General features: G+C 45.6%; 2 protein-coding genes across 5 annotated transcripts in view; both read left to right on the top strand.

Moving 5' to 3' along the window:
* The first annotated feature begins 2,461 nt into the window (after positions 1-2,461).
* Positions 2,462-38,854, top strand: sobpa (sine oculis binding protein homolog (Drosophila) a). The gene is made up of 8 exons (XM_056426510.1): positions 2,462-2,557; positions 12,480-12,600; positions 13,532-13,726; positions 16,281-16,432; positions 18,042-18,065; positions 25,802-25,897; positions 30,908-32,945; positions 34,309-38,854. The coding sequence occupies exons 1-7, from the start codon at positions 2,462-2,464 to the stop codon at positions 32,942-32,944; spliced, it is 2,721 nt and encodes a 906-aa protein (XP_056282485.1). The 3' UTR covers position 32,945; positions 34,309-38,854.
* Positions 38,855-45,786: 6,932 nt separating this feature from the next.
* rock2a (rho-associated, coiled-coil containing protein kinase 2a) overlaps positions 45,787-60,948 on the top strand; it is a 37,552-nt gene continuing 22,390 nt past the window's right edge. For 3 of the 4 annotated variants that reach the window (XM_056427041.1, XM_056427039.1, XM_056427043.1), the window contains exon 1: positions 45,787-46,173. In XM_056427041.1, coding sequence (XP_056283016.1) covers positions 46,075-46,173 — 99 coding nt within the window. In that variant the 5' untranslated portion in view covers positions 45,787-46,074. Of the gene's footprint in view, positions 46,174-48,226; positions 48,514-60,948 lie in introns of those variants that run through there. The other variant, XM_056427042.1, reaches the window with a different exon arrangement.

Here is a 60,948-nt window from a genome sequence, read left to right as displayed (position 1 = left end):
CTGTTTTTCTTTTTGTTTACAGTAACTGAGTGGCATGGAAACCCACTGTAACACATCCTGCTGAGATCTGTCACAGCATTGTCAAAGCATGTCGAAAAGCACGTTAAGAGCCGTACAACAAGATACATCCAAAGATGTATTCCAAACATGCACATCAGGACATACACCGTTGATGTGCATTGGACGTTTCTTTTTTACTGGCCATGGCATGATGAAGGGCAGCATTTTGTGAACAGCGCTCCTCTTCCATTACATGTGCAAGGATGCCACGATGCCATTGAAACAGTTCACCTCAATGGAAGTCATGTCATTTTGTGATGTTGCCGCTTGTTTTCCATGTGAGACATGTGCAGGCTGTGATAAATAAAGACCATGATACACTATTATGGACTGGAATAAGTGCGGGGGCGGGGGGACAGATGGACTGCCACGTTACAACTCCATATCACCTGAGGCGGTAGACCCACGGTTAGAATTGATCAGTCTTCCTCATCTCCAATAGCTGAACTCAGGTATTACTGCAAAATATATTTAACGAGGACACGTTTTGTATACGAAAGCAGATCATCAAAATGATAACAGAGGCTTATTTGCAACGTGCACTTTTTTATAGGAACAACCTGGCGGTGAAGAAGCAACACTGAAGGCCAACTCCATTTAAACATCACACTTTTCCTTTGGCCTTGAGAGTGTTGGACCTGGATGAAGGGTTTGTTTTAGGTTGCACTTCTATTCAGATTGCTTTTTCTCAGTTTGAGAAGACTGCCAACATCACGCACCTGCTCCGGACGCTCTGGAATTTTTGTTGTTATGTCTCTCGTTGACATGGTCCCCGAAACGTCGATATTCCTTTAGGAAATGCAAGCGGGAAATATATTTTTTCACTTTTACAAAGGGGCAATGTATAAAGCATCATGAAGGGAAACATTACAAATTGGCATATTCAATTAAATTAAATTCAGTTCATTCTGTACAGCCCATTCTGACAAATTACAAATTTGCCTCAGAAGGCTTTACAATCTGCACATATAGACATCCCTGACCCAGAACCTCCCACCGGATTAGGAAAAACTCCCAAACAACCCTATCACAGGGAAAAAAGGGAAGACACCTTCAGGAGAGCAACAGAGGAGGATCGCTCTCCAGGATGGACAGGTGCAATAGATGTCATGTGACCAGAAGGAATCATTACAGAGTTACAACACATTCAATGAGTATGACAGAGTGTATGAATAGTTGGCAGTATAGGCATGGACCACGATCCAGACCTCCATGATCCATCAGGCAGATGGAGGTAGAGAGGAGGAGTGGGTGGGGCATCAACAGGGCCATGGCATAGTTGGTAATATGCATATTCCACGATCCAGACCTCCGTGATCCATCAAGCATGATGGAGCTAGTTAGAGCATTTGGGATGTACACGGCCCAGGACAGGACCAACATCATCGGTACCCATCGGTGACAAGAGGTGCCTGCAAAGAACCCGAAAGACGCCAACAGACGTGCCACCAGACCACAGAGCAGCTTCTTTCTCCAGGCTGGCAGATTCCTCATCCTCCAATATTTAATAAATAATACTTTTATTGTTCTTTTGTGGATCAAAATGTGACTGTGTGTACAACTGCATATATTCCTGCAACTCTGTTTTGCACAATGACAGTAAATGAACCAAACCAAGTCTTGGTTTTTAAAATCCCTGCAACATCCTTCCGACTGATGGAGGTGTCTCTGAGCAAGGCAGTATCTGCACAGCTGTTCTGGCTAAGGAGGCCTCTTAGGATCATTGACCTATACGCACTGGAACTTCCGGGCTCGACTGCAGTGTGTGGTGTTCAGTGGCCAGAGCAGTGGAGTCTGTAACTCAATAAAAAGACCATAATTGCATACTGACCAAAACACCGTGTAGGTTGTAAGACTCCCCTTCAGGAACAACGTGGGACCGGGCGAGCGCGTGCACGTGTATGGGCACCTGTTTGCTGCTTGCAGCCTGTCACCGCGTGCGCAAGCGCAGCGTTAAGTAGACGTGACCGCGCTGATTGCGCTCCACGGGGAAAGGGAGAAGAAATAGCCCACCTCTGATCATCACCGCGTCATATAATGTTTCAGCGCACGCCCCTCCCCCTGTCTCGTTTTGCCCCCCCCACCCACCATCACCCCCCTCCCCCTCTCCTCACACACTCACTCAACCTCTCCTTTGACTCACGGAGGCGGCTCGCCACTGGTGCACGGACCGCGGAGGATACGGGCAGAAGATGGCTTACTTAGCCGGGCACCGCAAGCCCTCGGCGGCATCACGAGCGACACACGGGCCGCTGAAAAGCTGCAAGACATCCGCCGTCTGGCGACTGTAAACAGCCGCCGCCGTTTCACGCGCTCTCTCTCGCTCTCTCTCTCTCTCTCTCGCTCTCTCGCTCTCACCCCTCCTCACCGCAAATATTGACAGAAGTATCTCAGAGAAAACATGGCAGAGATGGAAAAAGAGGGCAGACCTCCGGAAAATAAAAGAAGCCGAAAACCAGCTCACCCGGTGAAAAGGGAAACAAATGAAGAGATGAAGGTAAAAAAAGAAAGAAAGATAAAAACCAAACAAGGGGTCTGTTGCCCACTTGCATGTGGTTACGCGTGGAGGCAGAGTGCATGTCCGTGGAGGCACCACACCGGGCGCCTTCAGTGGAAATAGCCAATACACTCAAGTGTATTCGGCTGCATGATAGCTGCAAACTTTGATTTATGTTTTTATTTATTTTATTTGAATTATTTGAATCCAAGCACGAGTGTCCACGCTGAGCGGCAGCCCGGGCAGCGCACCGTGCCAGCGTGCCGCCGCCTCGCACAATGGATGCGGCACCCGTTCACTCTCTGCTGGAGTAAGTTTGGACTCGGCGACAGCGCGCGCGCTCCCTGTCGCCTCGTGTCATCACGTCGCCTTGTTTGTCTTTTCATGGCATGCCCGGAGTAAACGGAAAATCCAGTGCGCCAGTGAAGGCGTCAGCAGTGCGTCTCTCTACTCTCACTGTTAACACGGCGGAACTGTACGGCGCAACGGAGGGCAGCCGATGTGCATAATTCGTGCGAATCGATGGAGGTGTGTGTGTGTGTCCACGATGCTTTTTTGTGTGGGTCCGACTGCGTGGGTTTGCCTTGAGTCGAGCTGCGTGTGTGTGTGTGTGTGTGTGTGTATATGCTGCCCGGCTGCCCAGAGGCGTGCGATCCAGATGTGCCTCTGTGAGCGTTATGCACTCGACAAGGAGCACATTGTCTCCCGTGGTCGGCCTGCAGCGCCCCCCCCCCCCCCGTGTTCACCCCACACGTTGCTTCTATTCCTTTCTTCTTCTTGTTGCATGTTGCTCGATGCGCGTTATGCTATTTGAGCCCCGTGTAGTCCGCGCGGCTCCTTGAGGAGAAAGAAAGTGTCCCTGACATCTGTGAGTGTGTGTGTGTGTGTGTGTGTGTGTGTGAGAGAGAGAGAGAGAGAGAGAGAGCGAGAGGCAGGCTGTGTGTCCGCTTTGTCTCCATCTCTTCATTGTTTGTATACACATTTGGCTGGAGACACATATGAGCACCGGGGCTGTGCTGCTATGCGCGGGTATGCAGGTGATCTCATCGGGGACGATTGTAGAAATGATTATTATTAGTAGTATTTTAAGCTGTCAGAGGAGTAACCAGGGTGATGGCAACACAATTAAATAAAGAGTGGTTTTGGTGCGTTCACGTGTCACCGCTTCTTCTGTGTTGCTGTAAAAAAAGGAAATAATCATACAATGATGTTCTGTGAATGGCAGTCTAGATGCTTTGTTTGTGATTATCAGAGGGCAAGAAGGAGATATGTGAGAGTCTATTGGAATACTGTCTGTGATGTGTTGTCCTTCCTTGTACTATTAAGAGTTGTCCTTGCTCATTTATAAAAAATGCATCACGGTTTTTTATTCCATTGGCAGAATTAAACAGTTTGGCTGCAGTATAATTTTTCTTTCTTGATAAAATTAATTAAAAATAGGAGTAATGGTCCTAATAATGAATGCAGCTAACCCTTCCTCCTGTTGTGAGAAAGGTAAATGGATGTGTGTGTGTGTGGGGGGGGGGGGGGGAGGGTGTGTGTGTATGTGTGTGTGGGGGGGGGGGGGGCTGTCAGTCAGGCAGGCGCTCTCCATTGAGACATTTCCTTATTTCCTATCATGGGAGCACTTGAGGTAGTCTCAGTGGAGCATTTAGAATGGATGAAATCTTTACGAGCGCCATTTAGGCACACTGAAGTGTGGCCCGTCCAGGTTTTATTTGGTCATTTGTGTCATTACAGGGGCAAAATAATTTAATGTCCCCTCGTGTAATTCATCAAATTGGCCGAGTAATTACAGGATGTCAGTCATCGGTCAGACACGACGTTCTATTCTGAAGGTATGGTGGGTTTCAGCTATTATTTAGAAGGTGATGGATGGATGCAATGGGGAAGGGGGGGGGGGGTCATCATATATTCAGTGAATCGACACATCTTACAGAACAATATGTCTTTTGCGTGGGAGAAAACGTGTGACTTTAACCTCTCGTTCGATCGAAGCAGATTCGTTTTGTCGTTTTATTTGCAGGTGTTCTGTCAACATCGTTGATCTTGAGTTTTCAATATGAAGACGTACCAGATTGAGCAAATATGTTTTTTACAGCAGGAATACGACTCATGTGTTGCTGGTGCGCACAGGGAGAAAACACCACTCTCCCATGGCAACTCCAGTATCTCCCATCGATACCAGGGGAAGCTTTGCTGAGCGGAGCAGTGGATGTGGTTAAGGTGTCAAAACACTTTCAAAGGATAAACAAGTTCGATTGTAGCTCATTACGCAACCTTGAATTTTGTCTCCTATTGCACGCACGCAACACACACACACATTCTCACACACACACTGTCTCCAGATTTAATTTAGGAAGACACTGATCCACACGGATAGAAGGTGAGGGAACTGTACCTGCAGTGTCTTTCTTCACTGTTATCATTAAGTTGAATGATAGATAGATAGATAGATATATACTTTATTAATCCCCAAGGGGAAATTTGTCGAGTCAGTAGCAGCAACACACAAGAATAAAAAAACCAAAACACAAATGTTAGACATACATATCTGATATGGTGCAACATGGCTGGTTGGTTGTGTTCTAACAGTAGACCTGGATACGGCCATAGCCCTGGAACAGGAAAGCATTGATTTTCTGTAGAAAACTTCTCCGATTCAGATTCAGAACAAAATGGCCCAGTTTGTTCTCCTCTCTCATCTTCAATATTACAGGCCTCCCTAAAAAAACAACAACACACAATGTGTCCTTGTGAGGAGATCATACCCTGCAAAAAACCAAACAGTCTGACAGTGTTTTCTTCATCTGGCTGCTTAATGTGTGCCACGGTAAAATAAGCCCCGGTGAGTAATCAAGGGCAAGGAGGAGTGGGCATAGGAGGGGATATGAGAGGCTGGAGAGAGTGGGGTAAGGAACAGTGGAGAAAGGAATGTATACAGCGCTGGGCTGCCTAAGCTGTAAAAACTGTAACCTGAGTGTTTCTCCGCTGGATCGGATATCAAGGAAAGTAGAGGGAAATGAAAGCAGAGGAGAGGGAGAGGCAGAGGAGGAGAGAGGGAGCAGGGGAGTGGAAAAGTGGAGAAGTGGAGGAGGAGAAGAAGGAGGAGGCAAAAGGAAACTTGGCGCGTGGATTCGGGAATTTTATCACGGTGTACAGTGACCTGCTCTGGTTTATACCCACAGGCTATCCAATTCCCGCCATCATCATTATCACAAGCCCGACTGGCCACGACTGGGTCTTACTGGAGGGAAAAAAGGGGGATGACTGTGGAGGGTTTAAATGTACTTTTATCGTTTTCCGCCGCACAGTACATGGCATTTCAAAGCTCAAATAGCCTAAATTGTACACAATGATCATAAAACATCATGTACTGTGTGCATGCTGAGATGCCAGCGTCTAAGGTGCACCAAGCTATTGCAATCCAATAATGACATATGGGGTGGTTGAAATATTTAAAAAACACCTTTCCACACGTTGAACCAGCTTTGAATCTGATATTGTGTCAACGAGTTAAGAAATGGTCTCATTTAATAATGCCATATAGGCCATTTATTGACTGTTTGCAATGTCTTCTGCATTGATTATCAAGCATTCTGTCTTTCCTGCCATTATTGTTGTCTCAGATTATGTATTTAGTCGCGAGTGCGTGTGCATCTTTGTGTCTGTTTTCCATGTCAAATCTTGCATCCTGTTGGACCCGTCAGCCTCTTACTTTCATGGTTGTGGTGATTCACACTTTTTTTTATTTACCGGCAAAAAAAACAGCGTAGGCTACTTCTCATTTTGGCAGGGCTGGCAATTAGAGAAAAGGCTAACCACGACAATTTTAGCGGGCTTTGTTTGATTTTTTTCGAATTTCCACGAAGCCCTGAGCAAATGAATGCATGAGGGCTGGCTATAATGGTCGGCTATAACAGAGCCCGTCTTCTCATGTTGGCAGGAGGAGAGCTAGTTAGCTGTTTGTACAGCTAAAAGAGCTAATAGCTAACGGCTGATACAGCTAACAGATCTAATAGTTAACAATTGATACAGCTAACGGAGCTAACAGCTGATACAGCTAATGGAGCTAATAGCTAACAACTGATAAAGCTGAAAGAGCTAATAGCTAACGGCTAATAAAGCTAACAGATCTAAAAGCTAACAGTTGATACCAGAGCTACCAACTCTCACGGTTTCGCCGTGTGACACGCGCTTTTGCATGTTTTCACACACTCTCACGCCACACAACCAATTTCTCACGGCAAAAGAAATTCTGATTTTGGGCCGAGGCGCGTTGGATTCTTTTCAAACTCCGCGACGATAGATGGCGCTAAGGAGCGCATCTATAAACCTATTCGCTGCATAGACATCCTATTTACCCCAAAGAGTCCCGAAGTTAGCAACAGAAGAAGATGTTCAAACAGACACAACGAGCAGAGACTACGGTGTGTTAGTGCAGGGCTCTCAAGTGTCACGCATTGAGCGTGACAGTCACGCATTTCGGTCTTACGTCACGCACTCCCGCCACACATCGTATTTCTCACGCTGAAAAACTCTCGGCTATTTAATGTTTTAATGTGCGCAGCGCAAACATGAGCCGCTGCCCTCACCGTGGAGGAATCAAGCGCTCCCCTGGAGTTCTGCTGTGAGGAGCCACTTATCAGCCAATCAAAAAAAAGAAATGGGCTACACAATAGCCAATCAGAAAAAAACGTATCTGTTGTATCTGGGTAAGATTTAATCCAGCAACCAATGAAAATAAAGCATCCTGGATAGATATGTCACTCTTGCCTGTCTTCAAAACGTAAGAGCCCTGTTAATGACATGTGGTTCAATTAAGTTCTCACTCTCTTAAACTTTAAATCTTGAAATAATTCTGTGTGTTTGTGCGTGTGATTTTGTGTGGTGATGTAAACTCAGCTGTCATAACAAGCAGCAGGAGAGCACCTTGTTAACCTCTTGGTATCCTGCATGCTCAACACATCAGAGCATTGCTTGTTAAGTCTGCCCACATAGCATTTATCACTTTATTTGCAGGCCTAGGAAAAGGACCATCTCAAAAAATGTTCCAAACAGCACTTTGAATAAGTAAGATGTATTATAAAGAATTTAACATAAAGACAGGACATTTGTGCAATAGAATTAGGCATGTTTTTGTAAATGAGAGTAGAGTTATTAAAAAACATTTTAATTATTTAAGGTAGCAAAGATGCCTCGTAAAAGACCTTTGCCAGGCCAGAATGCAGGGTACAACATGGGTACAACATGGGTACAACATGGGGACAACATGGGTACAACATGGGGACAACATGGGTACAACGCCACATTAATTCAAATTTCCTGATATTTGCGCCACCAACGTGTGTGGCTGCGTGCGCGGCAAAATTGTGGTCATCCCCGACAAAATCTCACTCCAAGGTTTTTTGAAAAGTTGGCAGCTCTGTATACAGCTAACAGAGCTAATAGCTAACAGCTGATACAGCTAACGGAGCTAATAGCTAACGGCTGTTACAGCTACAAAACAGAACAAAACACATAAATCGTTTCAGTCTGGAGAAAGCATTACACAGTCAACATTGTCCTCTTGGCAGCATGAATGAGCCAAGTAATAGTGATAATCTGTCTACTAGATTTGTGTATTTATTGTGTACAAGCGAACATATTGATCTGACGCTGGTTCCAAAGTAAAACCTTTATTGATGATTGAGAAATATATAAATTCTTCATTGACCATCATTTTTTTTGTAGCCCCTGCATTGTGGTTTTTAAAATACCGTAACCCTGGCATGGACCACAACTTTGATCAAGGGGAAATTTTAACTTGATGTTGGCAGTTAACAAAAGGTCAAAGATATAATTAGGCCAGATGGACAGACCAAATGAAGTCCCCATCTCAGGGCCATGGGTTTCAGAAAATTAAACTTTACAAACTTGAAACATAAAAATCTTTTCGAATGCCTGGCAGGCTGAAAACAGAAACCAAACTTGCAGTCTTGTTCTGTTCCGAGGCTCCTAGAAGACTTTGGGAAGAACGAAAGCTGATAAAAGGGCTATACATCTGGTGTAACATATAGACATCTGTAGCTGACCCATGTGCTTCCAATGCCTCTTCCTCCCCAGCTCACCCAGAGCCAGAGCCGGTGCCGCCTGCTTTGATGAGCCGCCAGCTGGGATTAGATTCCACTCTTAATATCACTCCCACTTTCTCAAAGTAGTAAGGTGACACAGAGGACAGTTTGGTAGGAAGGAAAGGGAGACACAGAGAGATGCTGTGTTTTGTTTTGTTTTTTGTCTCCCGTGAGGTGGTTCTTTTACAGTTCCATCCCATTTGCTCCGCGGTCCACTTGGTCTTTGTTGTGCTCCAACTCATTTATTAAAAAATAAAAATAAAAATTCCTCTGGAGTTTTTTTCCTCTCGCAGTTGTGCTTGCCATGTGTTTGCACTGTGCATTATGTCAAAGCACTGTGACATTTTGGGTCAGTTTCTTGAGGAGAGTGAGCGTATTAGAAAGCTTATGAAGGATTGGATATCATACAGTTTCAGTGAGCATCGCTGTCACTCAGCATTGTTCAAGGCAGCGCTGTCACATGAGCAAACGTGAGCGGTCCCCATTAGCAGACGTCTTTCAAGCCGCGCTAACAAGCATCTTTTTAAAATCTCTTTGACACAAAAAACACCCAAGAAAATTGGAAGTGTTTTTTGATTAGACTTAAAATAATCGCTGCAAAGGCTCACAGTTGTTAGATGCGTAGTTCCAGATGTTCACGCACCAACAGCAGCTCGTGCTTCACCTGCGATCGACTCGTGCCTTTCAACTTTTTCACCACCTCTGCCCACTGACCACCACAACACGGGGGTATTTCATAACAGGCAGATCAATAACTCCTGTCATCCTTCATCAATAATCGCTCCCCGGCATTTAACCCAAGTCCTGCGACCAAGTGGGGAAAATGTAATCCTGCGCAGAACAGCAGGCATTCCCACTGTAAGCAACATTTAAAATGCGCTTTGTGTTTGCCGCTCCGTTAATTGAATTCGGATCAAGTAATTGAGTCAGTGGACCGACTGAGGACTCAGAGGCTTTTCTTTCTGTTTTAGTTAAGTTGCATAAGGTATTTTATGGTTAAAAAACAACAACACCAAAGCCATCTCCACTGAGACCTCGTTGTTTCACTTTATTTACCCAAATTAAATTATGTTTGCAGACACGGTCACTTTTCCCACCCACATCAAATCACCAATCAATACTTCAGCCCGGCCTCGAGCAACGAGTGCACACTCTAGAGAAATCTTTTTTTCTCTCTCTCTCTTGGCATGAATATCAACTTATCCTGTCGCTTTTTTTTGCAAACTTGCTCTGCCAACACGCTCAGTCGTCCAGTGCCCACCTTTAAAGTTCACACTGTGAACTTTAAAGGTGAGCAGCAGCGTGAGTCTTGGCTTCCGACTTCCTTCCTGTCTAGTCAGACGTCCCTCTGAGATAGCGATTATCTTTTGCGTTTATTTGGGTACCGGCCAGTTAGGCCCCCGATCTGAATCAGCTTTGTTTGCCCTGTTTTCCTCTACAGACGCAGATGTTCTCCTCTCACCTGCGGATGTCAACTTAAATTGAGCAGATGTGCCGCGTGTGGCTCGGACGCATCGACTCGAGTTGTTTGCGGTTGACATTTAGCTGTTAGTGTAGACCAGTGGTTCTCAGCCTATTTTCAGTGATGTAGCCTCTGCTGAAATAGTTTTTCAGCCAAGTGTCCCCGAACCAGCACAAAGCATTTTTGGTTGAAAGAAAAGTGTAATACACAGCACTGTGCTGTCAGTGTCTTATTATATACAATTCAGTTTATGAACATACACTCATATTTGATTAAATATTTATTAAATTAACTATTTTGAATGGATTTTAATTTGATATATATATATATATATAATTTACATCTCACGTACCCCCTGAAGTGCCTTCACGTACCCCCATTTGAGAACAACCGGTGTAGACTGATGAGTGTCATGCACAAAGTGTGACTCGCGGTATGATAATGAACTCACTTGAGTCTTGACCACCAATGGCAAAACAAGGCGGGTCATCCCGAGGCACTGGGCGGGGCCTCAGGGTTTGCCCTTGCACGCCTTGTAAAGCGATTCTAGAAGCTGTCGTTGCAAATAAAAAACGTGCCTGAGGCTCATTGAGGAAAAGAAAATTGAGCTTGATATGTTTGTCCTCATAAGACAAATATACTATTCAGCAGCGATGTGTAGGAAGCGTCGTTTACGGCGCTGAGGACCAGTGTTCCGTCTAAGCCAGTTGTTTAGTGACCCGTGACTAATATTTTGTAATTACGGTGGGTTCGTCCCTGCTGTCGTTTCTTTCGAGGAAGCCCATTTCCATCCACGATGTTTGAGTCAAACACTAGCTGAACCATTTACCGCAGTTTCGGGTTCAGTGAATAGACGCTTCTGGGAATATTCCAGCTGAGAGGTAGATGATGATAATGGGCTGTGTGCATTAGCGGGGTTATGTGTTTTTTTAGTTCCGAGTATGTTATTGACTGTGTTGCTGGAGGCTTTTGTGGAGGAAATACTAATGTGTCACCTGATTAGGTGTGTTTATTTTTGCATAGCTGCACTAACCATCTGCTTAGCACCCTGCTTCACCGTGCTGTTGCTGTACGCCGGGACTTACTCAAAGCATATTGGGAGAGTGGACTGGGAAGTGTCGTTTACCACCCAGTGCTGTTTTACTCTATATTAGTGTTTTTCACTGTGCCGTTATTGTTTGTTTCACAGAGATGTATTAGAGCTCTGAGATAGACAGTTGTTATCACTCATGTAGGGCACCTATTTAAGGTACATAAAAAAAAAATCCCTTACAGGAATTGTTCAATGTTTCGGGAAAAATATGTATTGGCTTTCTCAACCTGAGACACAGATGATCACATCGATGCCATGCTGTGCACTCCATATCAAGCTAAAGCCAGCCTTAGCATTAGCTTAGCTTAGCATAAAGTCTGGCAACAAGGGGAAATGGACATTTTTACATTTCGCCTGCTGGCTGTTCATATTTAGAGTATGGATACGAGCGTGATGGGTGGGATCCATCGTCTAACTTGCAGCCAGAAAAAACTAATGTTCGCTAATATATTTCCCCAAATCATGCAATATCCCTTTATTAATCAGCCTCACATGCGGTGGGTCGGCCTTTACTGACTCGTACTGCACAACATTAAATAATTATAACATCTCTTTTCACACAAAACAAAAGTATAGTATAGCTGAACGACAGCCATGACACAAAAAACCTGTCGGGTCCTTGGGATGTTGTTGTTGGATTCCTGAGCTTCCCCCATGAATCAGTGGTCCCCGTGGTCCACTTCACCCCAGTGCTATTTTTGTCAGCAGAGACAACGTTTTCAGCCAATCAGAGAAGAGAGAGGAGGGAGCATTAAAAACACGCAAGTTACACCCTCATCTGTGCTGTCGCTGCAGTGATTTGTTCTGTCTCTGCTGGATTGTGTGCCAGGATGATGTAATCACCAGTCCATTGGTTTGACTGTCCAGCGCTTGGACATATTGAACCCTAATTAGTTTGACCTTATGCAGAGGAAACCTACCTTTTTGTTTGTTTTTGTGAAATTCAAATGAGATCGCAATATCTCATCTGTGGGCCAATCGAAGGAGCTGGTCTCACAGGAGAAGCTCAGTGAATTGCAGACTGTTGCTTTTATAACAAGTGACCTCAAGTCTCTTCATCCTCGTCCTGTTTTCTAAATGTCAAGATGTTTGCCCGGGTAACATTCACACAGTATATCACAGAAGACAAACAATCACCTTTAATTTCATACTAAGCGTTTACTCAATCATTTCTTGTCAGAAGTAGCAGATTTACAAACTTAAAATTGTGTTGAAGTTGAAGTGTGTCTCACCCGCCCACCGTCTGTGTTGCAGAGTTTTGCAGAGAGCACCATGAACGAGCTGCTGGGCTGGTACGGCTACGACAAGGTGGAACTGAGGGACTCTGACAACCTGGAGATTGGGGAGACGCCGCAGCACATCTCTGTCCTCAAAGGTATGGAACCGTACCATGCAGGACACCAATTTGGGGTTTAAAATGATTATTTATTTGATTGAAAAGCATGTGCAGTCATTTACCTTATTGGCATTTAACACTCAACTGCTTCATTATCCACGGTGAGATTGTGTGCTGCAATACACGAATGGATGGTGAACCGTGGTGTACGTTATAACGTGACCATTACCCCTCTTTGTTATTGTGTGAATGGCCCTTAAAACTCAAAAGTGCCACTTACGGAGCAGATTGGTTGACGTTTTCGAGTGTTAAAACTAAAACTGAATAATTTTAATGGAAGAAACGTCCGAGCAAAAACAACTGTTTGCTATTATAGTGGAGTCGTGGGTTCTGCTGATAACACTGTCCCAAATGGCGGTATCTTCACGGATTGACCCATCCCCGCTCCCGCCACAGATTAACAATACATGCTCTGTCAGCACTTTTGCCTATTTGTGTTCGTGCACCCAGCTGTTAGCCGGCGCCATGTTGAGAGCCATGTGGAGGCAACCCATGAATCTTAGCTACAAGCTGCAAGCACTATGTTGACATACTTTAATTTTATAAAGTTGCAATGGTTAGCCTGTTTGCACACGGTTGCCTTTGGAGTCACGTTTGGTCCATCTAACAAATATAAGGCTGATAGACAATCTTCTTTGAACTTGGTCGCGTTCGGTATTCTTTTTGCTCTAAACAGCTGCTTCCTGAAGCGAGAACGGGGCTGATGAGAGTGGTGAGACTCAATTTAAAAGAATAAACTTCGTCCCTATATCGGAGCTTTGAACGTAAACCTTTCTACATGCTTCATCACACGTGCCTCCCGCATGGTCGAAAGCTTGGCTCTTACATGACGGCAGGGTTTGCAGTGATTTCCACAGCATCTCATCAGTGGTTCAGTAACGCTTTGTTTCGCTCAATTTCCCCTGTCTAGAAAACTTGTTGCCAAAAATCCCAACGTCAACGGAGAGCAGCGAAGGCTCTCCGGATCGAGCCAACAGCTCCCAGTCCCTGCCAGCCTCCAGGAACGGAGTCACAGAGTCCTCCACCACAGCGTCCACCTCCATGCCCAGCACCAAGGAGCATGGCAACCTGCCCATCGTAGTCCCCATGATCAAGCCCCCTGCAGGTAGGGAGCACTGACACCATTTTTTTGGAAAGACACATACAGGAGATTCATTAAAAGTAGTTTAGGCACATACAAGTTATTGTTTTTCAGGAAAACACTCAAACGTGATGACTGCCACCAAAAACACCAACAAGATCGACTAAAGTACCCGAAGCGGTCCACATCTAGAGTCGATGCGTACATTTTCAACTGTTTCATGCTTACAAATGTGTGTGATTTGAGCTTGGCTACATTTAACTTTCCAGAGAGATCAAGGTCATTTTCAGCCCGTGGCAGATCGTTGATGTATTTGCCCAAAGCACACACACACACACACGCCAAACTAGAAGAACTGGCGGTGATTCCGTCCACAGCTGTTCTCCAGACAGATTACATCGTGCCGAAAAAGGACAAACCTACTTGCTGATTCTTCAGCACTTGAAGCAGGAAAAAAACGAATGTTTATGCATCGTCTTTGAAACGGCCCCCGAAAAAAGCCTCCAAACCAGGCAGGGAGCGGCAACTAATGAGCTCGCTATACCTGCTGTACACCTTGTTTTCCTCCACCTGCCCGAGTGTCAATATAAACCCCATCAACTCTCTGTGGAAATGTCTGCGTTCCTCGGCCAGACAGAGGGCTTCATTATCCCTTGCGTCTGCTGCGGCGCAGGAGGTTGGTACGCCCCGGCGGAGGGAGCGAAGCCGCCTTGGCATCGCCCGAGAGGAGTCCCCGCTGGCCCTGCCTGGGCGGGGAAACAGATGGTGTGGTCCCACTTAAAACCCAGCATCAACCCGCCACCCGGCCGACACCCCCTTCAACTCCCCCCCCACACACACACACATACACACACACACACACACACACATATCCTGAATTATTCATGTGACCCCCGAACTACGACAAAGGACCTTTTAAGGTACAGGTATGGCGGATGATGGTGGCATTTACTATGGAGGCTGTATAATTACTCACAGCTTCTCCTTGCCCCCCCCCTCCCCACACACACACACACACACACACTCCCCCACCGCTCCCTTATGCAGATGTGAGTGTTTTGAGACGGCCTTGTTACAAGATGCCAGAAAAACTAGAGCTATTGTGAAAGATTTTGTGATTTCACTTTGGATCCAGTTCATTACGCACGGACGTTATTCCAAGCAATTCACACACCCTGAGTCCACACACCCAGTAAGTCAAGAACTGTAAACAAATCTTGTTTTTTTGGGACATTATTTTGTGGGCAGCAATCCAGATGGACACAAAAAGGCAGAGAGTCTAAAGGAGAGAGATCGCGTAGCAGAGGAGAGGAAATACATCAAATACGGATGCTGGGTTCACTGCGCTTTCTTTAGGGTCTCAGGGAGTTATTCCCTTAATTGGGAGTTAGTCTTTACTTAAAATCTGATGGCCCCGCAGATCCATTAAGCTCAACAAGAGGTGAAAAGCCTGGCCGGCGTGTGATAAGGAGGTGAGCGGGGGTGAAAGACTAATGGGCCTGCGTGTCGTCGGCCTCACACCCGCACAGTCATAATGTGATAATTGTGAGATACTGGAGGGAATCTCAGAGGATCTCTCTTATTGCAACAGCGAGGGCACTAAAAGCCTGCAGCTCATCACCGGCAGTCACAGTTTAGGCATTTTACTGTCACCGGGGCGGTGTTAAAATGTGTTGCCCACACTGACCACACAGAAGCCGCATCTAAATCATACAGACAAATAAACAGCCACACATCTCCTGTTCGTCATTTTGATTTCACCTGTATTTATTTTCTGATTTCACAATTTTATTTCACATTATTTCTTACATATTTATTATTTTCAAACACACTACTTTTATAATAGGATTTCTTCAAAAAACTAATTATTAATGTCTCGTTTTTCTCGTTTACTAATCCACGTAAACCACATTTTATGTGCAGTCTTTTCACTGATGGACATATTATTTTGTCATTTTGTGTTTGGTCTTTATGGTTCTTTTTCCTTATGTATTTTTCTTTCTGCCCTCAAAATGCTCCGATCATGAATAATCACTTCAATACATGTAACTGTGCTAGATGGATGAAGAGATGGATGGGGTTTCTTTCAGATGAGGTCAGTTCAGATCAGAGTTGTGCAACTTCTCAGTAATTTAATATTTATGAAAGAACAGAAACTATGATAATTATTGAGACATCCTCTGCAGCCTAGGTGTGTAAGACACACTCACACAGGCTGCACAGTAACAGAGGCCACGCCCACTCTCTCAGCCTACTCTGTGAACATCCGTCATCTCCAGCACCATCAAAGTACATCCTTGTATCCACTTCAGGTTGTCTAATACACCCGCAGAGCACAGCCACAAATAGGCATCTGCCCATGTCCCCGGCTCATCCGGTTCTGCTGCATTTACCCGTGGCAGGCCTTCATTACGGATCCTACAGTGATTTTGTGGCTTCGATCTGGAGCAGATTTACCCGTCTCTGCAGCTGGCCCGAGTCAGTTGGAGTTAATGCCTTTAGGACCTTGTGTTTAAAGCATTTAGTTGTTGCTTGCGTATGCAACAGCCAGACCATCTATGTTTTTGTTCTTTCCCAGACGAAGATGCATCCAATGTGCAGATCTTGTGCGCCTGGTGCCAGAAGGTCGGCGTCAAACGCTATTCTCTGAGCATGGGAAGTGAGCTGAAGAGCTTCTGCAGCGAGAAGTGCTTCGCCGCCTGCCGCAGGGCGTATTTCAAGAGAAACAAGGTACAATCCCTTCCTTGTCATCAGCTGGACATTGAGTGTATCTGTACAGACTTTACAGTTACAGTATGTTTCACAAGTACATGTGATCTTTATCAGTGAATCACAGGGGGAGAATATCACACTGACAAGCATGATATTATTGTGTATATATCGTGATTTATACTTGTGTGGAAATGTATTGTTGCTCATGTCATAGTGTACATCAGCTGTAAAAGTTCTAACATTTAAAGGAATAGTTTGAGAGTTTGAGAAATACACCTACCCACCTTACAGTAGCTTAGCATAAGGCTAGTAGTGGAGCTAAAGCTCAAAATCAAAGAAATGTATCTCACTTGCCACAGCACAGACTGTGATAAAAAACCAACAATTTGTGGTTCTGCAGGGCGTCGCTTGACCTTTTATTGATAAAAAAAAAAAAATTCCCGTAACGCCTCACTATTTCTTTAACTTCTGGCAAATTAGTGTTAGGTTAGGGGGCTAAAATAAACAGTTTGGCTAAGCTAACTCACGGTTGTACTGACCATGAGAGGTTTATAATCAGCATTCTACCAACCAACTCTTTCTCCTCACGTCGCCATTTTAGTGTCAGAGCTATTTCCTGTTTCTAGTCATAGCGTCTTCATTTACTGTCACCTCTTTGTGGAGGGGAGACAATTGTCCCACTGGCTTCTGAGAAAGTCCACTGATGTCAGCAAAAATGCCCACGAAACCAGGCTGAAAGGCCCAATGAGGCGACATTATTTTCATAGTTAGCTTAGGTAGTAAACTCTTTAGCATTGATATGAAACCAAACTGTAGCTTTAATTACATGAAAAAAAATAAGAAGCTCTTTTTGAAAATATTTCGCAGGGCAATCAATCAATCGTACTTCACACAACTGCCATCTATGATGCAAACTTTAGCGAACACAAGATATGCGAGACTGGCGGTTAGCTAATGCGATACTGCTTGCGTACTAGCTAAGACTGGCGGTTAGTTAATGCGATAGGCTTCTGGTGGTTCGCTAACGCAAGACTGGCGGTTAGCTAACGCGATACTGCCTGCGTCCTAGCTAAGATGCTAACAATATTTGCAAACCAAAAATAAATGGTAATTGTACTTTGCAGCGGGCATTCTTTTGACCGTAAAGAGAGTATAAAATATGTCAAATGAGTTCTTTCTATATAACAAAACTCAGGAGTTCTGTAACTAGAGCAAGAGCAGGAAACCTCCAATATGGCCCCAGAAAATGTGACATCATTTGGTAAGCTCTTGATAAGCACACGCCACATTCTGCTTCCGACGGAGTTTAATCAGGTTTCATGTTGACAGTCTTAAATACGACTGTGAGTAGTGACTCCATCTGTAACTATTGCGCTCAAATCTAACCACAGGCATCAAAAGGTAATTTGAACGAAAACAAAAATTCAATTATAAGGAGTATAAAATGCATAACACCGGACTTTACTCCAAAAACACCCTGAAGGCAGTCAACGACAAAGTGTCTTGGTCATTGCGGTGCATCAGATGCAAAACAGCAAATATCAAAGTTTTCATTGTGTTTTCATCTCCAACCCCCCCAACCCCGATGACTGTAGTTAAACAATCTCCTTTCTCTCTTGTACCGAAGCTGGGATATATAAGGAATTACGCTGTGAGTATGACGTGTTTTACTCTCCTGCTTGTCTGTCCTGAAGTCAGTTATCCATCTAAACATAATCACTTTTCAAGCACTGCACCGGAGCAGGAACACGTAGGGGTGCACTGGGAGTATTGTCTGTTCATTTCAGTTAGTGATATCCAGTTGTCCTTTTCTTTTCTGGCACTTTTTTTCCTAAAGCATGAGAATCAAGCGGAGTCTTACGTCTGCTGTACTGTTGCTTATACTATGTGTTTTTAATTTTTCTACCTTGACATGTTAGCTCATTTACGTTCATTAGAAGACGTTTGTAGTTTTTCTTTGTAGTTTTCTTTTCTTTATTATTTCATTGTTCTAAATGTTGAAATGGTGACAAATCATCCGTCTCGTCAGGCGACGGCGAGGACAGTCTGACGTGTAGAATCCTCGAGGGAGAAGAGTCTGTGACAGTTGCGAGAGCTGCGGAGCTTCGTATCCGATCAACGCAGCGTTTGAACTGCTTTCATTTTGTTCTCTGAGCTTCGGTGGGAGGGGGGGGGGGGTCAGAAAAAAAGAAAAGTAGATAAACTGTATGCCATTTGATATTAAATGTGTAGCGAGCGCCATGCTACGAATCCCAGAGTCTACAGTTAAAACTCAGGTCAAGTTTACGTGTTAGGTCTGGATCCTGTCCGTCCTCAATACACAGCCAGTCAACCAATGACATATACCTTCATTACACACATTCATACAGTTTAATTATAGTATTTTTAAACTTAGCAATCAGTCATAGTGCTTTAATCACACTTTGTTCATTACAGTAACTGTGCTTGATGCAATTATATTTGATTATGTGCTCTACGAATGTAAAAAAAAATCATGTTCATTTTATTAAGTTACACGTGCAGTTCAAACAATAGTTCCTGCCAAAATTCCTGTTGAAACATGAGAATCGAATGTCAAAGATTGGAATTATAATTGTAAACAAAACAGATCATGATCAGTAGCCTGTAATTAAGGACTTTCTTCACGAGGAAGCCCATTTCTGCCCCAAAAAGAAACTCCACCACTGAAGTATAATCATGGATATTTTTTTTCTTTTTCTAATTTTGACAAATTATATAAAAAAATACAAAATAATGAATTTTCCTCTGAAGTGAGTTTTAAACTGTAAAGTTATGACGCTGTTAAGTTGGAGCAACTGTGCAGTATTTAGCTAGACGTAGCAGCTAATTGTGCAATATTTAGCTAGAAGTAGTAGCTGGAATTTAGTCAGAACTACTTCCTGTTTCTTGTCCCACCGATTACAGTCATCTTTTATTGTGGCGTGGGGTTCGTCCATCCTGTCTTGTGACACGTTAAACTGCAGAAGATGCGTGGGCCCAGCTAGACTCCATGATATCCAAAACTCTGGGATGTTAACTCTTATGTTTAGCACTGGAAAAGAAAAACTGTAGAGAAGCATTCCCTCTTCAATTAAAAAACTTTTCATTTTCCAGCAAAGAAACCAATCTCAACATTAATTTGAGGTCAACTCCCTCCTTAGTAGCTATACTTGTAATGCACATTACCTTCTACTTAATATCTAAGACTTGCTATCTTTCTACTATGGTCTTCCAGAAAGAAAAAAATATAAATGACAAATGTTTAAATTGAAGGGAAAATGCCTCTCTCCATTTTGAGTTAATTGCATCCATCATATTTCTGTGAAAGCACACAGAAGTAAACAGTGCTCCATCCTAATGATGCGTACCGATTAACGGGCTGCTTTGTGAAGAAACAGCAGTGTGTCTCTGAGCTGCGACGACCGCGTCACTTCCTGAGAGCCTCCATGGCGGTCGGAGGCTCGTAGCCACGGGGTGACCTCACGTTGAGCCGAGTGAATTCATCTTCAGTGCCCGGCAGAACATTAATGTGCAAAACACGGTCACGCGACGGCATCGATTCCGAGAGACGTTCACGCGCCGCTTTTATAAAAACAAATATCCTTCACACACACACACACACGCTCTTGTTCTCAGCCAGTCAGTCAGCCATGTTTCTTCCAGACCATTCAGACTTCACACACACACACACACACACACACACACACACACACACAGGAAGGGCCTGCTCTGCCACCGAGGCTCGGATTCTATATTTTGTCTGGTTCTCGCACATTTCGTGCCGGGCCATTTGTGTAAGCGATACCCACATGTTTCTTTTTTCATGCACACCCACAAGGTTGGCCACAACAACACGGCCTGCAGGCTTTCTCCCCCCCCCCCCCCCCTACTGCAAAATATCGTCATGGCTGAAAAAGAGGTATCTTGTGTCTGTGTGTGTGTGTTGGATAGTGGACGGGGGGGAGGAGGTGGTGGAGGGCTGTAGGGGGGCGGGCCAACGGCTTTGGCATTATGTTGCATGAAATATCTTCAGCTGCCTCGTCCATGAAACCCAATCCCCTCCTAGGGTGTCTATGGTTGCTGCTTTCTCACATCCCTGCATAACTCTATATATGTATATATATATATATATATATATATCACATATATACGCCAAATGCCAAACGACAAAGAGGTTTGAAGTCGACGCCGATGGCACCGTGGATGTCGCGCGGCTTCTGGGATTAGAGGCGTTAAAATGTAAACGTAGGGTGGAGCTTTTGCTTTCCGCCCGCAGGCCGGAGTTAGCTCAGCCGCCGTTTTCTCTTCCGCTATCTCGCAGCCGACACGAACGCCGGTAAACATGCTCGCTCATTGGACACAGTGCCAAGATTGAGTTTGGGGGGCAATTAGCGGTGATGAATTACGGTGGCGTAAATGTCTCGTTGAGAGGCTTTTGCTTCCCCGTCGGGTGTCATTTAGGGTCGAAGGAAATTGCGGCACGCAGGAGTCTGCTGCTGTGACATCGATTGTGATGAAACGGGCTGTTGCTGTTGCAAGAGCGTCAACGATCTGCTTTTCTCTGCAGTTTGGTTTGTGTCCTGGAGTGGGGTTTGTTTTGTTTTAGTTTTTTGGGGGTGGAGGGTTGAATTCCCCTGGGAAAAGATTAATTCTAGACCAATATGTCTAGAGGAAGGCCTCGTTCCAAATTCTGAACAGTGGCCTATAATGTGCCATGTGTATTTCTTTTAGTTTTTATTATTTATTAATCACATTTTGTCATGCAGAACGAAAGAAAAAAGGCAAAATACGTAAAGGAACGTAACAATTTGCATACAACATTAAATTGTGAAGCTTGTAACATGAGTTTCTCAACATACAGCACTTAAAAAAAAAAAAATTATAGGCAACCTTTTTAAAGCACATTTCTCCATTTAATACGTTTAAGACACTTTTAGTTTTTACCGCCCGGCGAAATCCCAATTTATAAATAGAAAAATTTAATAAAAAGATCTGTGGAATAAAAACAAAAAATATTACGCTATACTTACTAAAACAAATGAATAATCAAAAACACGGCATGAACAGCAAATAAAATAATAAACATGGCGTAGTTCACATTTCTAACTGTGGGGCAGAGTTACAGTGACGAAGGTTTCGCAACATAATCTACGTAATTCGTGTCGTTTCAAAGCGTGCAATTACCTTTATACATCTTTACCCTTCACGCAAACAAACATATGAACCACTTCTTTTCTTAAAAACAGAGTATTTAAAGCAGGTATAGCGAGGAGGCTGCAGCTTGTGTTTCGCAGGTCGTTTCTGCTGCAGAGCGACTTTTTGTTCACACCGTGAAATCCCTCCCCGGGGACCTTCAGACCTCCATCAGTGTCTTTCCCCGGGAGCTCCCCCCAAGCGCGAGGGGGCAGAGTGCCGCTTCATGTCAGCCCAGAAATGTCAAATCGCACGCACGCACGCACACACACACACACACACACACACACACACACAATTTACTTTGCCTCTCCAAGTGGTTGCCGAGGAGGGCACACACTTAAAATGAATAAGAGGGAAAGAGGGAGTCTGAGACTGTGTGTGTGTGTGTGTGTGAATGAACGTATTGTTTGTGTGTGATGAAATGTGTCTGCATATTGCAGCTCAGGCTTGGAAGCCTTGAGGCCTGCCTGACACAGCTCCGGGGCACAGAGAGGAAGGTGATTATCTCATAGCTGCCAGCTATTCAGCTGAAATAAAGTTTTTTTTTTTTTTTTAAGTAACCCCGGCTAACTCGGCGTTGAGATTGTTAAAAAAAAAGTGGAGCCACGTACATTCACTTATTTTGGGGGTAGAGGGGGAATTGGCCGGCGCACATTTCGTGGTGTCGTAATGCCGACCGCGTGGGAGGAAATACTCTTTGTCGGCTTGTGACATTTGACAATTTAAAGATGTATTTCGAACAGTATTGGCTCCACCCCTTTGAATCGTGCGCTTCGTGCAGGCAAATTGGCCTCGAGAAAACAATCACAGCAATGTACTCAAACGCTTCGACAAAGATCCATAGGCTTTATTATTCTTTTTAAAAGTGTGCTTTCCTTGATCCGACTTCCCAGTTCTTTGAGAAAATACACTTCTACTGAGTAGAATGCCATAAAGTACCACCACCCTACCCTAGAAAACCTCTGGTTTTGATTAGATCGGGCCTAAACACCGCAAACTGAACCCAACGTTGTGTTTCAAAACACGGAGCGTGTTTTGTGTGTGTGTGTGTGTGTGTGTGTCCGTCACACGCCTGCAGAGCCAGAGCTGCACCTTCGTTTTCTGGGATTTGGAGATGAGCTTGGCTGTGTTTGTCTTTGGATTTTTGGGAAAGCCTGTCTGCGAGCGTCTATCTCTGGGAAACGGGGCGCTCTTGGCAGGTGACAGGGCGTGCACGCACACAGACACACACACACACACACACCTGGACTTGTATCCGTGCCCAGATGGAGGCCAGCGTGGCAGCAGCTGGTGTGACGTGTCCCTCAGGACGGCCGGAGTCGAGCAGAGGGGGAGCTGGGCGGCCGATGTCCTGCTCCGGCGTTCGCATAGGGACCTTCGGCCGGGGGAGGCAGCTGCAGTTCACTAGCGTGATGGATGAGCAATGAGGAAAAAAATATATAACATTATAAAGAACCCAAAACAACTGTCTGTCTGTCTGTCTGTCTGTCGATCTGTCTTCATCCCTTCTCCTTCATCTGTCTGTGTGCGCCTCGCGCCTCGTTCACAGTGCCAACACCTCATTAGTGCAATATGCAAATGAGCTGGCACGGGGCCAGGGGGTCAGAGCACAAACTGGAGACAGAATAATAGCACAATGGCGCATCTTTGTGTGTGTGTGTGTGTGCGTGTGTGCATGTCTTCAAATGCCTGCCCAGACCCGTGTGTGTTCACGTGTATCTACTCTGTCTCCCAGTGTGTCCGCGTGATATGTGTCTGAGGAGACGTGGTGCATATGTGTGTGTGTGTGTGTGTGTGTGAGCTGTAATGGAGAAGCCTACTCCATCCACTGTTCTTCTAAATAGCCATGACCTCTAACTGGTTTAGTTTTCGACCAACCTTTTTCTTGTGTGTGTGTGACAGCTAAAAACACATTGTAAATGAACGCGGTGTTCAGATGCCGACACCATATCCTTCCCAGTCCAGCCCCAAAAAAAGCCAACGTATAAGACCGCTGAACTTGATTTATGTCACACCTGGAATGGGAAACCCATACCTGGAGGAGAGGGGAGCAGATGGAAGACGAGGCAAAACTCAATCGGTCTTTGGAGATGGGGAAAGAAAGTGTAGAATATACAACAGAATTGCCCTTTGGTGTCATCCAGAGAGGGGCAGAGCTGGGGGGGGGGGGGGGTGAACATCTGTGACAAATCAAAGGTTGCAGCGGGCAATTTAAGGGGAGCATGATATGAAAGAGGGGCTTCCCGGGCCAGTTGGTCACCTGTCAGTGGCTCGGGCCTCGAATGAGAAATGTCAGATTAGGGGCACCAGGGGAATGCCGAAAATCTCCATTTCTGATAACGGTGGCTCACTTGCCCCGTGGCTGTAAAATATGAACCAATTATATCACCCTATTTGATTTAAAAGTGCATCTCATTGATTGAAACACAATAAAAAAAACACGTGTCAAAGTGCCAGACAAAGCCTCTGTGATAACCTCTGTGTAACAACATTTTGACCAAGACCTTTGACTGCCTCAGAGGTTACACGGCTCACAGTGACCGACTCACTTTACGGATGATATGAATGTTTGAAGGAGTTCTGATTATTAATATTACAGCACAGGCAAATTAAACCCACAACACTAAAAGTTACTGTCAAATTCTGCTCTTTTTTTGTGGCAAGGGTCACACCGAAAAATAGCATGAGTAAATGTTAGCAGTCATCCATAGCGTGTTGTGTTTTATAGCGATGTGAGATTCATCTCCAAGGCAACCAGCTGCAAGAGCTGCATATCGAACTGACTTAAAGCAACAGCGCGACGATACACCAGCTCAATACACGACTTTAACCGCTCGAAGAGGGACGCTAACCTCTCGTTTTAATGCTCAAAATCCTGACAAAAAGTACCACGTTGGCAAAAATAATAAAATGCTTCATTAACTCGAACGAAAGAACATGATTGAAATCCTGTGTGAATCTGCCGTGTCCGTAAACTGGTGCTGTTAGATAGCGATTACAGGCGCTCGCGGGAGAGGAAACACTTTTTTTGACAGCAGGGGAAATGGAGAGACGCCGTATATATCGTGTATACGGAAAGTATTCAGATACATTTACATGTTTCACTCTTTGTTTCATTGCAGCCATTTGCTTAAATAAAAAAAAGTTCTTTTTATTTCTCTTTAATGTACACTCTGCACCCCATCTTGACAGAAAAAAACAGAAATGTAGAAATTTAAAAAAGAAAAACTGAAATATCACATGAGAAAAAAATGAACTTTTTTCATTTTAGCAAATGGCTGCAATGAAACAAAGAGTGAAAATGTAAAGGGGTCTGAATACTTTCCGTACTCACTGTACATGGCTCCGGTAGTGGCAGCGACCTGTCTATCACAGTAAGCCCGCTCTAAAGCGTACTCCGCTTTATATTCTGTCTATCATACTGTAAACGGGCCATCATTTACGATCTCACGCTATGTTGTTGACGTCAGCATTCAACGTATTAGCAGTTTCTGCAATGCCGGAAAAATGTTTTCATGCCACCAAGTTATTTTATCGAATATATATTCATCCAATCCAGGTCTTATCTGCATGTGTGGATGTCCAGAGCCTTTAGGTATAGTACCTAACCTCCTACTGAGAGTATCAAGGAGACACAAGACACTTACATTCATGACTGAGGATGTTACTCACGGCCTTGGACGTTACTTCACCACGGTAGTGCTACTGCAAATATCAGGATTAAAAGAGGCCGTGTACTCATGTCAGGACCCTCCATATGTTTATAATTTATTCACAGTTAGAGTGCCGTGATTACTAAATTTGTTTATATTTTATGTGTTTAAATGTTCCGCTCTTGTCTGAAATAAACGGGTGTCTGAACGAACACGCACGGCTGCGGCAGCAGGCGGCACTTTGAATGTCTAAATGAAATGCCTTGAGGACTCCTCCACAATGCACATGCATGCACACACACACACACACACACACACACACACACACACACACACATATACACACACACAGTTTTGTTTTTGAGAATCCTGTTGATTGGTTTGAACACAAACCAAATTATTGTTCACCCATTTTACAGTCACCATTTCTGTTCCTCTCTCCTCACTGTTGTTTTCCATTTCTGAGTTTCCTTGTTGCCTCTGTTCACCTGTTTATTTTGTCCGTTCGTAAAAAGAAGCCATTATTTCTCCCCCCCAGGCGAGAGACGACGGTGGCCTCGATGGGAAATTACCCCAGCACAGCTTTACTCAGGACACGCCCAGGCTTGTCTTCAAGACAAACAGCGATGTGCTTGTAAGGACCGTAACCCTCTAACACCAGATAGAGTCTAAGCTTGATGGCTACTGCACAAATATGTTTTGATGTTGTTTCTTTGTTCCAAGTGTATAATTTTCATCTCTTCCTGACATATTTTGGGCATTACTGTAATAACAGACATTAATCAAGACTCTGTCAGCCCAGGAAATAAGACGCAACACACACACACACACACACACACACACACACACGCTATGTTTTACATCAAGTTTGCCCACATTTAAGTTTTGAGCGTTTTCATAACTTTTTTTTTCATGTGTTGTGTTATTTGCTTTGCTCATTTTCATGATACCATTCATATTCAGGGCCCCGTGTTGGGCATTTGTAGGAGTCGTCAGACAAGGAAACTAAAGATTTATTCATGTTTGATATTTTATTGAACATTGTATTAAACTTTATATGTTTTAAATAGATCATTCATAATTTAGTGAAAGAAAACAGGCGGTGGTCTCCATCACAACAAAGGACACTGGGATATACAGCAAACCTCTTACAGGCCACATATGCTGCTTTAAGAGGTTTATTACGGTGTTGCTTATAATTTAATAGTCTTTCATTTCTATGGTATTCGATAGTCTAATAATAACATCAGACTCATTGAAGTTGATAGCTGAGATCTTGGATTGTGGCAGCATCACTAACAAGGAGTCCAGAAACACAAGCAGTCCACTGGTGAGGTTTGAAACACACCAACAGATGAGCCACAGATTTAGTTGACAGATTAAAAACAATATCAAACCGTCAAATAACCCACATTACATGTGTTGGTCCTGGAAACCCTAACTCTTGAATGTGGCTTAGATAATCTCGCTAATCTGATGGTTGAATGTCGGACCATTCGCATCTTGCCCCATCGGACGTCGTTCTAGCGTTGCTGCTGTGTTTTCTGAGCTCATCCAAAGCTGCCACAACCCATAGAAACGACGGCCAGAATGAACGTGCCACCAGAGAGCCACAACATGTTCCTTTAAATCTTTGCCCTTTTGGACCCCTTGCCTATCGAAGCTAAATGATGCTGTGATGCTACAGCCAGCAGGTGGTTAGCTTAGTTTAGCAGAGACTGAAATCTGGTACGATACATCTCTCGTCCCTGACAAATGAACCACGGTGAAGCCGAGCTCTGTCTATCACCTTGTTTGTGTAAAAAAAAGCCAAAAGCACACGATCCTCATTAAAAAACACTCTTGTGTGTCACTCTTATGATTTGGTTTGTGCATGAGTGAGATCGATAAGTCGTTTGTTGGTGAGCTTCAGATGCTGGGGAGCAGATTTTATTGACATTTGGACTGACTAGTTTCCCCGTTTATAGTCTTCATGCTAAAATAAGATATGCAGCTGCAGACGTACGTCGTCTTGGTCTTCTCGTGGAACTCTTGTCAAGAAAGGGAAGACACATATTTCCCCCCCAAAAATTCCCAAGTTTTGCTTCGAGGGAAGATGTTGTGCCAGACGTGCCAACAGAGATCTTTAGTCCAGTCCGCTGCAGCGGCGTTCAAACGCGGCCCGCCAGGTCGGTCTCATCATCCTTTGCAGCCGGAGTTATTCAGCTCCCAGTGCGCGAGAGTGTTAGATGAGAGGCTCGCCCGGCCAAGCGAGAGCCTTTGTGTGTCGCGTCTGTAATGGGCGATGGCCGATGGCCGGCGACGATAAGAGCACCTCAGCTCGGCTCCTCTCTGGCTTTTATCTGCAGTTCAAACTTGTCACGCTCCATTCAGGTTTTTTTTAACGAAGACATCAGGTAAATCCAATTAAAAAAACACTGGGAACGCATACCAACCAGTCCCTCCGCGCGCCCCCCTCCCTTTCTTTTTTTGTATGCCAGCTAATTAGAACCATCGGGATGGATATATTTCGATAGACGAGGCCCTGGAAAATGATTTTTTGGCTAATCATAGCAACAAGTCCACATGTTGCAGATGGTCTGTTAAGCGTTGCCAAAGTTGAATCTTCTTGTGTAAATGTACGCGGGAGCTTTGTTCTGTTTTCTCTTCACGGCGGACCAGGTGCTTAACAATAGCAGAGTCCATATTCTAGTTTTTGGACTGGATCCACAATGCAACAGGCCCGGCGTGTCTGTTTGCCATCGTCGGTGGACTCGTCTTCACGGTGAAGACGTCGCTGCAGATTGCATGAGACGGTTCAAGTAAAAACTAAGCGACCGGCTCGCCTCAAGCACCTGCTCCCATTTTTTCCTGGGTTTAATCCTCGTGTTTTTGCACTTGCCGATTACAGCAGCAATCTGAGAAGTGTCAAAAGAATCACATATCGACCTTAAACAGGAGTGGGGGGAGGGGGAGGCATACAAGCCTCTCCCTTTATACTGCTTAAACCTCTTCGCTTCGCTCTACATATGAAACCACTTCAGGCGCCGCGGCCTCTTGTGAAACGTACAACCTCTGCTCAGCCTCTTGACCCCCCCCCCATGCAACCGCCTTCTCGTTAGCGAAATCTTCCGCTTCCTGTTAGATCTCTTCCACATCTGCAACCTCTTCCTCTCCTCCGCCGCGTGGAACTCTCTCGCGCTCCTCTGCGGCCCCGTCGGCCCACAACCTGTTCCGTCGACTCTGCGACCGAAGACCTTTTCAACGCTCTCAACGGCCCTTAACCCCCCCCCCCCCCCCGCCCTTGAGAACAGTCTCACCCGATGTCCCATTGAAGCGGATTAGACGCTAGAGCTGGAGAGAGAAAGCGACGACTGCCGAGGAGGTTGCACTTGTTTAGAAGCGCGTCTAATTGTTGTAACGCAAACGGTTAAGCTGCGCCGCCGCCGCTGCCGGTTCGTTGGCCACGCCGGGAAATAAATGAGCATAATTATATTCATCTGCAAACATCTGTGTGGTGTTCGGGAGAGAGCTAGAGACAGAGAGAGAGATAGAGACAGAGAGCAGGAGAGCAAGCACAACTCCATTAGCGTAATGCGCAGTGAAATTTCACTCAAAGTGCAGAAAGTCGTTAAGTGCTTTCCATCTGTCTTTCTGAGTCGAGGAGAAAAAAAACTAAATGAAAACTGTTCAGCACATTCATTATTTTAAATATCCCGGGCCTACCATTATCAGACTCAAGTTGCGAGAGCACCTTTTTGACTCGTACTCAGTCGCGGCTCATTGCGTTAGCCAGGACTAAATGGGCAGTTGAAACGTGTCGAGTTGGAGGCGCTGACATCCTGAGGGCCGGCGGCGTGCCGCGTGTCCTCCGCTCTCTGATCCCGTTACAAGCGTCGGTGTAGGAAATTCCTCCCGAGCTGCGTTCGTGCAGGTCGGCCGTGTCGTCGTCGTCCCACCCCTCCCCCGTGCGCTGGAGGACTCCAGCACGTCTTTTCTTTTTAAACTTTGACCCTTTTGGTCGTCGTCTGCTTCATTTCAGAGCATCGGTTGTAAAACACACGAGGAACGCGAGGAACCTGGTGTTTGACACGGGTAGCAGCTGCGGCACAGCATGCCGGGTATTCTTTTGGATTCTGCCCCAGCGGCCAGCGTGAGTCCACACGTCTCTCGGATGCTGCCAGACGGGATCCTGCCAAACACACCGTTGTCGCTATGCAGAGTTGCAAAAAAAAAAGGTGTCCGCCTCCGTTTGCATCCCTCAACTTATTAACATTCAGCAGGGGGGGCTTAAGGGTCCGTGTGATGGATGGATGTCGTTGAGGGGTCTGACAACTGATTAATGCCTTAATTATCTCCAGCGAGGACCTGCCACTCCTCCCGGAGCTGACAGAGTGAGCTGTGTGTGGCCTGACGAGTAACGTCGTGTTCGGGGCTCGCCCACTGCTATCTGCTCCACCAGGGTCACATTCATTTTCTTCCCAAAGGAAAATGTGCATTTGTGTGTGTGTGTGTGTGCGTGTGTGTGTGCTGCATAGGTGTAGAACAGGGATGAGGCAGTGCGGCGGGGTGTTTCAGGATCTTTGCCACTGCAGTGAGCAAGAGAGACAACTTTTCACTTGAGCCCCTGAGGAATAGAGTTTGAGGATGGCTGCATTGCATTGTGGTATTTTGATGCCGTTTTTATCACAATACAGCATATTTGCAGAGTATCCTCTTAAAGACAAAATGCATTTGTGTTACTTTGCATTACAACATGTGTAAATGACAACAATCGTCATGTTGTGTCGAGAACACAGCACCTGCGCGCTGACACAGATCTATTTTTTTTTATTCTGCTCTTATATAAAACATCACACGCATCATTAAGGTTTTTAATCAATGAAGCGTTTTCCGTAATAATCGGCAGTGCAGTGGTCACTAATATAGTCCCATCATGTATGTCCAGTCATTTATACACAGGAATAAGACAAATGACAACATAATGGATATCGTCCATTTAGCCAAACTTCAGGGCTTAAATGTCAAAATAAGAAACATCTGCTTCAAGCCACTGCAACCATAACGTAGGTGCCTGTTGCCTGCGTAATTCAGTATTGATCAATCAATCAATCTCCCCTTTAAAGTAACTTAAAGTGAATGTCTGTCTACCAGTCAGCACACACTTCAATACCAAGTACCTAATGCCATTTGGGTCAAATCTTCTTTTTTTTGGCCTCGGGGCGTCAGTCTCCGAGGACTCTGTGGTAAAATGAGCCCGAAAGTGTTTTTTATTGCAGACAGAAGGTGTGCAATGGGCGTTCCTCATCAGGATAGAAAGTTAAAGACAAAGTCATTTCAATACCACTTAGCAGCTGAGCAGAATGTCATCATGTGCACATTTACATCGATTCAGACACGCACACAACCAAACACACACACCTACGTTAAGTAAACCAGTTACATACAGGCGTGTGCATTCCAACTAGATGCAAAGTTAAGTCTTTGCTCTTAACAGATTTTAAAAGTATTTAAAGGCAGCCGTATGTTTTTTTTAATGTCCCTATGTCGCCGGTTCACTTCAGAGGAGATTACGTTGCATTTCATCACAAACAAATTACAAGTCTTTTGTATGCATTGACAGGTGCTGATGCGGCGTGTGTACTGTGTGTGTTTTCTGCCACAGGTGTGCGACTGGTGCAAACATATACGCCACACGAAGGAGTACCTGGACTTTGGTGCTGGTGAGCGGCGGCTGCAGTTCTGCAGTGCCAAATGCCTGAACCAATACAAGATGGACATTTTCTACAAGGAGACCCAGGCTGCACTGCCTGGAGGATTGTGTAACCCAGGTCACGGGCTGGGTGGGGAGGGTACGATGGAGTGCGGTGGAGGGGTCCAGCTGCTCACGCCTGAATCCTGGGGAACGCCGTTAACGGACCTGCGGCGCAAGGCTCCCTCACCGGGGGGGCCTTCCGCCACCTCTGTGTTGGGCCCTTCCTCTGCCACCTCACCCTCAGACACTGCTGCCTACTGCTCCCCGTCCTCGTCCTCCTCAGCCAAAATCCCCACGCCCAGACCCCACGAGAGCCCCACACTTTACCCCCCACCTATGCCCACTTTGCACCCACCTGTCGGGGTTCCTCCCGGTAGCCCTCCCATGGTGATGACGCCCCGGGGACCCATGCCCCTGCCGCTGTTCATGGAGCATCAAATGATGCAGCAGATGCGTCCGTCGTTCCTTCGGCCCTCTGCCCATCCAGGGGGTCCCCACAGCCCCCTGTCAAACCCTCTCATTCCTGGTATTGGTCCACCTCCTCCGAGGACAATGGGCTCAGCCTCAAGCAACATGCACAGGCCCCTGCTGTCTCCACATGTCCACCCTTCGTCCAATCAGAACTCTGGCATGATGCCCCCTTACCCTGGTCTCTCCATGCCAGGCATGCCCCCTTTCCCCCCAGTCAACATGATGCCCAATGGACGCATTCCTATGCCCCAAATGATGAACTTTGGCATGCCATCCTTGGCCCCATTGGTACCCCCACCAACTCTCTTGGTCCCTTACCCTGTCATAGTACCACTCCCAGTCCCGATCCCAATTCCAATCCCAATTCCCTACAACCCCAAAACTTGGGACCATCCGGAGAGCAGGGGCAACTTCCGCGGTGGTCCAGAGTCCTCCGAAACTTCATTCTTTTGGCCCCACTTTCCAGGGTCCTCTGGAGATGATCGAGGGGAGCAGAAAGTAGAGCCGGCGGTTGCAGAGCGCCTCTCTCCTGTGCGCTCAGAGAGAAGCAGGACGGCGCTGGTGGACTTGACTGTGAAGGCAGAGGACAATTCGGGCAGCGCATGTCTAACGAGTGGCGCCGCACCGACAGAGGGCGTTATCGATCTAACGGTGGGCCAGAGGCCATGCCAACAGCAGGTGATTCAGAGGATGCTACCTGGGGTCCAGGTCAAAGTAGAGGCGGAGACGGAGTCGAGATCTCCACCGGCTGCTGTGCTGAGTTGGGAAGGGAAGAGCAGTCGTGACGGGGGTGAAGGGGTCCTCTTTCAGGGCCTCCTCAGTGCCACGGAGCCGGAAGGGCCCACACACCCAAACACACTGGAATCATCAGGCCCTCCCTCCGGTGACAGCAGCCCTTCTTTCCACGATGATGCTCCAGTGAGCCAGCTAACTCCCTGTATCTCTAACCGTACCCCACCAGCCCTGCCCGGCACAGCACGGACCGAGCCCCAAACGCTGCCCCACCTCCAAGCTAGCCCTGCCGCCCCGTGCAATGTCATAGTCAATGGTACGGGATGCCATTCGCTACTCGCTCCCGCCTTCGAGTGTTACCCCGACCCAAGAGGAGACGGCGTTGCTGGAGAAGGAGAGGTCGAGGAGCGGCAGCCAGCCAACGGGGAGCTGGAGCACGAGGCACTGAAAGAGAACAATTGCTCAGTTGGGGACTGTGAGCCGGGGAAGCAAGACGAGATGGTGGAGACGGTGGAGGGGAAGCCAGATCCCGACTTCAACAGGGAGGAGGGTGAGCACCCCTTCGCCCTGCCGTTGCTGTCGACCGGAGGCTGCGTGGTCATCCAGCCTGTGCCAAAGCCCGGCGCTGACAAGACGGCCATCCTGTCCTGCTCCATCAGCGCCCCTTTGTCAGCAGACGGGACCGCCGAGCTGGAGCCGCCGCTGAAGAGGAGGTGTCTGCGAATCCGCAATCAAAATAAATGAGGTGGGTTTACCCCAGAGTGCTCCGACAAACATTCTAATGTAGTCGTGCAGACTCTTCATCTAAATAGGAATTTACACCGATTTACTCATTGATATTTTGTTGTAGTAGTAATCAGTCACTTTTAGATTTTTCTCTTTTGATGTTTCTCACTTCCCAGCATGTATTTCAGGAACTACTTGAATGGACCTTTTTTTATTCTAAAATGTTCTTAACCAATGTTGATTATTATCTGATCATCATACAATTGGGGAAATTGTGGCGAGAGGGTTATTCTATGTTCTGTACAGTCCAGCGTAGAATAAGAAAAAGGCGTATCAATATCACAATGTGATGCTTGGTTCAGACGGACAGTGGTCAAACAAACAGGTTCGTTTCTATCCAAGAAGCATGTCAGAAGAGTCCTAACCCCACTGGGACAGACAGTATTTGAATGTGACATGGAGGGGAACTGACTCTAAAAAACCTTGAAAAAGGTATAGTGAACCAGAAGGGAAGCCATCTTGTTAATAACATTAAAATAACATGTTATGACCTTGTTTTTATTTGCCAGAGAACTTGTTCAGCCCACAAATGTCCCATTGGTATACTCATGTATTTCTCTTCTTTGACAGATAAGTGACCTGTTGTTTTAGTTTGACTGGCAGATTTCTCTCTATGAGATTCAGAAAGGAAACATCTATCATGTCAAAGGATGTATTCAACACATTAATATTAAAATGAATGATCCACTCCTCAGGGTTGCTAATTTAATGGAATTGTATTCAAGAGCGATTGAAGACCGATTCAAGTTGCGGAAACGGAATTGCTCTGAATGAGTAATTAATAGTGACAAAAGATGGAAATCACAGCCTCATGCACCGTTAGTGCTGCAAAACACACACAAGCAGCTGAGGGGAAATATACCTTCAGATACCAAAATATACACAGTGTATGACTTTTGATGTCGGAGAATAAACAAAAAATGGCATACTCTGATCTCGCCTCTTCCCACGCTTTTATTAGGAATGATCCGAAACAATATGTAAAATGAACGCCACCAGAGAAACAGACCCTGAATATATTTCATTCTTTATTTGCCTTAAAAGTGTCCTCGAGCTGATACCGAATGCATCCCCCCAAGAGAATAAACCCAAAATGAAATGTGCCCGCTGTAAATGTGCACTCCTCTCAGTTTGATTCTCAGTGTTGAGAACACGGGAACCGTTCCTGTATGAGGCCCGTTGCTCCGAATTCAACACCCTCTGTTCTCCCACTCACCTTGAACTGAAAGTTGGAGCTGCCTGCTTTGGTTTCCTGCATCGACTTTACAAAGGGGGTTGTGGGGGGCGACTCAGTCTAACTCTCCTCCCACTCTGTTTCACAGATGGAACCTCTGAGGACCACAGTGCCATCAACGAAACTCACTTGTCCACCCCACCTGCCCCTTCCCCGCCACCTCCCAACTACACCGCTGCACATGTGCACACACACACACATAGACACACACACTCACACACACACTCGCTCATCGTCCAGTCTACCAGCACCACAAATCGCCTTCTGACGACTGATGAGAGACCAACCGGACGCGGTGATGTGCGTCACAGCGGAGCGGCTCCGATGGACTGAACTTCTACAGCCTTCGACGTCGTGATCCACTCGACCTTTGACCTGCAGACAGGTACACATCCCTGTCGACGGGAGGACCCCGCCCCGCTGCTTCTCGCCTCTCGTTTAGAGACTCTCAGCCCACACACTGCCCCTCATACCTCATGCGCCCTCCCCCACCCCCTATCGAAGCAAGTGCCCTCCGTATCGCCTCGCCACTACGGAATTACGAATTAGCGAAGGAGCCCCCGATGGAGAGATTTCCATCCCTCGACTCAGCGCTCTTGTTTCGATCCAACCTGGCGAGTGCACAAAAAAAATCTCTGCGCCAGTAAGCTACTTTTTATCCTCGCACAACTTATCACGAAGGCATAGAGCGAATTCCACGAAGTTTAGATTGTAAAGCTCCAGACCTGGCAATAAGATACAAGAATTCAGCTCTATCAAACCAGCAAAGAAATAAAATATAAAATGTTCCTGCCAACCTGACACGAAGCGTTCTGGATGGGCGGTAGCTTAAAAAGAAGCACGACAAGCATGAATACATTGCAATATGAATGAAGGGCCAGTTTTAAGGAGATGTTTAAATCAGAGGCTGGACATCCGTCCTTGGACATGAAATCACTAGTCGTGTTGACAATTATTCCCACTGAACTGGAGGATCCGATATTAAACTTCACCAGCAAGCGAGTAATGGTGTGTGGGTGGAATCATACAATCTTTGCCACTTTTACTCTCTTTCTTTTCTCCTTCTTCCCCCTAGAACCTATTGGTTTGCTCTTAAACTTCACTCAATTGAAATGTGGAGACAGGAGCTGTCACGATAATCATTCCTGCTATTGACATTTTTTTTACACCCTCTGGAGCCTCACCGGTGACGGCAATAGCCCGTTGCTGTTTGAGGACATTTCAAAGCGCCTCCCAAAAACAACCGGGCCGGCGATGTAGAAGCTCTACCGACCTTCGGGCCGGCGCTTCATCTTTTTCTATTATACATTACCGGTGATGTCTCCTGGAATGGGCTAGTAAGGAAGGGAAGCTCTTCTTTCTTTTTTTATTCTCATGAATAATTATGTTGGGACCTCGAGGAACACTGTTCAAGAAATTCTGTTTTCTCCAAGAAGCACACTGAAGATAAAATAAATTTTTGGGGAAATAATTTGGATCGGTTTTTTTGCCTTTTGCTTCTGCCCCAGATGCTGAATTTTGTTCATTTAATTTTTTGGGGCCATTTATTTGTGTTTTTTTTACAGCCAAATTCAGAGCCAAGCGTTGTCCCCGATTCAGTAGCACGCCTTTTGGGCAACCCTCGGGTTTGATGTGATCCGGTTACACCGCGGACTCGAAGCCTGCGAGCGGCGCCGGTCAAACAAAGCCAGTATTTTGTTAGCACTCCTGTGGAGAAGGGTGCGTTGTACCAGACAAGGTGTCATCACCAAAGGCCTCTGATGCACGGAAACAAGACGCGTCACCTAGTTTTTGCGGAAATTATATTTCAAATTGAGGATTGGACCAGATAATTTATAGTTGCCAAAATGCCAAGCACTTAAAAATAAAGGGAAGATACAAAAGTGGGTGTTGAAATGACCCCGTTGTCTCTCTTTATGGTTTACTCTCTCCCTGAAGGTCTGCACTGTGTCCACGCTGCAAGGCCCAAATATGAATCTGGATTTTTAAAAACAAGACACAAAGGATTTGAGTGATGCTCGGTCGCGAGCTACATTACGCGTGTCCATTTGCAGTCCCGACCCGTCTCACTTTGATTTATTATACCGTCACGCTGCGACACCGTGCGGTTCATTCTGTGTCCAAACCAGGACTGACGCACATATTCACATATCACAAGCATACCAGCGTGCTCATACTACACACACACACACAATGAATATAGTAAATGTAACCCGGTGCACGTGGTTGAGTGAGGCAGATGCAAGCACAAAGCCCAGTTGAGATTAGAGTGTTGACTCACAAGTAAGCAGTGTGTAACTCTATCTGTCGCCTGTTAGTCAGGCATTTAGGCTCAGCTTGCCAAGGCCCAGCTTTGGTGCCACTTAAAGCACCCCCCCCCCTCCCCCCGCCCCGTCCTCACACACACACACACACACACACAATGCTTAATTTTTCCGCAATCAATGGCAGTGGAAAAATTCTCCTTTTTAAAGTGGCTGAAGCGCCTTTTGTCCACAAGTGGCGATTTTCCTTTTTCAAGACATCCATGAGCTCAGCATCTTTTAATTATTGAGCAGAAGCCCCCTGACTACTCCACTATACTTCTCACAGGGATGATGTCGCAAAGAAACTGGACACCGGAGTTGTTCTGACATGGGATTCATACAAGGCCACCGCCGGGATCTTTAGAGGTCAAACACCCCCCCACACCATTTGGACCTGAAGCCCAAAATCTCGAATGCGTTTATATTTATTCATATATTCAGACATCTGTTCAGTTATACTTTTCTGTAAATGCTATATCCTATCACACTTTTAAAACACCCACTGTGTGTAGGTTGTGAGAGTGTAAAGCCCCCTCCTCCTGTCACAGGATGCAACAATATACAGAGGACATGACCTCCTTAATGGACGCCATTGACACGGCCCTCTCCTTTGTCTGAGGTCGGCCATGTTCGTGTGCAGGTACAAAGACCATCGCGTCGGCTGAGGACCACGCCGTCCCCGTTAGCCCCTTTGTCTGCTGCTGCCGGCTAACGAACGCCGTAGCACTGCTCTGCTAGCAATGTTAAAAGCATGATGCCTGACCTTGAGAAAGGAAAAGAAAGGTCACAATGTTAGAAGTCGTGCAGACGGATCTGTTCTTGTCTTTCTTTAGTCCGGCGAGCAGCAGGGACAAGAAAGATGGCTCAGTGGGCACAGTGCCATGACAATGTATGGAGCACAATGGAGTGAATCAGAGGACGAGCCCTCTTCCCATTTGGACTCTCTGTGAGCTGTCCTCTAGCGCCACCCTCAGGACGAGAGTGTCCACTGGAGCTCGTGGCCTGGGTAACTGACGGAATAGTTCAACATTTTGGGAAGTGCACTTAACTTGAGGGTCAAAGGAAAAGATTGTTCCCACTCTGCCAGCTGTCGGTTAGCTTAGCTTAGCATAGCAACTGGAAAGAACTGGGGCTAGCTAATTTACGATCTTTATCTTGTCTGTTTCCGGTCTTTATGCTAAGCTAAACTGATAGTGACTTCCCCAAAATGCTGATACTTCCTTTATTTTACATTAATGTATTATTAATATTATATGTAATAGTTTAGGTGGCGTTCTCTTGACTCTTAGTCTTACACCACCGCGAGGCTAAACTTACAAATGTAGTCCAGTGAAGTGGGCTTGCCTAAATCTGCTGTGACGTCACTCCCTCCTGCTTGACACGCACACGCACACACACACACGCACACGCCAGACGAAACAACGTGCACGTGACGTCCGGCCCCGTGATACCCGCACCGGGTCGCGTCGCCGTACCGTCCCCCCACGTGCCTCTCACGTGGAGATCCCGAACCTGGACCGAATCTTCTTCTTTTCTTTTTTTTTTAGCGAATGGCACGCGCACTCTTGCCGAAATCTCCCAGCATTCCTCTTTCTGGCAATGGACTGAATTATGCAATGAAAACTAAACTCCAACCCCAAATCTAGACGAGTGGGTCCGAAGAAAAAAAACTAAATAAAAGCACGAGTCCATCCGGTCCAGAACCAACAGAGAAGTTGCCTTAACTCTTGCTTGTATAATCCCCACAGTTAAGACAATGAAGGAGACCCCCCCCTCCCCCCCTCCTTTGTATAAAATGAAAATATACCAGAAACAACGACTTTGTTATCTCGCTATAGTGTCAATGTATAGATGATGAGCTCTTCTTTTCTTCCTGTAACTTGTATGGACGTCACAGTTCTGCTCAGAAGGGATCTGTGTCACGTGTTAACTTGTGGTGGACTGTCAAATCTCTTCTTTTTTGTGTGTGTACATTTTACAGTATTATTTATTGTCGACAAGTTTGTTTTTTTGCATTTGCAAATAAGAAAACAACCAAAATAACAAAAAAATTAATAAAACAAAAGCGAAGGTGGTTTGACGGGATTCCGATGTGAATGCCTAAAACAGTGACAAGTTTTTTTTAAATTATCATTATTAAAAATGGAGAAAAGCAGCGACAAGAGGTGATCTCCTGTCTTTTTATTATGACGTTGTACATGTACATGACATGTGGCCAAATTTACTTTGGAATATATTTTTTCTTCTTCTTTTTTTTGTGTTGTAACAGTATTTGTTTTATCCAGTGAATTGCTCATGAAGACAAATAAATAAGAGGCACACACACAATCCTGTTTCTAATGAGTCATATCTGCTCATTCTTTGTGTCCACACACAAAAGCAAGATATGAACCAATCCTGACCCAAATAAACAAGGGTGCCTTAGGGTGCGAACAGCCATGAAACGTTATTAATAATGAATGCACGAGTGATTACACATTTTATAATTTTTAATCATTCATAACTTTAGCTTTAGCGATACTATTTAAATATTGATGGGTACAATGGAGTGGATTGAACATTATACAAAAAATGCACTAAATAATGAGCTCAAATAGCCATTAAGTACATTTGTGTACTTTTTTAAATTAATTAAAAAACAAATCAGAAACAAAGTGACTCAGCTCTGCTAATGAGAAAAAGGGATGTTGTGGTCTCTATCGCCATCTGGTGGCTGCCGTAAGTCATTGACCCACTCCTCTGCGGAGAGATAATGTGGGTTTGGCTGCTTCTTTTTCAGAGTCCTGGTAATAATAATAATAATAATAAATAAAAAAATAATGAATACTTTCTTAATCCCACAGTGGGGAAATTATTCTCTGCATTTAACCTATACTTAGTAATTAAGGAGCAGTTGTCCAGGCAGACTCTCAGAGTTTAAATGTAATAATACAAATATACTCAGCGTGTGTATATTAGACAAGTACTAACAATCATTATTTATTTATTTAGTATAACATGTATGTTTGGCCAAGCTCCACACAACCCATACAGCCATTGAAAACAGAGCAGATGTGCCAGTGCTCGATGAGAAAATCAACTAACTCAAGAAGGGAGAGAACTAATGGCTGTCCTAGATGTGTGGAGCTTGGCCTGTCAAATTGTAACCATTGCTTCTACTGTGGTGAAGAAGGTCACAGAGCCATAGGTTGTCTCAAAAAGCCAAAGCACCAGGGAAACTGGAGCCGGTCGCTGTAGGGGGGCACCCAGTGATCGGTTCTCAAACGTCCCAGCCAAACGATGTTAGTAAAAACCAGACTCGCACGAGAAGCATCACCAACACAAATAACGCACCATCTACTCCTCCTGTAGTACCTTGTACAAAAGGGAGAAATTGACAGAGGGGGATCTCCACCGAGTTACCACCAGAACCATTGAACACCAAAAATGAACAAATTGCTAGATTAATTGGTAGAAAAGCTATAATCCAATGTTACCTCGATGGGCTCGCTGTGCATGGTTTACTCGATACAGGGGCTCAAGTCAGTATGATCGACCAAACCTGCAAAGACAGACACCGACCTCATCTTGAGACCCGTCCAATTGCTGAACTGATGAAAGATGACGATGAGCTGGAAGTGTATGCGGTGAACGGATGCCTCATCCCATTTGATGGTTGGTTGCAGTAACAGTGAATTTGCCTGGGAATGAAAACCCCAACCTGCTGATCAGTGTCTCCTTTTTAGTGAGTAGTCTAAAAAGGGGAGAAATATAAATTCTTCCAGCGTGAGTTCCGTTACGTGGGAAGACTGGTATCCGCGGAAGGAGTGAAAATTGACCCAAAAGACCTGGAAGCGGTACTGTCGCTCAAAACCAAGACACCACAGACAGTTGGTGATATCAGAAGGATCCTTGGTTTCCTAAGCTACTACTGATCCTACATCCAGGACTTCTCACGGATTGCAAAGCCTCTTTGGAGTTGCTACAGCTGAAGCATGTCAGGGAATACAACACACAGAGGGAAATCCAAAGCACCCCAAATGTCCTCCTAGGCTCCAGTGGAATGGTCAAAAGAGCACCAAGCGACACTAGAGCGACTCGTGGACATGCTCACATGCCCACCTGCGTTGGCATACCCAGACTTCAACTTACCTGTCATACTGCATACTGATGCATCAGAGCAGGGCCTGGGAGCAATCCTTTACCAGCAGCAGGAAGGGAAGTTGAGGGCCCTTGGTTATGGAGAGAGAACTTTGACAGCTGCGGAGAAAAACTACAATCTACACAGTGGGAAATTGGAATTTCTTGCCTTGAAATGGGCAGTGTGCAAGAAGTTCAGGGATTACCTGTATTATGCCCCGCATTTCACGATCTACACAGAAAACAACCTCCTCACCTACATCATGGGCACAGCAAAGCTAAATGCTGTTGGACATCGTTGGGTAGGAGAACTCAGTGATTTTCGATTTGATGTGAAGTACCGGCCTGGGAAGGTTAACATAGATGCAGATACATTGTCTCGTATCCAGGGTCGTGAGTTTGAGAACGAGTTGTTTCGGACCCTGCAGAAGCTGTCAGGGGTTGGTCATTCGAGAATGTCACCATACCATCCACAAGGCAACCCAGCCGAGAGGTTTAACCGCACCCTAATGTTGAGAACGCTGGCAGACAAGGAGAAAGAGCGTTGGAAGGACCATCTTCCGAAAATTGTACACGCGTACAATTGTACTCGACATGAGTCCACGGGCTACTCGCCCTACTATTTGCTTCATGGGCATCATCCACGCCTGCCCATCGATCTTTTATTTGGCCGGATGGGAGGGAAAGACTTAGTCACATCCAAAGGATATGAACAAAAGTGGACAAAGAGAATGTCTGATGCCTATCAGATTGCAAATGAGAACAGCAAGAAGTCAAGTGCTAGAGGCAAGTCCTATTACGACAGCAAGATGAAAGGAGCAGTCCTGCAGCCCGGAGACAGAGTCCTGGTAAGCGAGGAGGACCCGGGAAGCTAAGATCCTCCTGGGAGAAGGCCATATACAAAGTCAAGGAACAGATATCCGAAAATCCTGTATATGTTGTCTATCCAGAGGCTGGAGATAAGCTGAGAAGAAGAACTCTACGTGGCAACCTGTTATTACCTGTGAGTGACCTACCTGTTGAAACACCTCTTTATGCAGAGAAGTCCGCACCTGAGAAACAACCAAGGAAAAGGAATGCCAGAGAAAGTGATTTGATGGAACAGACGGATAAGAGTGACAACTCAGATGATTCGGAGGATGAACAGAACACTGGAGGCTATTGGCTACGGATACCTACGAGCAGAACAGAACAAAGTGGTTTGGTCCAAGTGCCTGAAAGACCTGGTTCAATCTAGAGAGGATCAGCTCAAGGGTCTTCAAGAGATGACAACTGTGGAGAGAAGGAATACTTACCTGATCCAGTTACAGTGACTGCAAGGGAAGAACAAAGACCACCAGAGGATGATTTCTTACCTGACCCAACAGAAACAGAGAATGGACGTGAAGAGACACAAGTGACCCCACCTCCAGAGAAAATACACACAGAGGTTAGACGATCTGCAAGGGAAAGAAAGCCGAGGCACATGTTGACTTGTGACACACTTGGCCAGCCTTCTGTAAAACCGAACTCTGCAGTTAACAACTTACTTACCATTTTGGGCTACACCTTACCATTTCCAACTGACATACCAACTTGCACCGCACATGCCACCAACATACATGCCATACATTACACCTGTTTATTGATTTTAAAGGGGACTTTTTCTGATGTTGAAATAAAATTGTAAGTTATCTGTATTTTGATGAGTTAGTTCTGAGACTTTTGAATTTTGGAAATGTCAGGAGCCATTTTGTTATTTTGTCGGGGAACGTGTGACGCCCCCCAATGTGTTTGCACATGTGTGTAATGTGTTTTGTGTCAATTGACAAATAATGTGTTTCATAGTGAACATTATATTGTTTAGGAAGTGAGATGCTTTCATATTGTATGGACTGTACATATCACCCTGTAGCCAGCAGGGGGCAGGGTGATGCTCTATTTTGAATGACAAGTAAATAAGTTTGTTTGGATGAAGTTGGCAGCTACAGTATATAGCTAGGAGATGGATGTCTGTAAATGTATGCATATACGGTTGTGTGTAAATGACTAGTTTTGGTTAGCCGCTGTGCTGCGCTAGCTAAACTGGCGCCACATCATCACGTCCGTCAAGACTATCGTTGGCTCAATAAACATGTAATGTGTAATGTTGTTATATTTAGGAATATTGTTGAAATGTGATTAACAATATGTTTTGCACTGAAAATAAATGGGGAATTCTGCGGAGTGATGCGCGATGACCAGATGTAAATGTGCGTGGTGTCATTTGTGTGTCCTGTTTACAAAACGATATCATCTGGCTACGAGGTACCAATCCTGGCACCTGTAACATCAGTGAACAGAAATTGGGAATTGAGTATGTCAAATTCATTTAACCTTCCTCTCTTATGTGTCTTCATCTACCATCTCTTATGTTAACCGGTCGTGTGTAATCAAATCAACAAATTTGATCTATCATCTTCAACAACTTCATCTTCGTTATCCATTCTCTCTTTGGTTTAAATATTTTGGTGGCTTATATCCATGAAAAATTTTGTCAGTATTTTTGTGGGCTTCCTTTAAATTTCTTTGTCAGTATATCAGAAAAATTTAAAAAAATAAAAATTAGAATCATTTAATATTTAAATAAATAGGGTGTTAGACTGTTACCTGACTAATAAACTTTTAACACAACATTTTTATTTTAATATTTTGTATTTTTTATTTTTATTATTATTTATTTCCATATCGTTTCATATATATACTATTACTTCAAGAAAAAAATATATTTTATTTTTTCAAAAAAAAAAAAAAAGTTTTTTCAAAAAAAAAAGCAGAACACAAAATAAAAATAAAAAGCAGAACAAGTCAAAAACAAAATATAGATTCAAACAACAAAAAACAAATCAAATCAAAAAATCAAACCAAAAAAATCAAACAAAAGTTCCAAAACAAACAAAAAACTAAGAACAGTACATGTGTTTAGTGTGTGTGTGTGCAAAAGTGACACTTTTATTGTGTTCTTTGCATTTATATTTTTATTGGCAGAGATATTGTGCAGTTCCAGCACTTGGCTTCTTCCTTGTTCCTCACCTCTTTCTTCTGGCCTGAGTCATAGCTGTGTGATAGCTATCATAATTGTCTATTGTGACCTGCAGTGCAGTCCAGTAGTAGTCACCACACGTTTTCCTTGGTTTTTCTTTTAATGCCCTCCGCAGCTTTGCCTGTTGCCTGTCTGTAGATGTGATTCTGGAGAATGAGAATGAAATTCAAAAGCTATCCCTAAACCCCAGGAGCTTGGAGCCAGCTGCCACTGCTGTGTTTGATGATTTATATTTTTTTCAGTTGGGGCTCTAATTTTATTTTATCTTATTTTTATTTTTTGAATTGACCGACCCTAAACTACAAAAGTCATAATTTTCAACAGAGCATTTTAATTTTTAGTGAAAAAAAAAAATGTTTTTTTTTATTTTAAATAGAGGTTCCTGACAAAGTCAAAAAGCCTTGATGAAAATAAACAAATGTATGTGGTTCTTTTTTGCATTTAAAACCTAAAATGGGTCGGTGCCGACCCTAACACAAGAGGAAGGTTAATAATGTTCAGAGTCAAACTGGTACATTTACTCTGAACATTATTTGTGTGGAAAATAATGAAGATCATATTGTTATTCTCCTATAGAAAATACTAAAATAAAAGAAGATAAATCTGGATTAGAGCTGTTCACTTCTTCTTCTTCTTCTTCTTCTTCTTCTTCTTCTTCTTCTTCTTCTTCTTCTTCTTCTTCTTCTTCTTCTTCTTCTTCTCCTCTGTAGGTGGCGCTCGTGTGATGGCGCATCCCATTGGGTGAAAGTTCCTCCTACGTACAAAAACTGTTCCAAATAAAGAAGAAGATGTCAAATGCATCACTTCCGGTTTGGTGATTTGGGAGTTACCCCCCCCCCCCCTTACAGTTGTCTAATTCAGTCTAATTCAATGAAAAAAGCAACAATATATATTATATATATATATTACATATATATATTATATAACATAAGTCAAGGAAGAATGTGTGTGCCATACAATTCAATTAAATAGATCTCACACACTCTGTAACCGAGATCATGCATTAGATGCTCCCTTAATTAATTCGAGTGAAATCAACTATTTGTTATGACGTCAGAGATGACCCTTAATAGGAGCATTTCAAAATCAACCATGGGTCAGCAGGTCACCTGAAACTTCAACAACAAAATTCGCAAAACTTCAAAGGGTCAACTTTCACACTTCATTTTGAAAAATTTAGTTCATGGAATCTTGAAGGTTTGAATAAGTGTGTGTATGTGTGTGTGTGTGTATGTGTTATCAATTTCTATTGAAGACGCTGTGAGTGCGCGCGCATGTCTGTTGACCAGCCAGCTTGTAGCTTTGAAAACAACTTTTAAAAGCACGAACGAGCCCTCTGCGGAGGCAGAGGTGCGCGAGGACAGCGGGACAGGTGGCTTCTGGGTAGCGGAGTCCTCCGGCGCGTCGATGTCAGGGGGAGGAGAGACACTTCAGACTCCGCCAGTGTGTGTTGGCGTGTGGATGTGAGCGCACGGCGAAGAATCCCAACCGCCGGAGAGGACTTTTCTCTGGGAGCTAAACTACTTGTGCGCGCGTGCGTGTGGATAACGTCAACTACGGGCACGAGCCGTGGGGAGGAGGACACATGCGAAAATGCGAGAAGATGTCCAGGAAGAGAGGGTCTGCTTATTAGAGATTCAGCGCGGGAGAGCAGACATTACTCTCGGCCGTGCGGGCGGCTTGTGGCAGCACTGAGGAGGAGGAGGAAACGGCTCTGGGCTCCGGGCTCCTGCGAATGGGGGCAAACGAAGCGGAATTCACTCCGAAAGAGCGAGTCCCGTAAGCGTTTCCAAGCGGCACCAACAAAAAGAAGAAGAAGAAGGGGGGAACCCTAAAGGGAAGGGGAGGAGAGGGGGCCGGAGAAAACGCCCTGCTGTCTGTATCTGGTTCCTCCACATTCAAACTTTATCGGCGAGTTGGGGGGAAAAGACCCCAAATGCATCGTTCACTCAACGAGAGGTGATTAATTCAAAGTGTGACGCCGTTAGCCGACACACACGGCTAGCTTACCCGGAGGAGGTGGAGGTGGAGGTGGGGGGACCCGCTCTCCACTGATACTTTTTTGGGGGTGGGGGGGCGGGGGGGAGTCTGCTTTTTTTCTTCTTCTGGTGGAATATTTTTCTCTTCATTGTTGCACACTACTCCTGGTGCAAGACATTTGGGGTTTGACTGCGAGCCCCGAGGCGGCTCCGCGAGGCCCACGGCCATTAGCCTGCAACACCATCCCCCCCCCCCAAAAGTGTCTTCACATGTAAACCCACCAAAAGTTTTGTTTTTTCGTGTGTTTTGGGGGGGGGGGCGGTAGGATTTTAGGTTTCACGCCACTTTTTTGGGTTGTTTTAAATTGAGAACCAGCGCCGCTGCAGCCATGTCGCTCGGCGCGGAGAGGAGGATGGAAGCCCGGCTGAAGAAGCTGGAGGACATGATCCGAGAGCCGCGCTGTGCCATAAACCTGGAAAGTTTGCTGGTGAGTCAAGTGGGGATACACACCTCGGAGACGGAATGCTAGACGCGCGTGCACACGCACCTCGCACACCTGGGTGCCGCCGGGGGCTGTTGACACAACGTGTTTTCATTCGCTTTCCTGCTTTCTGACTTCATGACCTTTAACCTGCTAGTATTAGCACTCAGTGGGCTGCATATACTCTTGATTTATTTATTTTTATTTGTGACATTGCACAATTACAACGTATTCCTGAAATGAGTATCCTTGCCATAATACGCCTGTCTGTTTTTGTTTTTATAAATAAATAAAACAGAGGGGGGAGGGGGATCTGCACAAATATAAGCCTCATGGTGGTTATCCTGTAAATGGGCCTAATTAATAAGACTGAGTGCAGACAGTGAAGGGGGGGGGTGTAAAGTGTGTCTACGGATTAGGATTAACCAATGGAGAATATCCCATTTGGTGTGTTTATGGAGGCTCATGTTTCCGGGCTCAAACTTCCCTTCTGCATTTGTCCCTCCAGACACCTCTCCTGGTCTGCTGGGTGGTTGGAGAGATGCTGCCCACCCACTTATCTTTTTGCTCTGACTAAACTCACTTGAATCTGAAAGTGTTTGTCTCTCTCTCTCTCCCCTGGAAACCAGTATGACACTAAAGCTGAATATGAACTGTTACATCACCCTCAAAACAACATGGCTTTCCCTCTTTGGCGTGATTAATTGATAATATGTGTAAAGACTAAAACCCTCTCATTGTCGCTGATTGTCAGTCTCTAGCTGTTTCCACTGAACCCTGTGTGGCTGAAGTGCATACTGATTAACATTGGCATGCAGCGTCTAGTGAAGCCCACTGATTCCACTTAAATGTATTCCCGTCCCGCTTCCCACATCTCATCCGTGGGGATGTGACCTGGTGCGTTTCCACCGCCGTTTACACTCGTAGGATTGATTCCCCTCTGTGTGGTACGGCATGCGTCACGGTAGAGAATTCCATGTTTGATTTCAACCATCAAAAGATGGACTGGTCCTGCTGTGGATAGACCAGTACTTCAAAACAGGCTATCGGTATTTAACATTTCCTCTGCTGAGAGGCTCTGACCCCGGCACGCGTCCCGTCAGATACCGAAGCGAAAGGAGGATGTTGTCCCAGTTTTCCGAACGGCAGGAGTATGAGCTTTCATTTTGGAGAACAACGTTATTATATTTGCCGAAAGATGCTTCGCAGTGGAGAGACGTCGCTTGTGATACTCTACAGGGGGTCTGAATTGGGAGCTGAAGAAGCCCGAGTGGTGTATCCCTTTTGAGAGATGCCCAAGGACAGCGTATCTTAAACCCTCCCCTCTAAAAGCTGCGCCCCGGAGCCAGCACGGGGTTAGGGGTTAGGTACATCCGGTTTGTTTTTAGTGGCAGTGTTTGAATTTCTGGGCCCCCATAACTGGATGTGACAGAGGGAAAACATACTCTTGGGGTCTATCTTAAAAAGCGTCACCCTTTCAATGGGCCCCATCTAGCTCGGGCCCCCCACCACCCGCCCCGCCCCCATCGTACTACCCCCCCCTCTCGTTCGCCCTGCAACACACTCGAAGAACTCCTGGTCCCCCCCCCCCTTCTTCCCTGGAAAACATTTAGGAGAATACTCTCTTGAACACCGGCGGTGTGTTTACCTCCTGCACACGAGTGAGCTCGGAGAGATAGAGGAGCACAATGTTTCGAGCAAAAGTTGAGTGGGAAGCGTGCGTAGGAGAGAAAGAGAGAGAGAGAGAGAGCGAGCAGGCAGGCTGCAGGTTTCCATTTTTAGGATTCAAATGCCTGCTGACGCACACAAGGGCTCAGAAATGACCTTTTTGTGTGTGCAAGTGTAATTAGAACATTCATACTTTAAGTTCCTTAATAATTGCTCATAGGCTCATATTCAGTAAATAATTAATCACACATCCCCTGCTTCTGTGGCTCAGCAGCAGCCAGAACAACACCAGAAGAGGCTGCTTTTCTGACTGATAAGACTGAATATATAAGCTGTTATTCAAGGGACTATATATAGTCCCTTGAATAACAGCTTCGTAAAAGAAACTTGCCAATTAATGCAGGGTTTGTGCTCGTCAGTGGAATGGACGTCGGATGTCTCAACAGGGAGCGGTGGGCGGACGGCCCCGAGGATACGGAAAGCTGACGGCGAGGAATCCGCAGCATCTGTCGAGTAAACTCTGTGACCTTCCCGTAAAGAAATCTGACCCTTAAATAAGCTGGTTTCGTACCCGCGACTTTGTCCCCTGTGATGAACCCTTCCATCTCACCTGCTTCCATTGAAGCATCGCGGATGTAGGATGCTCCAATGGCGCCATACGCCGTGGTCATATGCACGGTCAGTCTCTGTCGGCATTCGATCAAACGTAACCCGAAGTCGATTTTTCCCCCTTGTGCAAACCGCCGTGATCATTATTTGGCCGCTCGCCTCCGCTGACGGGAGCGCTGGACTGAGCGACACGAGAGAGGGCATTTATCGAGATGAAGGAGAGAAGAAGAAAAAACCAAACGACCACGGACACTCGAGTCGCCTTTTTTCTGCAGCCCTGAAGGAAATGACCTCACTGGGTAAACAAGTCGGCGTCTCTATATGGGGCTCAAAGTCCCCTTTCCAATGACTGCACTTTTCCCCTTTCACTTTTCCAGCCTTATCTCCTATTTCCCTCTGGCTGTGCTGCTCCCTCCCAGCCTGCCCCCCCCCCCCGCCCCTCCCTCCCTCGGGCTTGTTAAACACACTGCAGGTATTTTAACTGTAGCTCCGAGACTCCAGAGCCTTTTGATGCAGCTGCAGACCTGGCACCGCCAGATAACTCTGTGCACGCCACTCGAGCCGTGAGCGATACGGGATGCGGACGGCTCCGAGTCCGGCCTGACGTCTTCCAGGTCCCCAGTCCCCTGGGCGTCTCTTTCCCACTCGGTTCTGTGTGATCCTTGCACCGTGTTGGGTGACCAAGACATGTAATGGTAACCTACTTGTTTGGTTTGGCATGTATAACGTTGGTTATTCCCTCCACTCCCCTTTTTCCCACGTTGTCCGCTCATTTCCCACCTAATGTCTCCCATCCTTCTTTTAATCCAGCATCTCCCATCTCCCCCTTTTTCTCAGCCTACTCTTATTTTATTGCACCCCCCACCCTCCTCTCCACACTGGTCTTCCTTTCTTGTGTAGCTCTTGTCGGGAGGTGGGGATAACCCCCCGTGTGTCATGACAGGCGCTCTTTTCCCTGATAGTCGCAGTCCGCCGTAGAGTTGCTCCTAGGCGAGCAGCAGTCGTCCCTGCTTCAGTGTGCGAGCTGGATAGAAACACTGCCTTATAAGGCGCTGGGGACGGTGGCCCCGGCCAATTCTTTCTCTCTTTTTTTTCTCTCTCTCTCTCTCTCTCTCTCTCTCTGCAAAACAAGCCTGTCTCTCTGCTCCACACCTCCTCTGGTGAGAGCCTCTCCACAGTCTTTTTGTTGGTGTTCTGCTCCAGTCCAGTGAAGAAGAGTCCAGCGTCTCGCCCTCGGCGGTCTTGAAATGTCACACTTGGCTTCAGCTGTGCATCGTCCGGTCTTCTTCGGTGGTCACAGATGTGGAGCTTCATGGGGGTTTCCCCTTATCCCTGGTTTACTAAATAAAGACACAGATGGCAAATTAGGTTTCTTCTGAGTATCTACGGTACGCTTCGTGTCAGGAGCTTCGTCTGAACTACAGCTACTCCTGTTCCACGTACTTCGTGTAAAGTCGTTGTAATGTTGAGGTTCTTATAGGGACAGTTGGGGTCATTTTGCGTGTCACTCGTACGCTTTCTTGCCGAGAGTTTCACGATGAAGCTTGATATCGCGTGTGTGCTCGGGGAGTATAAAGCTACAGCCAGCGGGCGCTTAGCTTCGCCAAAGAATAGGAACGCGGCCTAGCGCTGTCTCAAAGGTAACACAGTCCCTCGACCAGCACATCGAAAGCTTAATGTTCTTAGATCATTCGCTACGAAAGATGACGTCGTTTTTATTGGCAAATGTGTGAATATAATTTAGCAATATGACTTGCTGGAATCTCCTCTCTGTGACGACAGGACTTGAGGAAGTTGGCTGTGAAATGTACCTGTGGGATCCCAACACAGTCGGCTACACTCAATGTTACATGTTCGGCTGGCATTTTGTCCAAATGTCTGGTTCTTGGCAATATTTGTATTTCTGTAAATTCCACCAAAGTGTTTTGACAGTGTTGGGAGATCCTTGTGTTCTTGGCTGCGTTGCGTCGCTCTGCAGTGCTATGTTTGCTCCGGGGGGCGTGGTTTTCACAATAGGACTCCTCTATTCGGAATTATTGTAAATCAATTCATTAGCAATATCGTACAAAGTCACATCCCAACTTTGTATGTTACATTTTGATGTTGGTTCATTTCTATTTGTGTAGATGTCGATGGGTTTTGCTGCTGTTCTTTGGTGGAGAATCTCAATTTAAAGCTGCCAGCTGCACTCGTGTCAAACAGTTTGGATTGCATCAGAAGGTTATTTTCTTACTGGCAGGTACTTTATCTCAAAATAACTTCAAAAGTCACGTGTTTGATAGATCTGGAGTCTCATTATTTAGCTTTACAAGGTAAAAGGATCCCCCCCCCCCCCTCAGGCTGTAAGAACGTTACTTACACACCAAGTCTAAAGCACACAGATATATATATATATATATATATATTTTAGGGCTGTCAATCGATTAAAAAAAATTAACTAATTAATCGCACATTTTGAAATTCATTAATCGCACATTTTGAAATTCATTAATCGCGATTAAAAGGTTTTTTTTCTTCTAAAGACTAAATCTTCTAAATGAACGACTAATCACTTCTGACGGCGTGTATTTTAGACACTTGTTTAATTGTATTCTTTTTTAAAGACAACACTTCACACAGAGCTGTGTTTTCAAAGAGGCTGCTACCTATAATGTGCCAGCGAGGGATTTCATATTGTGGATGATAAATTGTTTCTACAGTGAAACATCCAGATTAGTAAGAAAAGGTGTATTTGAGACCCCATTGGTCCTGTCATCTTTAACACTGAACAGCAGCAGAACCAGTGGCCTTGGTAAACTGACAAATATGTCATGTTAACCCTTTAGAGGCTGGGCTCATTTTCTCGATTTTACAAAAAAATGTAAATTCACCTTTTAAAGGCTTTTGCATGTGACACATCCCAGTGTTTCCCCCACCATTCTATCAGGGTGAGGCCCCGCCCCCCTGTAATGTTCTCTAAGCGCCAGATTACAGCAGAAGTAATGTAAGGTTCTTTCCTTAAAGACGTCTTTGTTCTTTTATTAAACTAAACGTCTGTTGCTGGTCGTCTCTACAGCAGCATGTCATTCTGTCTCCACGTGTCGTTCACTCTTCTCGGCTCTCCGTCTCGCGCGCCGCAGAGCTCCATGCCGGCGTGTCTGCGCGCGCATCGAGCGGAGCAACAACAAAAAAGTCCCCTGCACCTTCGGCCCCGCGGCACCGACACGTCGCCCTCTGCTTCTCTGTGAATATCGAGCAGCAGACGGGAGGACGGAGGCGGACTGCCGCGGCTTGACACTCACAGGAGTGCAACAACTTCAACGACACCGGAAGTAAACAAAGTTGCGTTAATTGCGTTAAAATATTTTAGTGCGTTAATCGCGGCCAAATTAATCGCATAGATTAACGCGTTAACGCTGACAGCCCTAATATATATATATATATCTCAGGGGTGTGAGAAGGAATGCCAAAAATGGGGAAGAACTTAACCTCCAGAATTGAATGGTTGTGCAGGACGTCCAGAAAAACTAATATTCTTAATATTATTACCACCATTACGAGAACGCTTCTCGTCTTGGTTGTATGATGAACCTTTAAATGAACTGCAGTAAAATCTCATCCCGTCTCGTAGCCTGACGTTCGGACCAGAGAGCAAAGCTGCGGTGTCTCGGTGTCTCGAGGTGTCGGCGGTTGGTGTACGTTCTCATGTGAGAGGGAACGTACACACCCAGAGATTTGTCTTAATCTGGTGGATCTCCTTGTCTAGACGTGCGGACCGTGGCTGGACCGGGGGGGCCTCAACGCATCTCGAGGATACGAAACATATGGAGATACCGCTGCACTGATATTAGGTCAGACTATTGATGGACATTTACTTTCCTTCCCCCTCGACCCCCGTTTGAGTTTGACACCTGATTTTTTTATTTTTTTTACTTTTAAGTGAGGGTGTGTGTGCAGAGACGAGAACAGGAGTCTCCCACGCGCAACACATAACCCATCCATCTGCAGCCATCACAACCTCGTTTTATTGCATTAATTTTCACACGCGCTAATCACTGGACCTTAGCAACACTCGAGCGGCATTGTGTGCAACCAGCGGCAACGACAGAACAATACCCACACACATGTTACCACCCGGCTGTGGATGGGCAGCGAGCTCGTACAGCTTTGAAGAACCCAAACGAGAGAGAGCGAGAGATTCTGTTTTCTTGTTGAAGGTGACAGTCAGTCCAAGTAGCTGAGCCAATTAAAAGAATATATATATATATATATATATTATAAGTCCGTACAAAGAGGCAGCCCTCATTTAAAATCTGGCCTACGGAAAAGATTCTGATGTTCCTGGTCTTTTTTATTACAAGTTGGTCCACTGCATGAACTTAATGGCAGGAAAACTAAGATGGAAGTAAGGATTGAAGTATTTTCAAATTCATTCATTCCAGCTTCTCTGTGAATATCTTCATTTGTTGCTCTTATACCCGGCTGGTCTACCCGCTAAGGCCATCCGACCTCTGCAGCTCATCCAGAATGCAGCAGCTCGACTGGTCTTCAGCCTCCCAAAGTTCACCCACACCACTCCGCTCCTCCGCTCTCTTCACTGGTTACCGGTGGCTGCCCGCATCCGCTTCAACACATTGGTTCTGGCGTACCGTGCTCTGAACGGATCGGGCCCCGTCTACATCCGGGATATGGTCACACCGTACACCCCGGCACGTTCGCTCCGCTCGGCAACAGCCAACCGACTTGTGACTCCTGCACCTCGAGCTAATCACTCGACATCCAGACTGTTTGCTGTCCTGGCTCCTCAGTGGTGGAACGAGCTCCCCACTGACATCAGGACAGCAGAAAGTCTCTACAGCTTCCGCCGGAAACTAAAAACACATCTTTTCCGACTATCTGGAGTAAAACACAGATTAGCACTTCAGTGGCACTTAAATAGGTCTTACTTATGGGACTTTTGTAGTTCGACTATGTTGAGGAAATGTTACTTTCTGTATTCTTGTTGTTCTTAGTTTGTACTCTAGGTTGATGCACTTATTGTAAGTCGCTTTGGATAAAAGCGTCTGCTAAATGACATGTCATGTAATGGTAAACATAAATGTGTTTAACTTTGGACCGTTAATGACACATTTTAAGACGTCATCACGGGCCCTTGGAACTCCTTATGGGCAGTATTTGCTCGTTGTTGAGAAAATAATGAGTGGATCCATCCAGTGCTGGCAGACTTTACCTGTGGCCCTTCATCCCAGGCCGTGTCCTTCGTATTGACACAGTACTAATAGTTATACTTTCAATTTATAAAGTTATTTTGTAAGTACTCAAAGACGTTGACGTGAATCATGTTCATGTTCAAGTACAGTTTCCTTTGAAGCTCCTGCTAATTCGTCGTAATGGTGTGTTTTATTTTTTAATGCCAGTCATCATTTAATTGTCATATTTGTTGCGTCGTATTTATCTCTTACACAAAATATCGTTTTGCACGAACGTCAAAGATTACACGTCGTCATCTCTGATTGATCTCCAGGTTTGGCACCACTGGGTTAAACAATAATCCCCCCCCCCCCCCAACGCTGTGTTGTTTCTATTTGTTATTTATTTTCCAGGCACATTCCTCAGTGTCCGTTATGAGGAAGCGTGGGTGCCGAACGTGCCCGGGCCACAAGAGCATGGGACGGAAATCTGTCGAACCCGAGAGTACGACATACCCCGGTTGATCCCCGTGGGGGCATCAGCCGCCGTGCTATTTGCGAGGCCCGAGCAGGAACGCTGCCGCCGCGTCCCTCCTCGGCGACTATTTTTAAAACTACCGGAATTCAATCAAAACACTCACTCTCCTGCCCGGTCCTTTTAAAGCCCAGAGCGGCCGCTGCTGGGTTTGTCTGCTCCACGCGCCCCAGCGACGAGACAGGGTACCAAAGGGCGGGGGGGGGGGACAACCCTCTCTATTGAGCTCCTTTCAGGTTAACATCATCACATTCCTGACCGGTGGATCCATTTGGCCTTTCTTTTATAGAGTGATTAAAGAGTGGAAGCAGGCTGAGGGGGAGAGGACGAGTGCACCATAATGTTAACGGCAGGTCGAGTAAATAAAAATGGGGAAAGAATAGAATGTGCTCAAACCGCCCCCCCACCCATGTTTCCAAAAGAAGAAAAAGAAAACCAGGGCTCTCATAAAACTCCCGCCTGCTGCTTCTCAACCGGTTTCAACTATTTGTATTTTACAGGAGTTGCTAAGCAACCAGGCGTAACCCATTGGCTGAATGACAGCATGGCAGAGATAAAAATGCCATCTAATAAGAGATTCATAACAACTCCTGCTGATAAGCCCAGCTGGACGTGTAATCTATCGGGAAGACGTTGCTGGACGCTGTGCGCGGACGTGTCCCGCACGTCTGGCTGACATCGTGGCTTTTGTAATCATTTGGCGCTCGTGTCCGGCATCGCTGTGCACGAGAAGGGATCCGCGATTGTCTTGAACGGGTCCAGATATGTCCGACGCATTAGTGCCAGCTCCACACGTCCCCAGACACCAGTAAGTTATTTCACATTTATAAATAGCCCCTTCAGCTGAGTAGCCGAGAAATGTCCCTCAGAGTCTCGTTGGCTTTTCTTTTTTATTACAGCAACGCTAATGGAAGCAATTTTGTAAGAGCCACTAAGGCCCCGCCCAGGTGTTTGGAAGTGCAGTCTAAAAAAAGGCACTGGATTCCTCTCGGAGAGACGTAGCAGCGTCACGGCGCTCCGTCACCGAGGGGTCCGGATCGGACGTGTTTGGTTCACGTCCGAGCCGTTTGGCGGACGGTGCTTGTCCTCTTTTATTCTTTTCGTGTCCAAAGTTGGAAATCCGTGAAACTGAGCAGAGCGTTCCTCCTGTGAACACACCTCCTCGCATCTGACAAGGTCACACGCTCTGCGGCGACAAGCGAGCGACCTTCTTCCTCTGAACTGTTAGGTGACACCTGATCCCCGTTTGCTTCCACGGTGCGTTGTTTACGTCATTATCTCGGCCCTGCAGATAATGGCGAAAGTGTTTATTGTTTGCCAAACTAGCGGTGTCAGATGTCAGCCTCCACCCTCAGGCCCCGGTCAGAAAGAGCCGGTGTTTTAAATGGTGCACTAGGATGTCGATTGATAGAGAATCTGCTGTTTAGCTCTGGGTTTCCAGAAGAAGTCATACTTGTCACACTTTTCTGCACCGAGTAAAAAAAACAACAACAACCTTTAACTCGAGGCATTTAGGACACACTGCGAAGAAAACGGTGCACAAATACAAAAAGCTGTCCCAGACTGTTTCATCAGGCGTGACCTCCGGCTGCCGCGGTTTGCACCGCAAGTTACTGTGCAGCCACGTAATGACATTTTTACATCAATAAATCAATAACTTTAAGGAAAACGTGCACTATTTGTGCATCAAAGACTTGCTCCGTTACTTACTCTTTTAAAATTATTGAAGAAAACTGAATAGGGGGGGGGGGGGACACTACATAAAGATCCGGTTCTCCCCCTGCTTGTATAGTTCAGGTCTCCACCCATCCAGCCGTATGCTCATTAAACACGTGTCTCGTTCACCATGAAGTCCCAGGCCGACGGTAAACTTCAGTGTTTACTGATTAAATAAATCTGTGAGCTAAACGCCCGAGAAACTGGAGGCCCGAGGCATTATGAGGATGATATCTGAGCTCCATCACTGCTGCTTGTGTTCACAGGGACTGGCTGGCGTTCTGCAGTCAAGATGGAAGAGGTAGAAAAATCACACTGAGAAATCTGACACTTGTTTTAAAAAAAAACCGAGCTCAACACCTGTGGTTAGTCTCTCCTGTAGCTTGACATAACTAAAGTGTTGTGGGTGATGTAGCAGCAGCTTCCTCTTTTAAAACCGACCACAGTGAAGCCGTCGCAGGATTCCAGCGAGTCATCGCTGATGTTTCAGGCGCATTAGTGTTTCCAAACGATGCAACATGTAGACGTGCTGGATGCATTGCGCACACGTGCAAAATATTCTTTCTTTTTTTGCCAAATGCAGAGCAACAGTAGCAGAGCGTTGCCTCAGAGGAAATTACTTGCACACTGTGGGACCGGCTTTATGACAGTGGAATTATCAGCCAGCCCTGGGGTGGGGTGGATCGTTTCCTGTATTGCTTTGAGGAGATCCTCGTGCGCGCCCGCGTACGTGCACACGCACTCGGCGAACCCCCCTCGGCGACTGTATTTATTTGTGTCCCTCTCCCTTAAATAGTAGTTCTGTGTGAGGTCAGTCCTTTAATGGAGAAGTGAAAATCGAGATGACGAAACAAAGAGTGTGCAGCCCGCCGCAGACTGACTGCAGCCGAGCGGAAAACGATGGAGGGGTGTGTGGGGGGGACAGATAAGACGGAGAAGGCCAAAAGAGAACGCTGGAGGAGAAATGAGTGCAGAGAGGACGAGAGGGAACACGTGAAACGGAGTGTGCCATCCTGTCTGAGCACTGCGACGGCGGGACGACGAGAGGAGGAAGGGGGGAGGACGAGTTAGAAAGAAACCAGTGAAGCCCACCGGGTCAGAGTGAGGTTCTTACGCTCTCCGGTCTCCTGGTCGACTCGGTCCGAAGAGGCTCCTCGCTGACCGTTCAGGAATGCGTAGCTGACACAGGCTGATGGATGACTTCCTTATTGTAACATACTAACGATTAGGGGTTTGCTCCGGCCTGTCGTTTGCTTATTTGATGGCTTCCCTACATGGGCCTCGGGTCAAACTACGCCCATCGCGAGATGACGGATAACAGTCGGCTGACCCGACATGCTGCGGCGGCGCTTCAGCCCCCGGTTGGAGCCAGCCTCACGACACTTTAAAGTCAGAGATGCATCAGTAGGGATATTGTTTGTTAAATTAATACACATCTTCATTCAGTTTATTTTATTAAGCCCAATATTACAAATTTGGGCTTTACAATCTGTACACTCTGACATCACTAGGGCCATGGCATCAGACCCAGCCAGGTCCAACGGACCCGATGAGACGTGAAGTCACATGGACTCCAGGGAGGGAGCAGATTCAATAATGTGATGGAGAGATGAACATTCATCCATAAGTAGAGAGGAAGAGGAGATAGGAGCTCAGTGTATCCTAGAGGAGATAGGTGCTCAGTGTATCCTAGAGGAGATAGGTGCTCAGTGTATCCTAGAGGAGATAGGTGCTCAGTGTATCCTAGAGGAGATAGGAGCTCAGTGTATCCTAGAGGAGATAGGAGCTCAGTGTATCCTAGAGGAGATAGGTGCTCAGTGTATCCTAGAGGAGATAGGAGCTCAGTGTATCCTAGAGGAGATAGGTGCTCAGTGTATCCTAGAGGAGATAGGTGCTCAGTGTATCCTAGAGGAGATAGGAGCTCAGTGTATCCTAGAGGAGATAGGAGCTCAGTGTATCCTAGAGGAGATAGATGCTCAGTGTATCCTAGAGGAGATAGGTGCTCAGTGTATCCTAGAGGAGATAGGTGCTCAGTGTATCCTAGAGGAGATAGGTGCTCAGTGTATCCTAGAGGAGATAGGAGCTCAGTGTATCCTAGAGGAGATAGGAGCTCAGTGTATCCTAGAGGAGATAGGTGCTCAGTGTATCCTAGAGGAGATAGGTGCTCAGTGTATCCTAGAGGAGATAGGAGCTCAGTGTATCCTAGAGGAGATAGGAGCTCAGTGTATCCTAGAGGAGATAGGAGTTCAGTGTATCCTAGAGGAGATAGGTGCTCAGTGTATCCTATAGGAGATAGTAGCTCAGTGTATCCTAGAGGAGATAGGTGCTCAGTGTATCCTAGAGGAGATAGGAGCTCAGTGTATCCTAGAGGAGATAGGTGCTCAGTGTATCCTAGAGGAGATAGGAGCTCAGTGTATCCTAGAGGAGATAGGAGCTCAGTGTATCCTAGAGGAGATAGGTGCTCAGTGTATCCTAGAGGAGATAGGTGCTCAGTGTATCCTAGAGGAGATAGGTGCTCAGTGTATCCTAGAGGAGATAGGTGCTCAGTGTATCCTAGAGGAGATAGGTGCCAGGGTTTTTCCTGGGTCAAAATGGGTCTTCGGTGCTCCCCCAAAAAATGTTTGCCGCGGTCAGCTAATAGATTGACAATTAGAGATGCACTGATCAGGTTTTTTGGTGCCAATCACCGATCACTGAAATCAGTATCTGCTGATCCGATAAAACCGATCACGGTGTTGATTGAAGCGTTCTATTTATTGTGTAGCATTATTGCCTCGGAATATGAGGAAATACATATATAAAACACCTCAAATATTAAAGAAATTACCGATTTATTGAAACATTTAGGACTTTTACTTTGAAAAAGTCCTAATTGATACATTAACATTGTTTGATTGCTATTGTAGGGGATTTCAGATATGTATGGAACACATCTACATTATTCATTTCCTGGAACTCTTGGGGAAATCTATTTACAGGACTTTTTTAACATACAAAAGTCTGATTTATTTTTATAAACTCTTCCTTGGTACAGTAACAATGTTTTAATATTAGCATAATTTAAGCTAATTCTCAGAAACGATCTCTAAAGATACAAAATCAGTTCATTGTTTACTTGTATATGTTCGTGTATGATTTGTCGACATCTTATTTTGAAAAACGGATGTTGTTTCACGTAGTGCTTTCAGCTAACTTTGTAAAACCGGATGTTGTGTCACGTGAATCCTGCCGCTAACTTTATCAAAACCCTCGCGCGCTCCCGATCGAATGCGTTTACCGTGAACATCAGTCTCTAGGGGCTCAGACATGTAAGTGTCGGCTGAGTTGACCGCAGCAGCTGGCCGCTCTGTCCATTCGCGCACCTCACAGTTGCGTATTGATCAGACAAGAAGACACGTGTATCAACTCGATTACTATTAATCAAAACAGAACGAGGGTTCGGCTCTAGCCGACTTGAAACATATTGAGAACATATTCGCTGACATACACATGATGAACACAGGTTGTTTTGGGGTTTTTTCCATTGCGGACTTTTTTTGCCTTAGGCGCTCGGGATTTGTCATAGGCGTTCGGGAAAACGGCTTAGGCGCGCGCCCACATGTTCTCTATGCAGGAAAAACCCTGGGTGCTCAGTGTATCCTAGAGGAGATAGGAGCTCAGTGTATCCTAGAGGAGATAGGTGCTCAGTGTATCCTAGAGGAGATAGGAGCTCAGTGTATCCTAGAGGAGATAGGTGCTCAGTGTATCCTAGAGGAGATAGGAGTTCAGTGTATCCTAGAGGAGATAGGTGCTCAGTGTATCCTAGAGGAGATAGGTGCTCAGTGTATCCTAGAGGAGATAGGAGTTCAGTGTATCCTAGAGGAGATAGGAGTTCAGTGTATCCTAGAGGAGATAGGAGCTCAGTCTCCTCTCCATGAGGTGACTGTCTGCCTCCAGGACTGAAGGTGGAAGCTGGTTCCATAAAAGAGGAGCTAGATAACTGAAGGCTCTGGAGTTAAAAGGAAAAGTAAGATGGGATCCAATGGGTTAAAAAAATAAATATATATAAAGCTAACTAACTCATTTTATTTCTTCAATTAGTCTGTTTCCTTGTATTTTCTATGCAGAAGAAGCTAAAACATGGCAGCTAAACATGGAGCACCAGCGTTTAAACTGGCCACCCAGCTGGAGCTGAGCCGTCACTGGATGAACTCTTCATCACGATGACTCGCGTTTCGCCGCCAGACTGGCGTTACAAAACATAAGCGAGCGAACGCCACCTGGACGTTTGCTGACACCGTGCTTCTACAAAGTTATCGTCACCTTCAAGTCTCTTGTTTTTAATCACCACAATCATTCAAGGGTGTTATTGATTGTTAAGTTAACTGTACATCATTGACTTTCTCCGTTAACCTCTCAGTACATGTCAGTGTTTGGGTGCCATAATGTGATACCTGAGATCTTAATGCAAAATATTGGCATCAATCAAAATATGCCTTTTTGAAATGTAGGTGGATTGAGAGCACAGGTGTGTCATGGGAAGGCCTTGATTGGGCATGGAAGCTTTTCTATGTGAACACAGAGGTTTCCCTTTGTAAGTCTTTGAAGTGGACACGTGGACACTCACTACAGCAACCTGGCTACATGTGGGTGGATCCTGAGCTAATTATTTATATTTTTAGTGCAGGAAAAATAATTCTTTGGTGAAATAAGATAAAATATGAACTCTATAATTGCTGATACTTATGGAAGGAACTCTGTATCATCTGGTCAAAAGGCCGACATAGCCGTGTGTAATCAATGCTACGATGGCACCATGTAGTTTTCATTAACAGCTTGCTGTAGGCTAATACTAATTATCATAATGACATTTCCTAAGTGTTGAAAAAGCGGTACAGGAACAGGCTCGTAGAAGGGGAACCATACAGAAGTCGTATGTATTACCCCCCCCCCCCCCCCCCCCCGAGGCCGTCTGGTGGGTCGCACGCTGCGCTGTATCCATCATTCGTCAGCAGATGAATATCACTGACAAAAAATCCAGTAGGATGTTGCAGATGGAAAAGGGAAAATGAGTCACCCTGCGTCTTTGTGCGTCTCCCTCGAGGA

This window comes from Pseudoliparis swirei, chromosome 11 (genome assembly GCF_029220125.1).
Source record: "Pseudoliparis swirei isolate HS2019 ecotype Mariana Trench chromosome 11, NWPU_hadal_v1, whole genome shotgun sequence".
NCBI lineage: Eukaryota > Metazoa > Chordata > Actinopteri > Perciformes > Liparidae > Pseudoliparis > Pseudoliparis swirei.
This window is presented reverse-complemented; position numbering and strand designations above follow the sequence as displayed.

Bases quoted from the DNA above. Each gene is read 5' to 3' on its own strand.
- sobpa (XM_056426510.1), top strand. From the start codon at position 2,462: ATGGCAGAGATGGAAAAAGAGGGCAGACCTCCGGAAAATAAAAGAAGC. The intron at 16,433-18,041 runs GTACAATCCCTT...CTTGTACCGAAG, and splicing joins CGTATTTCAAGAGAAACAAG to CTGGGATATATAAGGAATTA. The intron at 18,066-25,801 runs GTGAGTATGACG...TCTCCCCCCCAG, and splicing joins GATATATAAGGAATTACGCT to GCGAGAGACGACGGTGGCCT.